Source organism: Oreochromis niloticus, linkage group LG17 (assembly GCF_001858045.2).
Source record: "Oreochromis niloticus isolate F11D_XX linkage group LG17, O_niloticus_UMD_NMBU, whole genome shotgun sequence".
Classification (NCBI taxonomy): Eukaryota; Metazoa; Chordata; class Actinopteri; order Cichliformes; family Cichlidae; genus Oreochromis; species Oreochromis niloticus.
Window position 1 is genome coordinate 29,116,976 of NC_031981.2, and position 70,221 is coordinate 29,187,196.

Here is a 70,221-nt window from a genome sequence, read left to right on the forward strand (position 1 = left end):
GTTTTTCACTTATTTGGTTGGAAGTGAATTAACCTCCGATTTAATTTAAAAGAAGAAAAGGTTCTCTAGTTCATATGCTTACCTTCATCAAGGCATTTCATTGCAGCTGAATGTTTCATAGAATTCAGTAAAATCAGATGTTAATTTGTTAACTAGAATCTGATAGAAATATATGGGGGAAATCTGCTTGTTTGCAAGCAACACAAGTCTCCAGCACCTGTCTGTTATGCTCAGTCACTTGGGCAACTGTCACAGCAGAAAAGTGCGTGACACTAACTCTGCAATGTTGGCTTGCCGCAGCAGGCTGGACTGTGCTGCCCGGAGCAGTCTTGCACCAGGTACTGATGCCTGGCTTACAGTGTCAGGCTGATGCTGCTGACTTAATGACATCCTAGAGAGAGAAAAAACTGCACTGACATCAGGAAGTGTTCTTGATTTCTATATTTCTCCACACTGACAGCTCTCTATAGCCTAGCATATGGGAAAATTATACTCAAGCACTGTTAAAGAAATTATGATGCCCATAACTGAGGCTCTAAAAACTGTCCCCAAAAAAAGCTCACAGCTCTGGTTGCCAGGCACCCTCTGAATCTCGGACACAGGACATTCATCTATGATGTGCACACTTCTGAGTGTGTATCTTTTAAAGAAGCAGGGCAGAGCAGTGTTTAAAGTGTACCCTCTCTGGAGCACTGTCTTCCAGTGGCTGCAGACACAGCAGCAGCTTCTTCTCTGCTGCACCTGCTCCTCTCAGCGCTTTCCTTTGTTCTTTTCTCACTTCATTCTCAGTTTTTATTTTTATACTCCAATCTCAAATATTAGTCCTACAGAAATAGAAGGCCTAACTGTAATTGGCCACCTGGTGACTTGAAATAGTTAAATGAGATGTATTTAGCTTTATACATACAAATGTTCCAACCTGAACCACTAAGCATCAGCTAATTTGTGTTCAGTCCAAGTGAACTTTAGCACAAGCTAAAGCAAAAAGCCCCAATTCCAAAAAGGTGGGGTACTGTGTAAAATGTAAATAACAGAATGCAATAATGCAATGATTTTTAAATGTCATAAACCTTAATTTTAATCAGAGAATGGGAGAATATATAAAACATATCAGATGTTTTAGGTTGGACATGTTACTTGTTGATAACAAACAACAGCTCACTTTAAATTTAGTGGCAATTTCACTGCGTTGCATGCTGATTTTTGAGAGAGGAATGTTGTCCCGCTCTGGTCTGATGTAGGATTCCAGCTCTTCAACAGTCCTGGGTCTTCGTTGTCATATTTTTCGTTCCATAATGTGCCCAATCAGGTCTGACTAAACAGGTCTGGACTGCAGCCAGCTCAGCACCTGGACACTTTTACTACAAAGCCATGCCCTTGTAATAGCTCCAGTATGGGGTTTAGCACTGTCTTGCCAAAATACTGTATGCAACAGCTTCCATTAGAAGGATATCAAATCTGGATGGGAGCATATGTGGCTCTAATATCATCTTTACTTCTCAGAAACTCTCTCAGAAGAGAGCTGGGTGGATTAATTAAGATAACCACATAAAAACAAGCTGGTTCATCTTCAAGTATTTATAGGAATATTTCTTTAACACAGGTATAATAGAGTCTTTTTTTACACTCAAAAGCTTGGACGCTTTAGTCCTTGCTCTACCACTTTGTACTGTCAGACTAGTTTAAGAGCATAAGAAGTGAATCCTTTGCTGTCATCAGCGCGTCATATTCCTCGCGTCAGATCTTGGCCATTTTTCCTGTTTGTTCCTATTAGTGCTCCCTTAGATCACTTACTTTAAATAGTTAGTAAGCCTTATATAATTCAGCAAGTAATTGAAAGACCACCCCAAGTTATGAATATGTATGCTGTAGTTAGAAGAGCCTATGGGAATATACAGTAGGTTGCATTAAAAAAACAGTATCTAACAGAATCCCGAGGAGCTGTCACAGATATAAATAGCACACGTTTCCCTACGAGCAGAAGCTACTGTACCTGCCTGCTTACAATGCATATTTGTATCTGCCATTGACATAATCTGTAAAGCAGCTCTTATGCCATCCGAATGTCAGATAGCGTGACTAGGGCTTGCCAAGTATTTGATCCTGTGAGTCTGTCACAGATTTTTTTTATTTATTTGCTCTATTTTTCAGCACGTTCACTTGCTTTAATTCCTTGAATAACATTTACCGCTCTGACTTATTCTCATCTGGTTCCCTGCTGCTGCAACGACCCAGTTTGCCCACAAGAATCATTAAAGTTTCATCTAATTTAGAATCTCTGAACAAGTGTACTAATGGCAAGAGGATGCTGCTGGTTTGCCATAAAAAACAGATTTCTGACATAAATCTAACTCACTGTAGACGAGTTACAATTAAACTTACAGGCTTTTCAGTCCAAGCTAGTAACCCCAGTCCCCACGGCTGTCTAACTGCCATCTGCATAATGTTAGCAGCTCATGTGTAAGATTTTTAGTTACAGTTGTTTCCAAACTGCAGTATTGATAATTTTCCTGCATTTGTATTATTTTATATTGTTATTTTAAAAGACTATTATGATAGTATCTGTGGGGGTGTGCCGTTGGAGTTTTTGCGGTTTTGGACTTATGACTCTTTCCTGCACTTTCTGTCAACTGACCTAAACACGCCATTAAAACTGAGGTACAGACTTTTATTCTGCCTCTGAGTGAACTGTTCTGTTCACCCTCCTTTAAGAAGTGCTGGGGTTGCTACTCAGAAAAAGGCAACTGAACTTCTATAGATATTTTTGAAGAAATTTTACATCTTATCCAGGAATCATACTTCTTCTGAAGGAGAAGCATTACTCAATATTATTTTTTTAAGTAATACAGTATGTTGCATTATTTTTCAATGGAGTTATTTGTTACCCTACTCGTTACATTGCATTTGCCTCACTGTGTAACATGGGTTGAAATGCATTGTCAGTTAACAATATAAACCTTGGGCTATAATCCTACACACTGACAAAAATCTCTATGCTAATGAGAACACACAAGATCAGCCTTTAATGTTTAAGTCTGAAACAAAACCAGAAACACAATCGAAGGTGAAAACAAGCCCATAGAGACTTCCATTGCAGAAACATGGTCAATGGAGGCTACAAGCAAGCTCAGGCTCTGGATGCAGTGCACGAGTCAGCATACGCTCACCCTGGGTTCTTTGCGACCTTTGTGGTTAAATGTGTTAACACCATAGGGACGCTTAAAGTGAAAGTGGTTATTATGACAGGTGTGAAAAACTACATACACCTCATGTTTTTGTACATTGTAGAAAAACATTTGGCAGCAATAATTTGAAGTAATTGGGTTTTTTTTTTAGTTAATTTATTAGATTCTCACATTGCTGCAAAGGAATTTTGGCCCACTCTTATTTACAGCGTTGGTTCAGTTCATTGATGTTTGTTGGCATTCATTTATGCACAGTTCTTCTAAGATCCTGCCACAGCGTTTCAGTCATGTTGACGTCTGGACTTTGAGTGGGCCGTTGCAGCACCATGGTAGTTTTCTTTTTCAGTCATTCTGTGCAAGCTTTGCTGCTGTGAATGGGATCATTGTTCTTTTTGTTTGCTAAGCTTTAGCTGTCAGCTCAATGGCTTCAATTTGACTCTAGAACACTTTGGTATAAAGAGGAGTTCATGATGAACTCAAAGACTGTAAGGTGTCAAGCTCCTGTAGTATAAAAAACCCCAAATCATCACCCTTCTACCACTGTACTTGGCAGTTGCAATGAAGTATTTGTGCTGATATGCTGTGTTTGATTTTCTACAAATGTGTTGTTGTACTTTATGACCAAACATCTCCACTCTCCAATCTCTCCAATCAATTTGGTTGTATATGTATATTTAACACGCTAACTGAGACCAGTTGACTCTGAGATGCAGCTCTTGGGTTTTTTGCAGTTCCTCTAAACATGAATTTCTCTGGGGGAATTTTCTGGGGCATCCATCCACTTTTGGCATTGTGTTAACACACACCTGAATGCTCCAGACTACATTCAGGTTCTCATGCTTTTATACAAATGCTCACACTTGATGACGATCATTTAATCAGGTGCAGCACCTGGCTGCTACTTATCCTCTAAATTCCTTTTGGAAACAGTAAATATGCACTTAATTTTTCGCATGGCTGTATCATTTGATTAAGCTGATGGTCCCATCCTTCTGGGGTGAAATCATGCACTCCTTTTTATAGGCAACCCATCAAACCAATGATTTTCACATTATGCAGTCAGCATTTGCGACATACTTTGTGATGATACGTAAAAGCAAAAAATTGCAAGGAAAATATCTGAACACTTCTTTCACTGCTGTGGTCAGGAATGAACTCCCATCCAGGAGACAGCGCTGAGTGATCTAATATTTGGCATCAGATATCAAGTCATTCACTGCACTGATACCTGGTATTCAATTAGGAGCCAGTATCAGCTAAGATGTTACTCATTGTCATTAATTTCATTCTCTAGACTTGGAAATATGACAAAATGAGGTACCCATTTGGAGTTTTATTAAACTGACAATATGAATGATTTATATCAGTTAATTTAAAAAGTGACGTTTAAGAGATAAAACGTTAATTAGTTAATCTAATGTAATAAGTAGGTACAATTTGCGATTTAACTTTTTATCAGCTTATCTCTGACGTGAATGTGCCCTGGTCCTTTGTACAGACTGTACACTGTCTGTTTGACAAGATGTGCGTTTCATAAAGATTTTTTTTTTTCAATTTTGCTCTGCAGGGCTCCTGTTAATGATGTCATGGCGTGGGGGGAGTCATTTGACCGTCTTCTGGAGTGTAAAAGTAAGGCCACTTAGTCCTCTCATTGTCCTGTCAAAGGCTGCTCTCTCTCAATTCCTCATCCTCTCTGTCTTTTTTCTTTTCTACCTTCTCAATTCTCCACCGCTCGGCCCTGCAAATCTTGGTGAATTGCCCTCGGGGCTTCTTTAGGAGGATCGAGGATATATTCTCCCCTCAAGTTCATCAAACCCATTTGGAAGATATATTTAAGGAGGACGACACTGGCCGAGATAAGAAGCGTAATCTGAGCTGCCGGTGTAGATAGGATGATTTCAACCAACTCTTATTCATTTATAAAGCCGGCACCCGCTCGCGGCTATCACCTGACCACACTCCTGCCCTTTTTTTGAAAATGACAGAGGTGGCAGATAAGGTCTTTCTTTTTCTCACTCTTTACGCTGCCTTTCGTCTCTCATTACTCCACTGAAATGAACTCAGCCCATCTGTAATATTTTAGCCTGTTGTCTTCGACATCAAGATTGACTGCCCTCCAGAGTATAAATTTCATCTCGCATTCCATTTGCTCCATTTCCCTTTGAAGGACTGCAATGACACGTTTGATAAATAGGTAAACAGGGGCAGAAAAAAATTCTTATGGCATTCATATACCTTTACATCTCACGCGAATTTAACCAGTCAGCTCTGTTGTGATTGAAAGCTCAGATATGGAATGATTTGTAGACGGGAACAAGCGGCCTCTGGATGTGTTTTGTTTCCTGTCAATTACTGTCAGAGCGCCAGCTGTGATTTATGTAAAGCGATTTCTGTGAATAACACCGGTGCTCGCAGTTAGCTGCTTGTTTGTGCTCCCCTAAGACGAGCTGAGTATTTAACACCTGCGTTGGCATCAGAGCTCCATGAATACGCCCATAACAAAGGTAAGGAGTGTGGGGAGCAGATAACAAGAAATGTTGGTGTGTGCAATTATATGATGCAGAGGCAGAGCACGCAGGGTTTGGTTTTTGAAGGTTTTGAAGTTAAAAGGGCCTCCAGACATCCACCACAATGCCTGGCAGTTTTCTGCATCGTCTCTTTGTTCACTGACTTCTTTGAGCTTACGAGCACTGTTAGGAGGAAAGGAGAATGTGAGAGAAAGATACAGAATTGCTTAACCTTCAGAGGAGGCTTGTTGCTCTCATGAAATTTACCTAAAATACTTTATAAATTTGAAAGTGAATGATTCCTTTAAATTTGCTTTCACCCAATTTTTTGTCCCTGTGGTCAGAAAAACTGGTTCCTGATTCAAGAGCTTAGAGCAGTTTACAGTGAACAAAAGAGGCCTCTTTTGAAGAGCACAGGGCAGAAGTTTCTGGTGACAGACAGTGAAATTGAAATAGTAGAAAAGTCAAGATGAGCTGCTGTTTCCTGTAGATTAGATATGTGAATCCGTCATATGAGTGTAAAAAGTTATTTTCAAGTTTACGTCCATGCTACCATCTTGAATCTTTCATTTATTTGCACTGAAATCAGCCACAATGACTGATGAATCATGACGATGCGCATGGATGTAACATAACCATCATACAAGCTAATTCATTCTGAAATGATAATCTAAAGAGGTGGATAGAGTCCCAGGAATGGTAGAGCTTGAGTTTCAGACCTTCGGTCTGAAAGAACTCATTGTCTTGTATATTTGGCGATTTGGTTCTGCTCCTGGTCCTCCCCAGTCAGGAGAGCAGTAGTAGCTTCCCTCACTACAGAGAGCAATTGGCATCAATGACATGACACTGATAAAGTCAAAAATAAAGTTAATAGCCTGAAATAGATGAGCTGGGGTTTGGTGGGTTGCAAAGCAGCTTACAGATGCAGCATGATTAAGAAAGCTGCCAAAAGTAATGTAATGTTCAACAACATCATTTTTAATTTAACTATTCAACAAGCTGATTTTTTTTTAATATCTTGTATCTTGCCATATGTGGTTAAGGTTTAAAAATGATCCTATTTTGGCTCTGTCAGGTGTCATGGCATTTTGTGAAACAGTCATAAAAAAATCTTTAAAAAAAAAATCTTTTGTGGTCTTATTTGGCATGAATTATTACGCTTTTTCCTGTCTCTGAGAACATAAATTTGTAGTAATGCATTTCAAATTTGTGTCACCATGGTAACTAAGAAAACAGCATCTGGCAGCAGCTGTATTTTAACCCAAACCATGATATTTTTCTAAATGTCACCCAGTAGCTTATAATGTCTAAACCTTAAAAAGTGACATATTTGTAGTGAACAATGTATTTATCAATCAAATGATATTTGTAAAACTCTCAGGCAAGAAAGTTAACGTGGCTCTCTCCTCCACTACCCCGCCGCTGTTTTGGAACAGGACAATTTTGAACTTTTAGAAAAACACTTGATAGCATAAATGTGAAAGCACACAGTACTAATCAAACCATGGTTCAAAGATATTTATTTAAAAAACAGCTGTCTAATCAATAGTCTTTTTTTCCAAGACATCAAAGTAACAACTATCAGTAACACAAGTGAAACCAATGATTTAAGCATAATTTTTCCGCAGCTTACATAGTTAATAATAATTCCAGCAATTTAAAATGAAAAAAAATTGAAATGGTAACAAAAACAAATTGCTGGTCACATACTTATGAGCAATAAAAGGTCTTTTTTTTTTTTTGATTAATGGAATTGAAAGTCTAGAGATTTTATGAATTAAGACACTAAAGTTTTACAAATAGTTTAGAAATATTTTCCTTGGACCATGATGGACACACACCACTAGCCAATTTAGACAATCTGGAATAATTTATCTAACACTATAAGACACTTTTAAAAGAAAACATAATAATGTAACGGACTATGACATGTTATGATTCACAAATAATAGGCTAAAGTGCATTTACTGTATGTTTAGGGCGTTACCGGATATACTGTTTTATATATGCAGTTGTTAGCATAACAAATGTGAGCTACCTGAGCTCTGGAAGCGACTGATTGAGTTTTGTGGTGTAATACAAAAAAGGAAAAAACATCTAACCTGTGGAGTTACAAAACTAGCAGTCTGAACACACAGGTCCTTAAAAATTCAAGTCTTTACTTCTTCGGGGTTTGAAATGAAACTGTGAAAAGTGTTTTTGTTGTTTTTGCACAGCTGGCCAGCTGGTGTTTGAGGACTTCTTGAGGACAGAGTACAGTGATGAGAACCTTCTTTTCTGGCTGGCCTGCGAAAAGTACAAGAAACTAACCAAAGTGACAGAAACGACCATTGCTGCCAAACGGATATACACTGAGTTTGTCCAAGCTGGTGCACCTAGACAGGTATGGCTTTTGTGAATTGAGGAGTAAACAAAGTCAGGCCTGTGTATCTACGAATCACCCTCTGTTACAGGTGATTTGATTCACTTTTACTTTAAAAACATTCAAATAAAAGGAAATCTTTCACTCTCTGTTATTCAGTGCTGCACAGTTTATCTTTTACAGTTGAACACATGATGTAAAAAATATTCAGAAAGAAACGGTGAAATAAAAGCTGCTGTTTTCTAAACCCAGATAAACATTGACTGTGTGACCAGAGAAGAAATCAGTAAAAATATCTCTCAGCCGGGGCCAAATTGCTTCGACAGGGCGCAGAAACTGATATATGGCCTGATGGAAAACGACTGTTACCCACGATTTCTGAAATCAGAAATCTACCAAGATCTCCTGGAGCAGGCTGAACAGCAGTGAAAGCAAGATGAAGAAGAAGAAGAAGAAGAGAAAAAAACACAGCTGACATCTCTTTGAATGATTGATTTTGCACCTCAGAAGACTCTTTAGAAAGTCAGTTAAACAAAAAGGCCTGCCTGTCAGGCGAAGCAAGAGTGAAAGGAGATACAGAGCTGTTGAGACGGGGACTGACAGGATCTAAAAGCCAAACATGATCTAAATAATGTATTAAGCTGCTTTTGAAGTCAATTTTTGTTTTGAATTGCTTGATGTTGCACAAAACGCCTGTAATTCCCCCCAAAAAAGATATCACGCTTTCTAAGGTTGACATTTGTTTGGATGAACATCAAGGGTAAATTGTTTGTCATTTGTAAACGCGCCCCCTTAAATGATTTAGAAAATGTTTCGGAAAAGTTAATTTTTCATTACACTGTCTTTTGGTATCCAATCACACAAACTAATAAGATGTGAACAGTGCCTAAGCAATACGATAAGATGTAACATGTGGTGTCATTTCTTTGGCCTGATGAAATTCTCTTTGTGCATATTTGAAAAGTGTTTTTATGGCAGTAGGAAATGTACAAAAATGTTCTATTGTTGCAGCGGTGAATCACAGGGGTTTAGATTTCGTTTAGTCTGGCTGTACATAACCTGCCGCCTCTGGAAAGAGTTTGTTTTGCAGCTTGGAAACAGGCTGCTAATCATCTGATTACTTTACAATGTGATACCGCCAGACCATTGTACGCTCCCTGTCAAAATATTGACAGTAAATATCGTGTTAAAAAAGCACTGTATTGTTGTTTTTGTTGGATAAGTGCTGCAGCTGCTGTGGCTGATTAGTGGTTAAAAAATAGTTCTACGCACGAGCCTGTGTGTTTGCAAATGAGTGTGTGTGGCCTTCACTGTGGCCATTTTGTCAGTTGATGTGTCAAATACCCCTTCTGTGTGAGCATGCACAGAGCCTGAAGCACAAAGCCTGGGTTAACAACAAAAAGTTGATGAGCACCATTGTGATACCCGTTATGTCTGACTGCAGTTTTTGGATTTGACAAGCCAGCTAACATAAAACTTGCTTTGTAATATCAAGTTTGGCGTTTAGGACCAACACAGTTCAGCTGGTATGGTAAAACAGAGTGGTGAAATAAATATATTCACTGGCAAATTTATAAGAATAAGAATTTTGTGTAGCATGTGGACAGAAGGAAAATACCTTAAACTTGCGTTCTGTTTAACTGCCAGTAGGGGGCAAACTCTAGAAGTCTGTAAGAAAATGATTTGACCTCAATAAATACTTTACAGATGAGTTTATGGTTCCATATATCATATTTAACAAAAAAACGTAGTCAATTTTCTAAATTAGAGTTATTCCAAAAGCCAGAGATGAGGATTAATAACTGGCTAATGAGCCTGAGGTTTCACAGTCAGGCATGCCTCCTGCTTGTCACATCCAGTAAAAACACTCAACCTGAGGACTTAAGTGGACCAGACAAGTGAACATTTTTTCGTAAAGTAATGCTGCTGCAGCAGTAGATGAAAGAAATCCCTCAGCACGACTCTGGCTTTTTTGTGGGAAATTGTAGGAAATGTACGTGTAAAAATGTCTGGAAAAGTTCTGGTAGCCCGTTGCAATGATTGTATTGTAAGTATAAAACTGAAAGGTTTTGTTAATTTAAATAAAATGTACTTTCTTTATTAATTTATTATTTTTTTGTAGACACATCGTAAAAAAACCCAGAAGATTCTATAGTATATAGTATACTTTGTTGCTTTGCTGTATCATGAATGGCTGTTGGGGAGGTCTTTATCAATAGGACAGGCTGTAAATTTATGAAAATACAGCTAAAACTACTAAATTTAGGGCCCTCAACTGTCATCTTTTCCAGGCTAATTCTGGCCCCCGGGCCTTATGTTTGACCCCCCTGTTTTATACCGTCTATGGTAGGTTTGCTGTCTTGCCTTGACTGTTATATTTTTCTTACAATTTCTAAATCTGTAAATGACCTGCTCCAGTTGACTGAATCAGGTCCGTGTTAGCACAAGTGGAGAGTTAAATGTCACATCATGTCACAGCGAGCCTGACGCAGACAGCCTAAGTTAACAGATAAAGTTTAAAATCACCATCTCTGGCTAACATTTGTTGATGAAGGCTAGGTCAAGCTTGCTCCATAGTACACCCCTCAGAAATAAGGTAAATAACACCTAGCTTGAGCTACTTTGGGTATGAAGACATATTGTGTCCTCATGTGGTCTCATTGAAAAACAGCCTTTCTCAAAAGTGTTGTTTAAAGTAAAAACCATACTGTTGCTACTGAGCTGTAAAAGAACTACAACAGGGACCTAAAGACAGTGATACTACTACAAATGTTCAAGGCTGCATTACATGTGTAAAAAAAATTATTCATATATTTGTGACATGACTTTTATCAATTAATAATTACTTCCATGGCCTCTAACCCTAACCCCTACAAGGGAGCAGGAAAGCATTTACATGTTGGCCTTCATTTAGATATACTATATCGCAATACTAAGTTTCCTTGCTACTTATTAGCTTAAGTTTAGTTCCAGGTTAAAATTGCTCAAATGGACATTTTAGTCTCACACTATAGGCTTAAATCTTAGAGCTTTATACTCAGCTTGCTTTAGTTAGCTTGATAATGTCACTTTTCAAGATGTTCATTATAAAAATATAAAAGTCTTCTGACACTTTGTAGGTGGTTTAAAGCATTCTGATTGAAAGACGCTGAGGATATGACCTCAAGTGCTTTCAAGTGCAAATAGTGCCTGACGAGAGGTTTGATTTCCTCTATGGAGGACGGTCACTGAGAATGCAGAAGAGATACTGTAACCATACATGAAGAGCTGATGAACTGCAAGTGCTGAAGTGTCATGAAAAGCTTACTCCGGAAATATTTGTAATGAAACTGAAAATGTAAGAGGCATTTCAAACAGAAAAAAAGAAAAGCATACACCGGGGTGCTCTCCAAAGTTACTGATTCAGCTATATGAATGCTTCTCCTAATCAACACACCACAGCTGGCTATGAAAAGTAAACAAATTCAACAATGGACGTCAAGAGTGTAAAAAAACATGGAAAGTAACACGTTCCAGCAAGGAGTCACTATTTGTAAGTGATTCAAGACTTAATTCCAAAGGGATTTTTTTTTTTCATAGGGAGTTAATGTCACTGAATAAGACTGGAATAATTTACATCAGCCGTTCTCAAAGTCAAGAGTGCTGCAGCCCACTTCAAAAGCAGAAAATCCCACAGAGGCCCATCTGACCTACTGAAGTATCTATCTATCTATCTATCTATCTATCTCGGATAAAACTGTACATACTCCTGTACACTGTACACTTGCAGTATACGCTTGGCCCACCAGAGGGCCACAGCATACATAATGGGAATCAGTGATTTACATGAATTTTCCATAGCACCGCTGCATCAACAAGGTAAGCAATGAAGCATTCTTCATACTGTTGTAACAGCAAGCTGACACCACGATGGTGGTTAAAGGAATGATTTTTTTTTTTTAATTAACTTTTAAGCATATAGTGAAGCCCAGCTAAAGACACTTTTTCTTAAAAAAAAGACAAGTAAATTTATTTCTGAAGTTTGTGCAGCTCGTGCTGATTGAACACGTCCCTTTGATGGAGATGCAGGAGGTTCTCAGTTCAGGCAAGAGTGACGATTGGACCCAGCCTTCAGAACACTGCTAATGAGTGCTTAGTGAAGGTTAGAGAGGATTTTTCAATCCTTTGTCACTCTCATGCACATAGAATAAAATAGTCCTTTGCTGTCATTGTACATGTACAACTGGATTGTACATATATTGCACAGATATCATTATAGTGATGAATGCTCAAATTAAGCACGGTGCATGTGGAAGTAATGCCTCTAAACCAAAGGCCCGGGCTTCAGCTACCAAAGAGATGTCAAAATGACAGATATGGATATCCTTAATATGGTCCTCTCAGGCAAGCAGCCATGACCCGTCTTTCAGATCTGCTGCTTCCAAGGAGAAACCAGATCTGAGGGAGGCGAGCTAAACCAGCTACCTGCATACAGAAGGTGGACTGAGAATGAGAATCATCTCTATTGGCCAAGTATGTGCACACATACAAGGAAATGTGCTATTATTTTGCTGCCAGTGTTCGTAACATAACAGACAACACACAATAGTGACAATAGCAACATGGCACAGACAATAACAACATGTATAGCACATTCAGATTCATGGTGCAGAGTGCAAAGATGCTGGAATAGCGCCGTGGCCCAGTATCTGCTACTTTGAACCGTGAATTATGCAAAGCTATTCTGCTACTGCAGACGAGTTCAAGAATAACTACATGAAGTTGGAAATGAGCAGAACAGGTCCTCCTTGGGTTGCTAACAACTCCAGTAGTTAGCATAAAACTTGTTAATAAATGATGATCTTTCCAAATGTACTGATTCTCTGTGGACATCTGTATTTCTTAAGCATAGTCAGTCATATGCTTTTTGGTGGCTTCTGTTATATTGTGTTACTTTAAGAGCACAGTAGAGCTTACAGATATTAATCTTTTAGTGGTTACAAGACTGGTTACAAGCATCCCACACAAAAGCAAAGTATGTAAATGTGTCATTTATTTTCCCTGAAAGGCAAAATATCTGTTTTCATAGCACAACAAAAAAAGACAAGAAAAGTGTAAAGTAAAATGTAACAACACACATTTCTCATGACAGAAATTAGCATCTAATTCCCAACAACCTTCATTTATAGTTAAAGAAAAAAAGATGTATCAAAATGAGGAGGGCATGATATAAACGAGAGATTGTGACATGCTATTTTCTGACCTTATGTTATGTTTCCTGAATGAGCCATGCACGGAAACCTTTTGTGGACCTCACACACGGCATCTGCAGAATGTAGTCGGTCTGTGCAAGCAATCCTGCAGGGAGCTAACTTCTGCCTGTCTGATTGGTCTGGCATTATCTGATTGTATTTCTGGTGCTAGTGGAACTCAGCATGGGCTTAATACTCAGGAGAGACAGGATAGGACGGGATAAGATAGGATAGGGTTGGATGGGAGAAAAGGGGCTTGACAGAGAAGGTCAAAATGTGGGAGGAGAAGGAGACAAAAAGAAAAGAGAATCTGTAATTTAGAAAAAGAAAAAAAGGAAAGCGGAGGGGGATTAGGAATGGGGAGGAGAGTGGAAGATGGGGAGACAAGTAATGAGAAAAAGAAGGATTTGTGGGGAGTTTACAATGACATGGGGGGGAAGGGGGTGAATTAGGAGAGGCAGTAAGGAGAGGAGGAAGGGTATAGAGAAAAAAAATAAGTGAAAGCACAAACATTGGAGAAAATTGAAAAGAACAGTGGGATGCAGGGAGGCAGAGGAAGCAGGAAGTGATTGAGAAGAGAAGCAATGCAGGGCAAAAGAAGGGTAGGAAAAAAGATGGGGGGCGTGTTAAAGAAGGAAGGCTCAGGGGGACAGAAGCCGCAGCAGGTCGATGTAATGTGAGCAGCGGAGGCAGAGATAATGCCCCGGGACTTTGGGAGTCGGAGGGGCGCGAGTGGCAGAGTTCGCAGTGGGTGGGAGATAAGGCAACCGAGTCTCTGCTGACTCCCACAAACTGTTCCTTCTCCCCCAACTTTACACAGTCTCAACACACACACTCCCACAGATTAACTTCTCCTGTGGCAGACCTTCGGCGCTTTAGCACAGAAGCTTTAGAGATACGGGGCAAGCGATGAAAGAGGGCTTTTTTTTTCTACGCTAGCTTGTAATCTAAGGATGCGACAACTTTTCTCGTGTAGCTTTCTCCCAGCTAGTGTGCCAACAGGTGTGTTAGTGTGGGAAAAAAACACAAAGAGAGGAAAATCGCACTGTATCATTCACAAGGAATATTTGACACAGTTGTCGTCGTTAAAATGTTTGTTTTTTTATCAGCTGTCGGTGGTAATGGGGTGCAAAGAGGGAACACAATGTGCGAGAAAAGGAAAGAGGAAGGATTTAATAATAGCTATAGGCTTCATGAGGAAGGAAGTACTCTCAAGACGTCCATTCAACCTCAGTGATACACTAAGGTACACTACACTGCCAAAAGTATTCACACACTTCACAAGCATATTAACTCGAGTGACATCCCGGTCTTAATCCATAGGGTTTAATAGGATGTCGGCCCACCCTTTTCAGCTATAATAGTTTCGACTCTTCGGGTAGGGCTTTCCACAAGGTTTAGGAGTGCTTATGGAAATTTTTGACCATTCTTACAGATGTGGATTAATGAGGTCAGCCACTGATTGTAATCTGGATTGGACGAGAAGGCCTGGCTCACAGTCTCCGCTCAAATTCATCCAAAAGGACTCTGTGCAAGCTAGCTGAGTTCTTCTACACCAAAACACACTCATCCACGTCTTTATGGATCTTGCTTTGTGCATTGGTGTGCAGTCATGTTGGAACAGGAAGGGACCATCCCTAAACTGTTCACACAAAGTTGGTAGCATGACATTGTCCAAAATGTCTTGGTGTGCTGAAGCATTAAGAGTTCCTTTCACTGGAACTAAGGGGCCGAGCCCAACTCCTGAACAACAACCCCACACCATAATCCCTGCCTCCACCAAACTTTACATCTGGCACAGTGCAGTCAGACAAACACGTCACTGCATGCCTTCAACAAATGAAAGGCAATCCTATTTCTGTCTTAATCACCAGGGGATGTCTCATAAAAAAGATGAAAGGGGCAAAACAGTGTGCCACAGTCAGGGGTTAAAATTGGTGGAAAACTGGAACGAGTCTGGTGCAGGGGTGTCCAACTCTACGCCTGAGGGACCGGTGTCCTGCAGGTTTTAGATATCACCCTGGGTCAACACACCTGGATCAAATGATTAGTTCATTACCAGACCTCTGGAGAACTTCAAGACATGTTGAGGAGGTAATTTAGCCATTTGAATCAGCTGTGTTGGTTTAAAGACACATCTAAAACCTGCAGGACACCGGCCCTTGGCCTGGAGTTGGACACCCCTGGTCTCGTGTTTGTGTCTACAGTGTGCTGTGCCTCTGCACTGATCCCCCTCTGTAATGTCAGCTCCCAAAAGCTTAGATTTATACACCTGTGGCCATGGAAGTGATCGTAACACCTGAATTCAAGGATTTGGATGAGTGAGTGAATACTTTTGGCAACACAGTGCATCAGTTTGGAAAAAAAAAACATCCCAGCATTTTATGAGTATTGTGATTATGAACCAATCAAATGAAAACAAAGTAGTACCTACAGGTGGCCTCTAGGTACTGTTTGTGCCTGAGGGTAGTTTCCTTTTTTTGTATCAACTGTTTGGGTAATTAAGTCTTGCTTCACTCTGCATATTCTTTTAGATTAGTATTCACACTCAACCACTAGATGGAGACAAATGCCAGCTCTTATCATTTCAGCCTCACATGAGACGGTCATGAAATGGATCAGGCAAAGTGAACTATACTGCACATTTTTAACTATTATTTTTGTTGTTGTTGTTTTGGTTGCATCTTTGGTACCTTTGAGACCACATGTTATGATTAGCATGCTGTGTAATTATAGCTGGAGGCTTTCTGGGTTTTTTTCCAAATCTTATTTTGAGGAAAGGCAGCAAGCTTTTTAACCCTCTGAGGTTCTGCTATCCTGGAACATGGTTCTGTTGGCTGTGGAGGTTTGGTTGCTGGGTGCTCCAAAGAGTCTAAAGTATGCACAGCCAGTAGGCACAACCAGTGTGTGGGCCACTCTTGTTTATGCTGTTGTTGGTCCTTCAACCAGCCACAGGGCCAAACTGAGGCCGAGTGTTAAAAACAATGAAAAGTGTCCACTGCAGCCAATCTCTGCGCTTTTCCTGCGCTCTTTTTTGATCTTTGATAACTTTTTTTTGCACTCCTTCCACTCCTGGTGACTCCTGGTTACCTATAGGAACACAACCACTGTACCATAAACCGAGAATAAGCTGCCATCAACCCTAACTCTAACCTTAGGTCAGACTTTACAGGCAAAGAATGAGCAACATTTGTGTTAATTCAATTGTTCTCCCAAGCTTCAGGAATCAGGCACTATTGAAAATAATCATTTTAACTGAAACATCCACAAAAGATTTTCAAAGGTGTTACCACCTTTCATGACTTGGACCTCAGAGAGTTAATGAAACTGAGGTTTTTAATTTATTCTCTGCTAAAGCAAGTGTTCAGATGTGCTTGAGGTGTCGAGACCTGCCTCTACAGGGACTTGCATGTTACAACGTAGGGTCTACCTTACAGTATAAAGCGCCTTGAGGCTACTGTTGTTTTGATTTGGCGCTATATAAATAAAATTGAGTTGAACTGAATTAACATCAGCCAGTTAAAAAAAGGTGATCTATAGATAAACATATGAAAACAAAAACACTGCAGGACTCGAATGAGCACCAGGTCGTGAACGTTCACAAGATTTCTTAGAGATTTCATCATTAGCTATGCTCTAAAAACAGGAAAGTGTCATGTGGTAAAAATTCATGCTGACACAAAGAGTGACGCTTGCAGCACAGGCTCAAGTCTGGGGAATGTAGATGACATGATAGGAAAACGACAGTCTGACTTCCCTCCAAAACGGCCTCGTGTCCATCAGCTATAGAAAGCCGTTTCACTTCCACACAGTGTTCTGGTGAAACACTTGCGACACCGATTCCTCACAGTGTCAGGCTGCTGAGACAGAGGTGGTTTTCTGCAAAATGTGACCAAGTTCAAGGTCAGCACACCAAGAGACATGATTTTATGCTCTTAAGTGTAGCAGGACTATGAGTGAAGATCTTTGCAGACTCATCATGCAACTTGTGATATTGTCTATTTTATTTAATAGCGTCAGTTGTTTACATATTTAGACTTGGGTTAAAAGCAAAGCTTTAGAGCTCTGTGGCTGATCTTTAATCATGGGTGGAATATGATCGTGCTGCTAACATCACGCTGCATACAGCTTTCTCGAACTGTAACGATGTTGAAAATGAAACCGACCGGCCGCTCATCACACCTCTGCTTCACAAGAAACAAAAACTACATAGGCGCACTGTGAGTCATGTCTGTGTGTGAAGACATTTGTTGTTAACTCGGTGAAAAAAACTAAAAGAGACTCCCAAAAAATCCCTTTCTGGGCTTTTTTATTTGAAACACAGAGCCTTGTTGTAGAAAAGAGTACTAGAATTCCTCACTTCCTCTCGCGAGCTGGTTATTCATTCACACTCGTACCTCATATAGACACGACCATGTCCAACATGATGGAAAAGCTCATTCCAGACAGCACAGAGGAACAGCTCTGTGTGTCTCTTTCACGGCACTTTCACGAGCGACCCTGAGGCTCAGCGGGATGGCATGTCACAGTGACCACAATTGTTTTTGGTTGCCATCATTCATGTGGTTGGCAGAAATCATTTCCAAAAACAAAGATAGGGCTTTTTTTTCTCTCTTCTAGTTCCTCAGGTTGATACGATCGTGTCGTATGATGACTCAAATGGTAAAGGGTCTTTTCTTGAGCCGCCTGAGTCATGCATGCAAACAAAGCTTGGTGCCAATTTTAACTTGCCTGTGATTGATGAGATAAAATCGAGTTAAAAGCTGTTATTCCCCACAGGGCAAGCAAGCACAGAAGAGGATATGTTCAGATCTGTGGGCAACATCAATGCTATTCTTCTTCTTATCACTGTGAGGCTTACGTCAGCCCCAAATCTAGCCCTGAAAATTAGCTCTGTGGTCTGGAAGCAAGCAAAAATACCTTTCTGTATATTTACAGAAATGTACTTTTAATACTGATTCATTTTTCTTTGTTCCCAGATGGCTGAGATAATTTAATGAAAAAAAAATACATAAATTGATAGCATAAGCTTGGGGTCAGAGAAGGGTTTAAGTGACTGGATGATGATGATAATTAACCCCATCCCTGATTCAATATCCAAATTACAATTTCTGGTTGCATAGGCTCGGTTAGAGGTTAGAGGTAGGGGTTACTGATCACGTCCAGTGGTGAGGGGTATCACTAAACCCTCTGAGATCACCTGTGGTGAAGTCCCCAACCCTAACACCATCATCGTAGGCAATCAAAAGATGTAATTTTTGTTTTATGACATCTTTTTCATATGTTTTTGTAACAAGAAAACACAAAGAAAAATAATCAATCTGACTTTCATCTGTTTTTCCAAAACATAGGGTAGGGTCAGAGTAGGGTTAGCGCTGGTAGCTATAATGACCTGAAAGCATCTATGACAAAATAGTTTGATTTCTACACTTTCACAGAAGAAGAACAACGAGTTTTGTTTGAATTCTGTGTAAGAGTAACAACAGTGTTCCCAGTGCTCACAGGAAAATCTTAAATACCTCTCTGTCATCTGCGTAGAACGAAAACATGCTGGCGGGGTTTTTTTTTTTTACTGAGTAATAAATTAATAAAGCATAATTATTGTAAGCTGTTCCTACAAAGTTAAGCGAAAGTGACAGAACCTTTTATGGTCCGTAGTGTTTTTTTGTTTTATTTTTTTCACCACATTATTACAGCTGCTAGAGTTATTGTCTCACCAAGTCCACTTCCTGTCAGTCAGTCAGGCCTGATATGTTGAAATGTTTCATGATTTTCCATTATTATGTAATGCTAATGTCACAACCGCACTTCTGAAAGCATCAGAAAAGTAGTTTTATACAGCAGACTAATGAAAGATGGACATTGTTGAAAATCTGGGGAAATTCTAATGCAATAAACATACTTAGAAAAAATATACGACACAAAGAAAAGAAGAACCACGGTGTTTAAAATGCAAATAAGTGGTTAGATCAGAACAACAGTAAAAACACTGCTCCTGGTAAACAGCAACTAGCTAGCACTGTCTCTATCTACATTTGGTATTTAAAACCTTGTTAAAAACTTTTGTTTCTCCTTAACTTCCAAAACCAAAGCTGCAGAACCACTGCTACTGCATTAACAGTAGCCATTATGTAGTTTAATAAGTTATAACCGTGAGACCATTAGATATTTCATGGGAGAATACAAATTTAAACTGAGAAACCCTAAAAATGAGGTAAACAGGACTGATGGATAAAGTGAATCTTTTTTTGTATGAACTTTTGCACGCAGGTGGGAATGAACTTGATTTGATGGAAAGTATGTGTCAGGTTCAACAAGATCTACAGAGTTATTAGTAGTCTAAAAATAGCTCCTCTAAATGGCTAAATATGAAAAGAATGTTCACAAAGATGCTATCTGTTCAGTCAGATGCCTGTCTTTGTTTTTATACTGCTATGTGTCAGCGGAATACTTGATTCAATTTGTTAGCGTTAAGATGACACGTAGTTTTGTGCTTCCGTGCTGTTACCTCAGAACAGCCTGTTACAGATAACATTACTTGATTTTCTAAGGACTACACTTGACCAGGAAAATAGCAAAGATATAATGTTAGAATGATGTTAACAGGCACAGTAAGTAAAGTAGAAAATAGAAAGGAGTCACTAAAGATGATATAATTAATTGAGTAAAATAAGCATTTTCACATATTTCTAGATCATTTGTAAATTAAGTTTAAACACATGTGGAATAATTTTAACTACCACAAAATCTGAATGAAACTCATGTACAGTGTAGGCAAAATCACCCGAGTGCCCCGTGATACAAAACTACAATAAAGTTACTGCTGCAAAAAGACACATTGTTCTGTTGCTCTGTCCTACGACCGTGCCAAGCGCCACAGAAGAGGAAATCAACTCACTGTGTGTTTTCATTTGTTTTTAATTAAACTGTCAATCAGTCTAGCTGATGTTTTAGACTGAAGAAGACAAGGCTGTAGAGCCACAATGTTTTGCAAGTGTCACAGGCAGCCACAGAAGTGGAAGTGCCCTGCCCTGCATTTTTTTAATGTGTTGTAATCAAATGGTTGAGTCTCATTGATAACCCACCTCTTGGCTGAGTAAGCTCACAGTGTTTCACTGTGGAAGTTCAAATTTTGCGCCATCTATATACAAACAACCAAGATTTTAGTCTATTAAAATCGTATTACTTTAAATATTTAAATTAAAAAACAATTTGAGAGCAAAAAGGACACAACTGAAGCCTGTTTTCTTAACTTGAAGACGTCTCATTATTAGCGTCACTCATCCCAAGCTAATTAGCACTGAGCAGTTTTTTCCTCTTTTTTGTAAATTGCATGAAAGAAATTTAATCTCTGGAATATTTTATGACTGCAATCATACTTTTATGAAGTTGTGAAGAGTGGTTTTGTTATAATGGCTCCTAAATGACACCTGGGCCACTGAATGGATCCTGTGTAGTCTATCTTATAAGGAACACAATCTGTGTCAGGATCACTGAGATAAGCTGGCTAGCTGTTGCTCTTCTTTCTGGTCTCTTATCATTTGCCTTTCATTTTCATTTAGAAACAGCATCAAGTATAAAAGCACTAACAGGAAATAATTCATGTAGCAGGTGGTTGCCCACTTGCAAAATCTCAAGCCGGCCCAGTCACACATGAACATTTACTTTAAAGGCTACAATAAAAAAGCAGGGTGAGATAAATAAATTAACCAAGATATTAATGCAAATTTAATTCAATGAAAACATATCAGCCAGTCATGCTAAACTATTTCAAAAAGATAACTAAATAAAGCATTTTTAAGATATATTTTGAGACATGATGTTAAAAAATGGAAAATGATTCAATCCTCAAACACATTTAAACTTCCAGTTTTAGCTCATTCCTTAAGGTTAAACTGTCAGCTTACTAATTTTCTTCTGTACCTAAACTGCTTTTTTCTGTAGATCCCACAGAGACTTTCAGTGGGATTCAAATTCAGATATTTCACATAATTGATAATGGCATGCTTGGGATTACCATTTATTAGAAATTACTGGAATTGCTGAACTCAATTCCTGCACTTGGAAGCTTAAATGCTGCTTTTAAATCTTGTTTCAATGTCTATTATTTAAAAGAATACTGAATACAAGTCCTGTAGTCAAATGAAGCACTTCTACAATGTGATGGTCCTTTCTGCATGTTTGATCCTTGGGATAGTCATACAACCCTTACCTTTCTAATTCTATCCACAGTCCAAAGAGTTCCTGGTAAACAGCAACTAGCTAGCACTGTCTCTATCTACATTTGGTATTTAAAACCTTGTTAAAAACTTTTGTTTCTCCTTAACTTCCAATACCAAAGCTGCAGAACCACTGCTACTGCATTAACAGTAGCCATTATGTAGTTTAATAAGTTATAACCGTGAGACCATTAGATATTTCATGGGAGAATACAAATTTAAACTGAGAAACCCTAAAAATGAGGTAAACAGGACTGATGGATAAAGTGAATCTTTTTTTGTATGAACTTTTGCACGCAGGTGGGAATGAACTTGATTTGATGGAAAGTATGTGTCAGGTTAAACAAGATCTACAGAGATATTAGTAGTCTAAAAATAGCTCCCATTATTTAAAAGAATACTGAATACAAGTCCTGAAGTCAAATGAAGCATTTCTACAATGTGATGGTCCTTTCTGCATGTTTGATCCTTGGGATAGTCATACAACCCTTACCTTTCTAATTCTATCCACAGTCCAAAGAGTTCCAGTTTAGAAAGGACTCAATGAATTGTATGGACTTATAATTTATTTTAGCCTTTATTCATATTATTCATTTGACTAAAGAAATCATTTCAGCATATTTTAAAACATGAGGCATTCCCTTGTTTAGTGTATTTCATTTAGTCTATAATTCTCCTGTAACACAGCAGCTGCTGTAGTATCCTCTATCATATATAAATGTACAGGCCTACATAATGCTTCCACTTTAAACTTACTTTAAAAGTAACTTTAAACTTAAAAGGAACTTTAAAAGTCATGTTTGCTACTTATGTTGAACAGTTGCAAATACAGAATTTTTACGTGTATCACACCTGAAACACATTCTGTTTCTGGCAAAAGCTACACTTTAACATAGAAAGAAATTGTTCAAAATATGAAGTTTGATTTACATTATTGTCAATAGAACAGAGATGAAAAAAATACTTTGTGTAACCAATTGTTCAGTAAATGTAGTCTTAGTCTAAATGACCCAATAATATTTTCTTTCTAGACAACTGTATATTTTTATCTTGGTTTCTTATTTAACTATTAACTCTACATACATATACAATTTATAGACTCACAAAATAGCAATATGTAAAATATCTCTATGTAAATCTTGTCCTTTTGAAAAACACCTGGTTACAAGGTCACTGCAGAAGCTAGTAGGTAGCTAGGCGTGGTAATATACACTGCTTCTGTAGTTAGGACAGCAAAAGAAAACAAATCTAATAATCTATGGCTTACAATTTTGATATAGATTTTTTAATGCAATTTATAGCCTCGCTGAATGTTTCTCTACATTATCAAAAGCTCTTATTTCTTTTGAATGATACAAGATTATTGTTGAATCTAGTTAGCTAGCCATGCTGTTATCTATAGCTTGTGCACAGGTAGTGGATTAACAACCTATTTGGGTGTACAAGAGACATTAACCTGGAAATGGGCAATATATCAAAGCTAATAAATGTAACAATGACAATCCAGATTGTACAGTATTGTATAATGCTTACACTTTATATAGACAATTAAAATGCCATTTTCATTTGTCACAACTTTATGAGCTTGCGACACAACGTTGCCATTTCACAAACTCAATGGACCCATGATGAAGACATTGATTAACAAAGAGCTGTTCTGTATTCTGTGGATTTTCTCATGCCCTGGTGTGAAAGTGCAGTTCAATCAAGCATGCAATATTAAGGGTGTTGGCCACTAAAAATTTACATCTCCAGCTTCACACGTGCATCTACTACAGCTCCTGTAGTCTTAGAGGGGAAAGTTTGAAATAAACCCACTTCACCATTCTCCTGACCACAAACACAGCAGTATACCCAACAACGAGACCCCTGAGGGAGTCTTGAAAAGCACCACATGGACACACCTGATTTAACACACCCACCCAAAAATGCACACAAGCACCGACTTTGTGTGTTGTAAAAATTTCCATTAGTATATCAATATGGGTCATCAGAGAAGAGGAACTTTGTTATGCCGGTTTACTGGGCTTGCATGTTAAGGCTGATGGGATACGACAGTAAAGAGGGGACATTTGCGTTTTAGGAGTTGTTCTCAGAACTGTCTGGGTCACTCGCTTCAGGAGTTTCAGTACTTATAGAAACTTCCCTACTAATTTCCTGTGCCTTAAAATGCTGCTACTCTGTCCTTGTATGACTCAGTGCATGTTTCGGTTTCTGTGTGCATGTTTTTCGGTCCTTCAAAGTTTTCAAAACAGCTTTTTTTGAGTAATTCCTTTTCATTTTTTGGTTGTCCTTCTTATAGCCAGCACAAAAATAATGCTGTCTTTGATCTAAAGACCTTCCTGCAAATGACTTATTGGGCCCTATTCCTCAACAGTACCTTCAAAGGCCCAACTTGGTGGTAAATTGTCCAGGAGCCTGCTTAAAATCAGAGGGTATTAGCTCTACAATGTATTGCCTTGCAACCCAGTGTTTATGGTGTTAGAGTTATGCCGCTCTCACTTGAAAGCCACTTGTCACCATGACGTTCAATTTATTGTTGGTATGCAGAATATATTTAACTTATCATTTAATCAAATTAGCAAAAAGAATGTTTCAAGGGTGTGGTATTTTAGTAGTTTTCAGGCACATTCCAGTATTTTTATGCCTTGTCTTTGTTTCTACTTTTATTGTTTTACACAAGTAAATGTACAAGTCTGTTTGCCCAATTCATCAAATACCTTTAATATTTTGAAAATCAAGACTGTCATGTAGACAGTTTCACAGTTTTGCTCCCTCTGATTCAGATCCAGCGCTCTGATTCAGAAATAGGTGAGGTTTGTCTCTGAAGGGATGTTTGGTTCCTCTTTATTTGCTGTGCACAATGATAGCATTAGCTAATGTTTGCCAATGGGTGGCTTAGGGCCTGTGCCTACAAATACAAACTGACGTGTAGTGCCTAATGTTCTAGACAAATCTAGACAAGTGAAATTCTGTGTTCACAGAGTCCTCGGCAAAAAGAAAAACCCCAAGTTCATTGTTTTCTTCTGCACTCAGCTCAAAACCATTCAACTTTTGACTCTTCTCTGCGCTCGTCCATGTTTAATGTCTCTCGCCAACTAATTAAAATAAAGTGGGGGTTGAACTAGGAAGGAAAATGTTTATTTTATTATTGAGACTAATAGCCACAACCCCCGAATGTTATTCAAAATTTTTAATTCAGTGATAAATCCCTGTCCGGACTCTTCGAGCTCGGCCTCTCAGGCTCTCTGTGAGCAATTTCTTAATCATTTTAGTGGAAAAGTTTTATTACTGAAGGCTTCACACTCTCACTCTCTTGTGCTGAATCCTGTTCCCGTTTTAGGATGCATGTCCACCTTTTCTCACTTTGAGCTGTTATCACTCCCCACTCTTAAGGGAATAATTGAACAACTGAAAAACTCAAATTCTGTGCATGATATCCTTCCATCCATAGCTGGACTGGCCATCAGGCATACCGGGCATTTGCCCGGTGGGCCAATAGTGATTTTTCGTTTTTATGGGCCGATGGGTTTTTTGTTTTGTTTTGTTTTGTTTTTGTAACGGTATAAAAAATGAAAGGTGGTGGATTGGCCAAATGCTGGTGTAAAAGTAACTGAGTTGTTTGGTGGTGGCTATGGCGGAGCTACTATAAAGGCCAGCAGGTGGATGAGGGAAAGGGGAGGCAGGAGGAGCAGAGACCCGAGGTGGCCACCGGTCCGAGTGTCAGGTGAACTAAACTTCAGGTAAGAAGTTATGACCTGCAGTCTATCTGGGTCAGATATAAACAAAGTTTAGGTGGAGTTTATTTTCGTTGTGCTGACTTTTTACAGACAGTTACAACAACTTGTACTGCGTACTAGCTGGCATGATGGAGTTTCTAAACAGCTGGGCGGGTGCTATGATGTTACTGATAGTGAACTTTATTTTATTCATGAGGTTAGTTAGTAAAGTTGCCAACCGTCCAGTAAAAAACAGAATCGTCCCGTATTGAGAGAAAATATTACGCATTTCGTATTGAGCTGAAAAGGAACACAGTTTGTCCCGTACTTCAGCTAGAATGGAAAAAGACACAAAGCTGGAGTTATTCTGTGTCTTTGCTGCACAGCTGCCTCTTCTTCTCTCATTCTCCCCCCTCCCTCTCCTGTTGCTACTTCAATCATGAAATTGATCAATGATCAGCTGATCGGCTTTTCTGTCTTGTTTGTTTATCTCCCACTTTGCGCCAGAAAGAGGAAACCAGTGGATGTCGCGCTAAACAACAGCAGCACGTTTAAGCTTGATCAGCTGTTGTTAGAATTTATTTAATATTAATTTCTAGTATCAGCTGATGTTTGCTGGAGCCACAGCTGTAAAAGCTGCTGGTCATGATGTCGGTTTGGATATGTGGTGAGAGGGAAACATGAAGATGAAACCAGGAGATGTCCTTACTGAATCATCAGAGCTGAACAGGTGATGGAGAAACAGGTTTACCTTTTAGGTGACATGAATGAGTTGAAGGGAAGTTATGAACTGTTTCTGAGAGACAAATAACACCAGGATCCTTTTCTGTGTAGCTGTCAGCTGGTAACTGTGCAGGGGTGGGTCTAGCAAAGTTTTGCCAGGGGGCCAGGTAGGGCATTAACAGGGAGAGGGGGGCGCAAAGAAATACTTTTCTTTCTTACTCTCATTTAAAATGTCTCGCTTTTAATAAACAATTATCTGAATCTTAAAACCAAAGTTTTCATCTGATGTAAAATGTATAGAAATCATAAATATACCAAAAGACAGTGTACATCACTGTCACAACAGTGTTTGTTTTCATTCAAAGGCTTTATGGCTTTTCCTATAATACCTGGTGGGCCGGTCTCTAGTCAAAATGCCCGGGCCGATTTTTTGTCCCAGTCCTGCCCTGCTTCCATCCTGAATTATCAAGGAAGGTTTTGAGGAAATTGGGCCTTGCATCTTATTCTTAATGAATTTATCATTGTTTGTGGGCTGTGTCCCGACTGCCTTTAAACATGCGGTAGTGCACCCCGTTCTTAAAAAAAGTAATTTCGATCGGAAAGACCCTGCCAATTATAGGCCAATCTCAAAGCTTCCGTTTTTATCAAAAATTTTAGAGAAAGCCGTCTTTCTCCAAATACAGGCCTACTTAGTTGCTAATAATATTACTGACAAATACCAGTCTGGCTTTAAGCCACACCATAGCACTGAAACGGCCCTGCTAAGAGTCTATAATGATCTTCTTGTATTTACTGACTCTGGTCACCCTGCCGTTTTAGTTTTATTGGATCTGTCTTCAGCCTTTGACATGGTTGATCATAATATACTCTTGAGGAGGCTAGAGCATGTTGTAGGCATCAAGGGTTCTGCCCTAAACTGGTTTAATTCTTACCTCACAGATAGATCCTACTCTGTTGTGATGGGAGGATACTCTTCCTCTGTTGCCCCTCTCTGCTGTGGTGTGCCGCAGGGGTCTGTATTGGGCCCTCTGTTGTTCTCTTTGTATATGCTACCCTTGGGCTCCATATTTGAAAAATACAATATTTCCTATCACTTTTACGCTGATGACATTCAAATCTATTGTCAACTGACTGATGATTTGTCAGCATCACTGAACTCCCTGTACGATTCCCTGAGAGAGGTTAAAGATTGGCTGTCAGAAAATTCTCTCGTTTTAAATGAGAAAAAACCTGAAGTTATGGTATTCGACAGCCATATTCCTCGAGACCAGCTTGTTGTCTTGCTGGGGCCCCTAGCTAACTCTCTCTCTGATTCTATGCGTAACCTGGGTGTCTATTTGGATAGCTCCTTTAAGCTCGATAAGCAAGTATCATCTGTAGTTAAATCTGGTTTTTTTCAACTGTGCCAGATTTCTAAAGCTAAGCATTATATACCACACAGGGACCTGGAAAAACTTATCCACGCTTTTGTGACCTCCGGGTTAGATTATTGTAATTCTCTCTACTGTGGTCTCCAAGCCTTCTCTCTTCGAAGGCTGCAACTCGTTCAGAATGCTGCGGCTCGCCTTCTTACTGGAACTAGAAAATTTGACCCTATTACTCCGGCTCTTGTTGATCTACACTGGTTACCAATCAAATATCGTATTGAGTTTAAAATCTTGCTACTCACTTTTAAAATCCTGAATAACATTGCGCCCAGCTACCTCACTGACCTCCTCAATTTGTACACTCCTTGTCGTGCATTAAGATCATCAGATCAATTACTCCTGGCCCAACCTAAGTTTAGACTGAAGACCAGAGGCGATCGTGCCTTTGCTTCAGCTGCACCCAACCTTTGGAATAGCCTCCCCACTGCTATTCAAGCCTTGGACTCTATCCAATCCTTTAAATCAAGATTAAAAGCATATCTATTTGACTTGGCTTTCTTGACCAGTTAATACCCTTTTAAATCTTTTAAATTTTAAATGTTTAAATCTTTTATTAGATTTTATTAAATTTATTATTTTTTATTAATTTTACTGCTGTTTTTGTCTTAGCAGATTTTGTATTTATCTAACTCTCCTGGTCTGTTAGTGCCTCTATCCTGACTGTGCTAGTGCCCGATTTGTACCCTGTTATTGACTTATGTTGACTCTCCATATTACTGTGAAGCACTTTGGTGTGCCTTTGGGCTTTTAAATGTGCTATATAAGTAAAATTGTATTGTATTGTATTGTATTTGTAACCTGGCAACAACAAGTGAGTGCAAGAAGCATCAGAAGATGAGGTCATAGGTATTTTTGATGGAAAAAAAAGATGTGGATGCATGGGATTGTCTTGGTAATCTGTAGATGCTTAGTAGACATATAACAGCTCTATACCATATCACTGCTACAAAAGTGTCAAAAATGTTTGAGTGAAACAGTGTTAAAAACAATTAACATTGTTCACTGCAGCCATTGACAGTTATGTTTTTATCTGATGGCATCATCTCCTTGGCGCCCTTCCTTTTCAAGATTATTTGACCTGTTGTACCAATATCTCTGGGCTCACTGTATGTGTTATCACATCTTCACCAATTGGTTGAATTCCCATAATTGTTCTCTTCATGTCATCACATAGCAACAAAAAATGGACATAGATACAATATCCAATCCCTGTTTTACTGCATGTTTACATCCCAATACAGCTGTTTTTTGGGGGGGGGTTAAGATCGTGGGTCATCTCTGCTGGTGGTTAACACAAGAAAATCTTGTCAATCACGGTCAGTCGGTTGCCTTTAACAAAAGTTATGCCTTTTTTTCAGGGACATGAATGCATGCAAACAACTGAACAGTAAATTAACTGCTAATTCGTGACTTTTGTCCAGCCATTGATTGTAACAATGAAGTATGATTCTCACAAGATCCCACAGCACACCTGGACTTCCCTTAAGGCACACCCATGTCTCGGCACACCATTTGTGAAGTACTGATTTAAAATATGGCATAGGTGGTGCATCTAGACTCTCCATACAGACAAGTAAAAGACAAAAATGCCAACGCTCATATCGCCCTATATGGACTTCGCGCACATCACGTAGTCAATCAGTCACCTAAATACCTTTTTCCAGAAATCCGCGTAACGGAAAAAAAATTCTCCCATAGGAATTTTACAGCTGTGAGTCAGTGACAAGGGTAGCTGAGTCTAACAACAGACATTTGTATTCGTATCCAATTGGCGTTTAGATACAGGTACCAGCAGGCCCACAGCGTCATAGGTATACCTTTCCTGGCAGTTTAAGGACAAGCCCAGGAGGGAACAGTGCTTTTACACATATCACAGCAGGCTATTCTATCTCCCTACAGGGAATTACAGGGATGTTAAAATGCCCAAACTCTTATTTTCAAGGATTCGACTATACGAATTTAAGGATTTAATGCCCAACATGAAGCGGCCACGAAGGTAAGTCAAGCACATTAATGATACTAAGTTTACATTTATAAACTTTACACTACCAAACATATTGAACTTGATATTATTTTTAAGGATTGACATTGTACTGAACTGCAGGCGTAAGAAGGATATCCAGTGCGTCAGTGTACAGAAATGTAATGATGAGACGTACTCTTCAAAGCTAAGGTATCATATGGAACTGTTAGTTATCTTCATCTCCATGGTGTATATTAGAAAGAAAATAATAGCCATATCTCATTTCCTTATAGTTGTCAGACTGACCATAAACTTCACCTGGAAAAACTGCTAAAGGACAAAAGTAAGAAGTGTTAATCTTCACGAAACTGAGCCATGTGATTCTACAAATGACTTTCACGTAATGAATAATTCTGTATGTTTAACCCTTTCCCTCTTTGCAGAGTATTTAGCAGCATTCCGCTCTTTCCTGCAGTCTGAGTTCAGTGAGGAAAACATTGAGTTCTGGCTGGCATGTGAAGAGTTCCGGTTGACTACCTCATCGGAAGACCTTCAATGGAGAGCAGAGAAGATCTACCGGGAGTTCATCCAGCCTACAGCCTGCAGAGAGGTCAGTTTGTCCGTTATACCAGAGCTGAATAATATTTCATGCTTAAAAGAAGAAAGTTTTCTTGGCCTTTCTGAGTAACTTTGTAAACTAAATGTAATCTCAAATATAAACTGCATTTTATCAAACTTTCATTACAGAAAAGAGGAAAGTATGATTGCGTCAGAGAAAAAACTGTACAAAACTTTTACAAATTCAGTGAAGCAATGCAGATGACTACCAAATTTCATAACTTCCAGTGCTTCTGGTGCTTTAGTACAGTGTTTGCTGTAGAGTTTTTCAGTGAAGATGCACTGAATCAGAATCAGAATACTTTAGGAAATCCCAGAGATAATTATGTTGTCACAGTTGCTCCAAGACAGTAAGAACAATACCGAACATGTAAAAATACCAACAAACAAGTTAAAGTACCAAAGTAGAAGAGTATGGAGTGAGATTATGTAGCGTTTTATTCATTTCAAATATGGCACAGAATTTGTGAACCATAGACTGCACACAAAATATATACATTGCTAGTAAGAAATCACTTAGTGGTGGCAAGTAGGCAGCACATGTATCATGTGGGGTTGTCAAGAAACGTATACTTGGATACTAATTGTACTACACATTATTATAGGATTAGATATTTATGTTATACTTTTGGAGTCCGATGTGGCCATATTTGGAGTTTGGAGTCTTAAGTTATCAGCTATAGCTAGCGTGCTAGGTTAGCAAGCTGCAATCGTAAATTGAAACACAAACTTCTAATACAGTTTGTACCTCACAGCATACTATATTATTTGTTAGGCAATTTAATTAAAGTCCTCTAAAAGGCAATGACACAATAGACAAAGGGAAGAGGAAGAAGTCCAGTTCAATAACTGCAGTTAGAGAAATTAGGCCATCAGCTGCCTGTGATCTTTAGTTGCCAGGAAAGTGGATGCAGTAAAGAAGGAAGAATACTTCCAAACTTTTCCAACTTCCACTCAGATGAACAGCTAGATGGTTGAAACTTGAGCACAAGTTGGAACTGCCTTCTTAAATGGCCTTGTCAAACCCTGGACTTCAACCCTGTTTAAGGATAAGCAGTCACACTCCTACCTACAACATCCAAATGAATGAGCTATTAAAAAAAACACACATCCACCATACCGTTGTTATGAAGGGGAATTCTACCCACAGAGAATAAAGTTAGGGGTTTTTTTGGAGCAGGCTGTTAAAATGTTTTAATGCTGTATTTCTTGGAAATATAGAAGTCTATGGGGGACTGACTTATGTAGCCATTCAAGGAACATCCACATTGGTTTCCTTTTAGCTAGTTGCAACTTGAAGTGAAGCAAGACCAATACAATAGTAATCATTCAGCTAAATGGCAAGCTAAATGTTTTATATTTTCTTGAATGTTTCTTTGAAAGAATGAACTATTTCAATAACAAAGAAAAAGCAGAATCCAAATATAAAGGGAGCAAGAAATGACGTAGCTAAAGAAAACAGGAAAGGAAACTCTTTAGGGACAAGTAGTTTGTGTGTGATCTGTCTCAGTAGCAGGAATTCTGAATTTCATGGAGTTTCATCTGATGAGTTGAAAAGCATATAAGAGAGCTAGCAAGTTAATGTTTGATTTAATGTTTTTGTTATTGTACCAGTGATAAAATTGACCACAAAATTGACTTTTTATTCTTAAAAATGTGACCCTGGGATTCAGAGGTATTTCCTTACCTCTTTCCAGGGGTGTATTTTGTACATCTTGGGGATGACATTTTAATTATTTTGGATTTAACCTTTTTCAAGCACCTTTTTACAAATAGGAAACAAACCCAGCCAATTTGGGAACACATTACATGACGATATGTTGACTTCTCACATTTGTTTCCTCCTCAGATCAATGTAGACCAGCATATTAGAGAGAAGATCAAGCAGGCACTGGAGAAACCGAGCGTTTCCTGCTTTGACGAGGCCCAGAAACATGTTTACCTGCTGATGGAAAGAGACTCTTGCCCCAGATTCCTGCACTCAAATGCCTACCTGAGTCTAAATCGCAAATCCAGGACTCTGTGGTACCTTTAAATAGTTACCATGCCTGTTTTCTATTCACCTGCTCAGAAAACGTTATTTCACACTGGATCAACTAATTTACTGTTTCACTCTAAACCCAAACATAAGACAATATTTTTTTAACAGGGTGCAATATCATTTTTTCTCTTTGTACTGATAAAATTCCGTGGACTAAAATACAGCAAGGCAAACACAATGACAGAAAAGTAATGTGAATGTGGAGATATGTATGTATAAAGAATGCCGTTGGTATGTGTTAGTACTTTAGATGACTTTGCAGAGTTCAAGGATCTTTGAAATGCTGTATGTGTTAACTGAAAGTCTAGGTTACTTAAGCTTGTTTTTGATGTGAGATTTTAGGACTTCTTGCCCAAATTTGGCTAATTCTGTCAGTAACTGTAGTCATTCATCATCTATAACTATTCTTTTTATTCCAATATAGTCAGAATTATATTTATCTGACTGACTAACTGAGACATGGGGAAGGGCATGAGTCAAAATAAAGGAGAACAGTTTCCACAGCTTACCCAGCAAAGGGATTCTGTTTTCAGTCACATGTCTACTATATCCTTTAATTAGGTGTGGGGCTGACTCTGTACACCAACATCAGGGTTTACTAAACTGGAAAAAAGTAACCCCCCACACTAACCCTTGATCCCACTCTGTTCTGTAAACGGCCTTATTCCTAAAAATTGTGCCTTAAAAAGGAGTACTGAGGCAGCTAATAATAACTCAAGGGCTTAAATGACAACACAGGAGTCATCAGACAACCTGATGCGTAACAGATCAGCCCTCAATGTGCTGCCTTGTTAGGGGAATAATCTCATCACCCACAGACAATGGCTGGGGAAAATACATGTGAAAAAATTTTTTTTTAAAAAGCCAGAAAGAGTAGTCCGGGAAAGGTTTGTTCAGATGATAATGGAGAGACTGTGTATGTCAAACAGTTCCACTTTAATAAAAGTTTATGACACATTGGTTTGTACTCATGGCCTGATGTTGTTAACAAATGTAAGCAGTTTTTCCAACCATGATGAGAACTGTGGGGCAAAAAAAAGATGAAGTGGTCATAGAGAATCTGCTTCATCACTTATCAGATTTGATGATAAAAGGACAGTAGCTTATATTTTTTGCAACAGTAAGCGCCTCATACCATTACTCAAAAATTACTTGAACCCTATCTGGTCAAAGACTAATAGCTTTATGACTGGAAATCCTATTTTTAAAATACTATATTGAGGTATTTGCTCTGTTTTTAACATCAGGTGAAAGCCCACCGTTCATGTACTACCGTATAAAAGAGAACACCAATAAAAGGTGTGAAAACAAACTATGAAGTTCAGTTTTTGTAGTTCCAACATGAGTGAAGAAGGCTCTGAAACTATGTTGCTATATTGTTTCCCTGTGTTAGCTAGTTTACAATCAACATCCACTTCAACATGACACAAATAGAGTAAATGGCAGGTGAGTCTAAGCACATCCCAGTCTGTTAGTCAGCTGACCTAGCCACTATAGGGACAAGAGATTGAGCCTTCAGGTGTATATTCAGTTTGAGTTTGCCTCTTATAGTTACTAGTCATTAGATAGAAATGCATATGGATTTTAAAAAGCGATGGAAGAGTTAAGTTTTCAGACGAAAGCCAAAGGTTTTGGCTATTGCTTTCCATGCAAACTATTTCCTTTGATGTGAGAACGGTTGCTCCAATGCTTTGGACAACGAGGGAAACAGAAACAGAAATCATACACTCAGTATAATAGCAGAACATTCTTTATGGTTCTATGGGAACATGACCCCTTGGCTTCCTCAATGCATGACCGCAATAAAGACTTTCTATGGTATCGGTCACTAGACTGGAGTGTTTTCTATTCCAATATCATGTTCATTTTGTAAATTATGGTTGACATTAGAGTGAAAAAAGGATAGATATAGTCTCAGTCAAATTAGCCGCTTGCTCTTCCAGTTTTAAATTGCCAAGTTGGCTACAGCGAAAATGCAAACTTTAAAACTTTGCAGCGTAACCTCCAATTAGTCATGTCCCAACATACATGTTTCATAGTCTCCGAGAGAAACCAGAAAGCTTCAGATACCAAACTACTTCAGGGAGAAATATCTTTATAGAGACGCATCCACTCATACCGTTTTTCTAATTACCAGTAACTACAACTCTGTCTGTTAAAAACTATATTATTATTTTTAATTATTATAGGGCCACTTGTGTTGTATAGGTATTGGAAACTGTATTTTGGATCCTTAATTTCATAATTCCACACAAAAAAGAAAAAATGATTTTCCCTCATGACCATGAAGCAATTATTTTGAGTAAAATGCAACTGAAATGTATAAAATTTAAAGGTATATTTAATCAAATAATTAAGCATTAAGAAAGAATATTCTTGGTATAAACTGAATGTACACCAATCAACAGATTTCACGAAATTCAATGTTTTACATTATTATTACATATGTAATAAATTACATGGAAAATTTACATGGAGTCACATTTCTTAATAAAGTCAGTATTTTGGGGAATAATTATATATTGTTGAATGTAAACTCTGAAAGCATGACAATTAAGTTAAAAGGTTAAAATAAGTTTTAAAGCAGGACAAAATCCATGTGTGCTATGAAAAGGTTGAAAGTGCTCACCCTAATTTTATGTGGATACTGTGGGAAATGTTATGGGTGACTTGCTTTTGATTGTAATGTTGGGCTGAAACTATTTGCAGGTGTACAGTCGCACGTCAGAAAACTCTCAGTACATCGGGTGTCACGGGTTGTTCCTGATAAACGACAGAGGTCTCACATCTCCTCCATCACATGGCACACAATCTGTCACTGTTTTCTCATAGCCCACAACCGTTACCATGGTAGCAAAAAGGAAGTGAGTACTGCTGCTGGCACAGTGTTAGTCAAGACGGTTACAGTCGAGAGGAACTTTACTATAAGAGCTGGATGCTGAAGTCCTGAATGTTAAATCTCAAACACTGATGTGTCTGTCCACATTTTAACTTCAGACAGAGAATGTAGCTTTCACCTCTCAGTGTTTGGTGACTCTATCGCAACGCCTCAGTACTTATAACCGTGTTTGGGCAAAAAAGGGAAGTGTCAGTGAGGCAAAGCCTAAGGGTAGATTATAACAGCGTAGCCTATGGCATCAGGTTTCGAGTGGAAGCTTTCAAAAAGCTTTAAAGACTTCAAATTCCCCAGTCAGGAACCAAAGTTAGCATCTTAGATCTGTGAAATACACTTGCTTTGGGCTTTCACACCTTTACAGTAAATCTATTCACACTTCCAAATATTAAAAAGATTGCAGAGTTGCTATTTTTGTCTGGTTTTGTGTATTTTGCTACATTGTCAATGCAAAGCTGTTTCTATTGATTTTGGAGAAAAATGAACATACATTTCTGTGCAATGTGGTCAAGGATGAGAATGAATAAAGCACCAACATCCTCTCTCTATAAAAAATGAGTAGAAAATCTTCTGCAACATGTGAAGGCAGAGGCAGATGGTGCGACTCAGTACTGTCACACGCCAAGCTAGGGTTTACGTGGCTGTGCAAGGCTGTGGGCTACATTTGCAGATAACTCGATATATTTTCGCTTTAAATGTAAACCGACCATAGTGACTATTATCAGTACATTGGTTAGAGTTACAATCAATGAGTGATAACCCAGAGTTGCCTTGCTTGTTTAATGTGCCATGATTGTATTTTCCTATACAGGGCGATACATTACAGTGAATGCAGTGCTGTTACAAAGTTCTGCAACTCTGCAAAACTTAAGGCATTGCAAATTAAATGCAAACTTCAACTTGTGCCAAACTGACCACCGGAGTGTTCAAGCCCAAAGGGTATCAAAATTAAACAGGCTACTATATACAAACTGAGGCATATAAGAAGAAGATTTGCTGCAAACTACCTGAATTGCCAGCATATGCCAGTACAATAATTAGCCCAGCTAACACAGTTGTAGCCCCTTCATTTCAACAGACAGGAGGAGGTGCTATATGCAAACTGGAACAACAAGCACTCTAGTCAAATAGGAACTTCCTGGAAGAGTTCCTGTGCTGTACAAAGGATAAAATTCAAATCAGGGATGTTTTTTTTCTTTTCAAATTTTGTTATAGGTGGACTCCTATAGAAATTGTAAGGCACTTTGGGTGCCTAGAAAAGCGCTATATAAATGCAATTATTATTATTATTAATCCATTACTCCAAAAACAATGATAATGAAGCTGTGGTGAAAAGTTTACTTAAACTCTTCATGGTCATAAATATCACGGTAATTTGGGGCTTTTAACAATTTCTATGATTTTTTTTTCCCATGGTGTAACGATTGTGCAGCATACATCTTTTAATCATTCTTTAAAAAAAAAGAAAAAAGATTTGGGTGCACAACTGAATTTATTTTAACCACTTTTTTTTGGCACATTTCCACGAAAATTGGTTGGTTCCCTGGAATGGACCTGGCTTTTAAGTGTAGTACACAAATTTTAAACAGGGTTGAAGTCCGGGGTTTGACAAGGCCATTTAAGAAGGCAGTTCCAACTTGTGCTCAAGTTTCAACCATCTAACTGTTCATCTGAGTGGAAGTTGGAAAAGTTTGGAAGTATTCTTCCTTCTTTACTGCATCCACTTTCCTGGCAACTAAACAGACCCACCCATTATGCTACCACCACCATGCTTGACAGCTGGTACAGTGTTCTTAGGTTTGAATCCCTCACCTTTACTCTTCCAAACATAGCGTCATTGTGGCCAAATAGGTCAATCTTTATCTTGTATGAACATAAGAATTTCTTCATGAGGCATTTGGCTTGTCAAGATTGACTGCTTGTTTCAGTAAGGCATGGTTGGTTTTGAAACAGGGGCTTGTTTCATGGTTAGCACCCTTTCAGTTTATAGTGATGTAAAACTTGCTTCATAATAGACAGTGACACTGGTGTTTCTGCTTTTTCCAATAAATGGCTGTCTTGGTGGTTCCCTGGTTGTTCCCAACATCCTAACCAGTTTCTGCTTTTCTAAGAATGACATATTGGGTCTTCTTCTATAGCTTGACAAAGTTGTGTCACATCCACAAAAAGTCTACATATGTTATGATGATCTTGATTTTGGAATCTGCAATTGTTTAGAAATGGCCCCAAAGAAGACTTCCCAATTTGTGTACATCTTCCATTTTCCTTCTTAGGTATTCGCTGACCTGCTTGGACTGTATATACACAGGCTGTTTGAGCCTGTGTATATACTTTTGACCCTGTGTGGATTAGGAAAATACCCAGAATAAATTCAAAGTTAATTCAAAATTCAACCCAATTCTTGTTTTTAAAGCGATTAAAGACTATGCAAGTATTTAAGAGTAAGTATGTTGTACAGTTATTTCACAGGGGAAAAAGAACAGCTAAGAAAAATCCAGAAAAGCCCCAAATTCTGATTATATCCATTCCAATGAATGCATGTAAACTTCTGACCACACCTGTATAAGCCCAGCATCCATTTGTCTATCCAAATAGAGAAATGGCTTCCATCTTAAGGTGGGTTTCAAACAAAGACCTTCGCTCAACAATCATCTTTTGAAGCCTTGACTGACAACACCTTAAACCAGGGTTTTTTTTCTTTTAAATATCATTAGCACATTTAGAAGCTTCAAAGTTTGTGAGCATGAGACCAAGAATGCCTTCTGGCCATTACTCTACTAAAAAGCAGACTGTTCTCATCCAACCATTTGCTCCAAACTGTTTACTTGAAACCTTCAGATGTAGCCGAAAGACAAACACATAAATTAGTTTACCTTTAAGATAAGAGTTTGGGATTGAATTCCCACAGCTCCTTTCTGTGCTACAATTATCAGCAGAAACATCTACTTAAACGCCAGAGAAAATATCTGTTCTAGATCACCGCAGAACTGAAAGGAACGTGAAATGTGAAGGGTCACCACAACTAATGCTAATTTCAGTTAACCACTTAAGCCCCACGCCCCCGGGCTTAAGTGGTTAATGCTAGTTCTTGCCAAGACACCATCCAGTTCACTAAAGGTTCTTTGGCCACAGCCACGAATTCTGGTTGTTTCTCCTCACCCCCCGTCTGTTCCCCTGTCCCTTAAACAAATAACAGGCTCAAATGTAAAACACTGTGGTCCTTCAAATATGTATGGGTCTCTGACATTGGCAATGACATCATGCTCATTATCATAGTACTTGACTTTGCTGGATGTCTACCTTTTGTGTGGGTTGATGTTACACTTTCTTCATTTTAAGGGTAAAATGTGCCTAAAATTTAAGTGTACATTTCTTTTCCTTTTCTTTTTTTTTTAACTTCTTTCTGTAGTCTACAAATCATCCTTGATGTGAGGGCTGACAGAATGCCCTCTTTCTTGAGGCACTTCCAAACCCTTCTATATTTTCTGGAGATATTTGGCATTGGATTAAAGCTACAACTTTTTTTCCGGCTTTTACACTAGTTTTAGCCACCATATAAGGATTTCAGCCTGCAGTTTGACCATGCTGGAAGGCTTCAATAATAAAGTAATAACTCTGCGGCTGAAAGATGAGAGTGGTCAGGATATGATGTTCTGACAGTCTTTCTGGCTTCCTGTAGCCTTGCGGAGCCTCTCTGTTGCAATCAATTTGCTGTTTCCTCTTTCTCACTCATGACTGTAGCCTTGTGTTGTGCACATTTCTACCACAACTTGACGAATTTCCCTTTTTTGGGATCAAAAACTGTTAAAGATGAAAGACAGAAGGACAATCCCGATATTTGGTTTCAACCGCCTTCTCTTTTACATCCCATTTAATGGACTCACTACACACACAGCGTGCGAAGGTCACAATTTGCCTATCAGAGTCACTGTTGCTGTCATTTGCATCTGTGCTGGCAGACTAAAAATAATGGGAACACAGCAAGCTTTCAGCCACAGAGAGTGCTGTTTGTTTGGCTAGTCCAGTTAGGAGGCGGGAAGGAGCAGCAACAGCAGAAGGGAAGGAAAAGAAGCAGAGACATAATAGGGAGTAAGCCATCAAGCCGAGGGAGGGAGACATGCATGCAGAGCACCGAGTGAGTATGTGTTGTTTCTAACTGTGAGGGAGGAGGAGGAGGAGAGGGAGGGAAGGAAGGGGTGCTTCCTCTTTAGTTTGAGCTTCTGATGTATCCCATCAACCCCAGACCGTCAACAGGAAACCTTGGTATAAAAAGCTGCATTGCAGGGGGAATCCTCCTAAGTGTCTCTCAGCCACAGCATGACCAGGACTGAGAGCCCGAGAGAGTGGACTTAATAAAACAATGCCAAGCTTAATCGTCGAACCACCCAACACACAGCGCTTCATCATGGACAGAGATGACAGGAACAGAAACAAAAACATGTGAGTGAAACTTTTGATTTTAACGCTGAGCTGGAGTTTTCAGTACATGTGCTGACTTGGAGCTTGACGAAAAAATCTCGAGCTGTTTAATAGCAAATAGTGTGCTGACATAAAAAAAATATGTTAAAAATACTTCATACTATCTCTGAAAATAGCTATTCGCCTTATATAACGGCACGAGTCACTGTCTTTTCTAAACACCAGCACTCCTAACATTCTTTGACACATTCGTTGGAAGCTAATCGAACAGCAATAAACGCAGCAGGGATATATTCATATATTTTTTATTCCCTACACAGTGGAAAGAACTTTATGTGCCGACTCCAGTGCATGTTCTCTCACTCCTCCAGCTCTGAGAGGTAAGGAGACTTATGGAGTGTTTTGCATACATTTCAGTTTTAAAATAGCCAGCCTGCGCCTATGATTTCCATCTATGGCATCATTGAAAGGATTCAAATGATCCTGAGACACCATGTTTGCTTTGGCACAGCACGCACACCAACCCGGCATATCCCAGGGTTCAGCATTTTTGTCTGAATTCGATAAGCCCATCTGCTATGCTTTCTTTATGAGTGTGCTTCTGTGTGACTCGCACCCTTTACAGCTTCGCTTTGCTCAAATTTGATTCTGTTAAGTAATCCAACTTGCATTCTCTTCCAGCAGGCTAAGTTTAGAAGATACCCAACAATGGTCACAGTCACTGGAAAAGCTTCTCGAGTCTAAATGTAGGTTTTTCCCCCGAGAGTGAGAATGCTGCTAAAACAATATTGTGTTTGTAAGAATGAGAGTTTGGGCAGACTGATTTGGGGTTTTTTCTCTTTTTTTGTTTTAAATAAAAGCTGAAAACGGGCTTGTTTTATTTGCTTCACCTCAGATGGACTGGCTACTTTTCGTAACTTTCTCAAGTCCGAATACAGCGACGAGAACATTGAGTTCTGGCTCACGTGTGAGGACTACAAAAAGATCAAGTCTTCATTCCGAATGTCCTCAAGAGCCAAGAAGATTTATGAGCAGTTCATTAAAGCAGAATCGCCTAAAGAGGTAACTTCAGAGTCACACACAGACACCGTTTCCCTTACATACTGATGTCTTTATATGTGAGTGCAGGCAGTCCTCTGAAGGAGGAGAGAAGTGCCAGCTGAAATGTTGAATCTAACATCTTTTGCTCTTGGCTCAAACCCCCTCATTCCTATCTTTGCGCTTCATTCCAGATCAACATCGACTATCACACCCGAGAGCAGATCAAAAGGAACGTCAAGACTCCCACCATGCACTGCTTTGACGACGCTCAGAAGATCGTTTACGGGTTGATGGAAAGAGACTCGTACCCGCGGTTCCTCCGCTCGGACATTTATAGAACTCTTCTGGAGAGCCTCGCCGCCGACGCCACGAAGGGATGAAAGCACGGCCAGAGGAGGGGAGAGAAAGGACATAAAACCCATAACTGGAATGTTTGAGCTCCTTCAGGTGGAAGGACTGACAACAAAGAAGGAAGAAGGGCCGACCGGCGTAGCACACGCATGCAGAGGCCTTGTTCCTCAGTGTCCAGAATCAGCCCTCAAGCCCCATCACGGAAGTATCTCCCCCCCGACTCCCTGCCGCCTCACACTTAGCATCACACACCTGAGGACTATGTAAGAATAAGAAGCACAAGCAGCTTTCTCAATATCAAGCACGTAGTGTGCGTTTTCGCACTGGATCATGAGTTTGTGTGCGCGCTTTTGACAGTGAATGAATCAGCGGGCTGGTTGGCTCTCGGTCTGACTGTAGAGCTGCGTAAGCAAATCATTCAGTAGACGCCCTTTGGCCTTCTTTGGAGACGTGTTTCCTATGCAGATAAGGATAGAGGATGTAACATGCCACGGTCACACTTGAGAAACTGTGTGTATGACTGTGTGCACGCGTGTTTTTGAGAGAAAGAGGGAAAGAGAGCAGCATTTTAGACGTAGTGTTTTTAACGGCCACTGATTCAGAATAAGCTGTCACGAAAAGAGCCGTCCAGTTACGGGATGACAGCACTACGGAAGACAACAAATCTATAGATTTAATACTGATAGGCCATTATCAGTAAAAGCATACAGAAGGCCACTTAGCTCACTTAGCGAGAGCCACTCATGGACACTTTCTGTTTTTTTAAATAATGTAGATTGCACCGATATGGGGTTTGAAAAACTGATGATTTAAAAAAAATGTTTTAATTTAAGCTGTCTATAGGGGTTATTTTGTGCCAATATTTAATATCCTTTAGGGTTGTTTTGAAACTACAAAAAGTAAAAATAGTTTGTTTCAATAAAAATAACTATTACTGATATAGTTTTGTGATTGCGAGAAGCCTAATCATGTATATTTTTTGTGTGGGATCTGAACTTGCCGTTTCTAGCCGCTGTCGTCTAGCCTAATGACGCAGCACGTAAAGACTAAAATCTAAGCAGAGTCCTTACAACACTGAAATGTCATGAGTTGTGATTTTGTTTATTAAAGTTTTCTGGCGTGGAATGATTATAGAACTAGGATGTCTCACACTGCATGACGGGATGTCAAAACTCCTTTTATACCATGAGAATAGGCCTGATTGCTGATGTCCAAAGCGCACTGTGTGAATGTACTCTTGAGGAGCTGATAGTTAAGTTAACTTAAAAAGTTAAATGTTGTGTTATTTATTTTTCATTGTCACTATTTGAGTACAAAGTTTGCTGCAGTGTTTAAGTACTTGTTAAACTTGTTAGTGATTTGAATTACATTAAATTATTACATTAAACCACATTTACATTATTTTAATTGCCTACCTGCGACTAAGTGAACTTTTCAGTGTTGTGCACCACCCTGCGGTGTAGGTTCTTCTCACTCACAATGTCACTTTTAGAATTCTGATTACAGTTTTGTGGTCTATTTAAAGAAGGCTTCAAGACGTGAAACAGTTCTTAACGCATTTCATTCAAAAAGAAATGGGATGTTTGCATGTGGTCGTGGGTTTTGTGTTATAACAGACATATGCAAACATTCGCATGCAACCATATATGCGTGGGAATGTATGTACCGAAGTACAGATTAAGCTCATTCACTTAACAAAATCCTTTCAAAGATCACAACGAGTGTTAACTTCCAGTTTTAATTTCAGTTTATGAAATGACATTAGAAAAAAATACCCTTAAGATATCGGACCAATATGTTGAGTTCTAGCAGTTTCCTGCTATCTTCTTTTATTAATCAGTGAAAGGCATCTGGTGTCTTGAAAATTAAGCCCGTAACAGATACGTGCTCTTTCAGAAACAGGAAGGCACGAACTTCCAGTTTCTTGTGAAATCAGACATTGTGAGAAATGAGATTTTCTCTGCCTGACTTTGTACCTTCTCTGTTCCTTCCTGGAATGTAGTGCAGCTGAACAGGCGTCACTGGAGCAGATTAACAAGGCTCACACAGGCTGAAGATGTGGCATGATATTCACACAATAAAATAGACAATAATTACAAACTGTTTTTTTTTTTAATTTTAAAGAATTCTGTGCCAAAATCGTAATTATTCAGTATCTTCACACCTCTGAGCTTGATGCACAGACTGTATAAAACGATAGTGTGAGCCACCTTGACGTAAGGCAGGCATTTAACATACTTAATTTTAGCTTTATGGCCATCACTATCTTGATTTTTTTTTTTTAACAGCTAAAAGAGACCATAATAGGGTAAGAAGGTGAAGCCACACCCATAATAATGCAAACTTTAAGTTCTAATAAAATGTAAAGAGCTGAGCTGTAAAAAGTTTCCATACAAGTGGATTGTTTGAAGGCAGTCCATAGACTGTAAAGAAAAGACTGACACAGCGTGCAGGTATGACAAGTGAAACTAGATGACAAGTGGTTTTTAATGGCCCTGAGGAGGCAACTCTTCAGCTCCCTGTGACCACTGTAACTACTTTTCTGATTATTTAATGGTCTAATTAGCTCTTTTCTGATTATAATATACAAAATTAACTTCATGTTTTATTGATTATGACTTGAGACAATCCAAAAAGACCAAAATCTCATCAGGTTTTTTGATCGTTTTTAGTTACTGCAGAGCAAGATATCATATTATAGATTTCTACACAAATGAACTTTGTATAGAATTTTATCTTTTTCCTTTTATTTAACTGGAGGATTTGCTCTCTGCTGGCTATTTGAAACCATCACGGTTTCAAGTATTTCCACACTGGAACCTATGTCAGTCTTTTCTATACAGCCTTATAGGCCAGCATCAAGTGGCCATTCAAGGACATGCAGCGCTTTATTTTTTCAGTCCTGGATTATTGTGTGGTACGTTTGCACCACTTAAAGGTGCAAAATCTAATGTTGGTATTGCCTTAGGTCAAGTTTATCTCTGTGTTTCATTCCTCCAAGGTCTAATGAACAGGCAGAAAAAAAAGACACAATGAGATTTCTTTAAACGCCACTGAGAGTAATGCATTATAAAGCTTACATGTGGCATGTTACCAAATTAGCCAGTGGAATTTAAATTATTCCCTGCTCTACAAAGTTTACAAAGTGACATTTAAAACACCTTTTTGGAGAGCAGTTGTACACTAATGCAGAGAAGGCCGCCAAAGCAATGCTAACTGTTTTGGTCTCCTTTGAACATGATCTGCATGCTTAAACACAAACAGCAACAGGGTTTGCGTGGTTGAGGACAGGACGCTTGTCAACACCGCAGTGGGTGATTTGCTGTGGTACAGTCTTTGATTAAACTGCACCCCCATCAACACTGTTGTCAACTTAATTATGTGCTTGTTTCACAAATACACTGTTGGACTGGGCTCAGCTGGCGAAGTGCACCTTTATGTGGGCATGTCAACACAATAAGGACAATGCCTCACATTGGGGGGAATTTTTTTTTCCTGCAACGTGTTGCAAAAATATCTGTATTGTGCAGCATGTGTTAATGATTGCTTTTGACTTTAGACTGACATCATCGCTAAGGGTGCAGCCTTCATTTCTACACGCAGTGCATTTTGCATGCACTCTCTGTCTGACTTCCAAATACGGTACATGCCTGCCATTGGAGAGTACGAATTCATTACACAGCTTTGGCCATATCTTACATTTCACATCCAAAACACTACTGATCAATGTTGTTTGTAGTTTCCAATAAAAGCACTGAAAAACAGCTAAATTACCCTACAGTGAAAATTTAATTTTGAAAATGTAGCTAAAAAATCTAAGTATTAATAAGTCTCACTGTAGCTGGGATTTCAGCTAAATACAGCACACAATAAAAAAAAAAGATTTTAAAGAAATTATCAAATGGGTAATGTAACTATTTAATGTGTTCTCATTAACTACAGCTAGTCACACAGTTCACACTGCAAATATTAGATTTCCCTGAATAAAAGAGTGCCACTCAGGTCAAGAGTAGTTGGTCAATAAGAGTGAAACAAGGCATATTACAGTCACAGTCACATCTGCATATATTATGGCTTTCATTGTGTTAGATATTGGTTGCTTTTGAGCCACAACTTTCATATCTCTTTAACTTGCTTGTTTGACATGACATATTTTCCAATATGCAAAACCATTGGCATGAAATTTGAAAACTTTGTTACCATATATTGTCCTCTTATCAGGTTTAGGATTTATTGTGAAACCTGTTACAAACAAGGTAAAAAAGAAATAAAAATTGACCATATCTACAAATGCTTGTGAAAGCTGGCTGTTGGAGGACTGAAGAAAATAAGAAATCAGTCATTTCTTCATTAGTCTTAAGTGGACAAAAACCTTTGTACTGTAAAACCTCTGAGAGAAACCCTGCCAATATTTACTTGGAAGCATCAGGACTGTTTTCACTTAAATTAACAGTCACTTATATTTTTGCTACTGCATGTCCTAATATGCATTTGCTTAGAGTGCAATCTATACAGTACCACTGCTAAGGATTGCAGATGTGAGACAGCTTAGACTTCATACCAACATTTTTTTATATTTAGAATCAAAACTTAATACAACTTAATAAAAACTAATTTGCGTGTTTTGCATTAAGCCAGAAATAAATGTAAGAGCTCTAAGTTGGCGGTGACGCCTCTGACTTAAGCCTCTAAGGGTTTTATACATGACTAGAAGAAAGATGCCATTTCTGTCAAACTGACTAAAGCGTTTCTTGTGTAAAGACACTAAAATTTAGCGTAAAGGCCAACCCACATTCTAGTACGACATCTTTTTAGAGGTGTTTAGACTACTGTGACTTATTGTGCCAATATAGTGCCTATAATCATACCCAAGATGGAATCGAAGAAATCTCCAGAGTTACACGCTTTAACAAACAGCTTCAAGTTGAAGACAAAAAACTGGTGGTTTTCGGCTTCCTGTTAAGCTTGGCTAATCATCCTCATGTTTCAGCTTCATACTTTATGGTTATTACTGTGGTGTTGAGAGACACTTGATTGACTGAACAATTGAAGATGCAAAATAAAAGTCGTTATTAGGTGACATCATCTGCATATGTGGGTATTTATTGTAGATGCAGATTAGATTAGGTGTAGTTGACTTTTTACTCATTTGTCCTGACTCTGTACTGGCCTCCACTATATAAACGAACCGCTTTTGTGTTTATTTTATTGGTGCCACAATGAATTGTTGCTGGCTCTGTCTGCCTCTTGAGCAATATCATGTCCTCTTGTATTTCTTTCAGAGTTTTTATGGGTTAGTGCTGTCCTCTATGTTGTTGATGGCCCGTACTTCCCCCTGCACCCATGAAATTTGTCATCCTCTGCGGCCAGTGACCATCTACGACTTTTATGACTCAGAGACTTAAATGGGTTTGCATGATAAACAAATGAATAAATAATGACGATAAAATGCAATGAGCACCTTTCCATAGTAGAATGTGCTGAAATTGGCATCCTCTGTCAGCCCACCTGACATAAAACCTTTTGAACCTTTGTGTAAGATGTGCCAGGACCTGAGTCTCAAGCCACCGAGTTAGCATGGAGGCAAATTTAGAGTAAAATGCTTGTGCTAATGAAACAGGCTACCAGTATGCACCACTGTTTATTTTTTCACTTGGACAGGATCACTGTTATGAGTAAGCCAGCAACCTGTACTTCCTGTTAATACGCCAAAACAACAACATAGCAGAATCAGTTGCCATGGAGAGGTTTTTGCTATCCCAGGGCCCAGCACTGACTAAGTACAATAGACAGTATATACTATTCTCATCTTAGCTTTGCTGATACAGAAAAATACAGGAAATAGGCGTCAGAGATAAGTGACAATGCAGAACCTTTCACTTTCACTTGTATACTCAAGAAGAAGCCTAAAGTTGGGGACTTCACATGACCATTACCTCTCCTTTCTGTTAATCTGATGGCATGTTAACCCGTCTTAATAAAATGTTGCGACAATAGTCTTACTTTGTCAAACCAAATGCCAATAAAGTATTCAAATCAACCCAGCACAGGTCTGGCTGCACAAAGGATTGCACACATTGCTACATTATGTGTTCAGTGAGTACTCAGTGAGCATGCACTATGACCTCATGTGCCATTTTATGTACTTTCCATTCTTGGACTTCGAAACTTTTATGCATCTGTCTCTCAGAATCCACGAGGAACATTAACATAAAATTTACCTGTTTAAAAGACAGGATGACATCAGTGGGATTTAAGCCAGCAATATTACACATCCAATGTCTAAACAAGGGCATAGACAGACACTCACAGGATGCTCCGCAGATAACACACTCCACCAGTCATGCTACACAGGGCATTGCTGTCAGATGGGGGGGTTTTTGACCTTGTGATCTCTTGTGTCGCAGTACCCCAGTTCCACAGTACATACCCACATGGGTAAGCATACGGGAAATTCACTGGCTTTTCTTGGTACGAGCAGAAAGGATGGAAAGGTCGTGCCACCAGACATTTTCATGTAGTCTTTGACACAAGGATGCTAAACTCAATACCAAAGTAAGTCCAAGACCTTTTCTTTATTTCATGTCCATTTTACATCACGAAAATAGCCCGATGGTTTAGAAGGCAAATATTTGCTGATACTGGTGTTAGCTACACCCATAATCCCAAAGCAAATGCATTGTGTCCTGTGGAAATTAAAACACTTGTGCTACGTAACTCCAACGCTTGAATGATTGGTTCTCTGTTATTCTGTGGGCTTGTTAAAAGTCACCAAAGCGGAACTGGCTCTGCGGAGGCATCAGCCTGAAGGAAAAAAAAAAACGATTTATCAATTCCTCATCTGAGATACCGAAGCAACCTCTTTAGATTACATAACTAGGAGAAATGGCAGTTACTTTTGAATAGTGCTCAACAATGTATGTATCAACATGCCCAATGAAGAATAAAGGAGAGTCTCTCATACAAATACATATCTATATATTTATCTATGTTTTCTTTGTGTGCTGATTCATGATAAATAGCCTGGAGTTTACTAATGATACAAATTTTTTAACGATTCAGTTCAATAATTAATCAGCTTCTCCTAGCAAGTAGGATTAAGCAGTATCAGGTGCTTCAGAGCAGACAAACTAGCTTTGAAATAAAGGTGATAGTAGCTTGTTTTAGTTTGCAGAATGTGTCTGCAGCTGCCCACTTGGGATTTTATCTTGTGTTTATGAGATGAATTTTAATGACAAGTAGCACACATTGCTGCTAAAATAGAAAGTCAATTTCTAAGCAAACACTATCCAAAGCTTTTCTTTAATTTATTTTTAGCACCTATTTGCTTTGGAACGAGTGCGTGTGAAGCAGCCAGAATGGCTCTTAGGGATTTTTTCCCCCCCTATGGTCTGGAGCAAATCTTTCGTTAAGGGTTTGGAGCTCCATGCTAACTTTAGGCACTTGGCTCGGTGCCGACAGCCATAAAGCACGAAAGAAAATCACCTGGAAGGGTTAATGAGTGCAGCTGTAAAGTCCAAACACAACGAGGACAAACTCTGCAAACCGGTGCTGGGAATCACCTTCTTCTGCGTAAGTCCCCTTTGGACACAACTCGTGCCTTAACGGAAACTTGGCCCTGGGCTTCATCCACTTCTAGACAGACAGCTGCTTATACACTGTCTGCACATCATAATAAACATGTGAGGCGAACACCAATGTTTTCACCCTGCAGAGCTCCGAGCTGAGAGAGAAAGGAGGGAGGCCAGCGATTATCACAACAGTACACAGCAGGTGACGCAGTTGCAAATGCCGCCAATACTGTGGGACAAAATGTGAGGATTCTTTACATACGTGCATCCCGTTCAATGGCAGAAACGTTCTTTTAGGCTTTCTGGGATGTGACGTCACTTTCAACTCAAGTTCAGAACAAGGGGTTCACGAAGTTGAACAGGTGACCTTTACAAGCAGACGTTTTTAAAACGTGATAGATGTTGTCCAGATGGTTGAACCAAGTGGACCATCACATTATTTTTGCACTTCTCCTACTTGATCGCTGCTCAGGCATATGTCATTACACAGATTATTAATATTTATCAATGGAAGCTCTGCAGTATATTTTTATTCTTCCTTTACTTTTTCACAGAGCCGTGCAGGCAAACTGTACCTAAAATAGCATGACAACATTTTTATGACCGCAGTTTTGAATGGAAACAACAAGCGAGTGGAAAGATGGCAGGGTTAGTGCCACGTGAAGGTGGTGTGGGTTACTCTTTGACTGTATATAAAAACCGGGCCTGCAGGTTTAGCAAAACAGTTACTCATCTTCTTTATATGACACCTGGCTACTTGTACCAAAATAGGGAAATTAACAGAATGCGTGTACAAGGATACGCAGGTTTAAACGTGACTGGCACGTTTGGTAACAAGAACACAATGTTCTTTCAATAATATCAGTAACGTAGTCAAAAACTAGCCCCTGAAAGCTAGAATAGCATTAGCTTACAGACTGGAGTTCTTTTCATAGAAACGGAGTATTTATTCTACGTGTAGCTAAATCTAATACACATCCAAAAATAGTTTGGTCCGTTAATTACATATATTTAAGTGAATTAACCCAATTAAGTCCATTTAAGAATTAGATGTTGCTAGCCCTATGATGCTAGCAACATCGCATTTTATTCTGGCTCAAAAATGAGCTCATATCAATTCGGTTTCCAGTGCTAGCTCACGGCTGATTGAAGAAAATGATAAAAAGACAAAAAGCAAAGTGTAAAAAAGACAGAAGAAAAAGAATACGCTTAACCTAAGAGCAAACATTTAAATACTAGCTAGAAAATAAAATGTTAGCGGCTAAAGAGCTATATGGTTGCGTTACATGCATGCATCCCACAGAGAACCTACAAGAGCAAATTAATGCTGATAACATTAACATTTACAAGTATTGTTTTTTTGTTTTGTTTTTTTGCTTAATAAAGGTATTAATTACTTGATAATATTTTAAGATGTTGTAATTGTGTAGATTTTAATTAAGTGGCATGCTCCATGGTTCAAAAACAGTCAACATAGTAAGACTTAAAACTTTTGGCCTCTATTGGTTTGATACAAACTCAATTCAATCTTCACAGACTTTCATGTTCAAATGGTCACATTTATATCAGAAACAAACATCTTGTAGAAACAGTGGTCTTTGCCCCTCATTTTCCTTTCCTGACATTTGTAAGGGAAGGCATTTTTATGTAAATTACACATTTAAATTGTTTTACACATTAAAGTTATGAATAATTAAGGCCTTAAGACTCTAGGTGACATGGATGCCATTTTTTTCTCACTGAGCAACAGTTCTAAAGAGTCTACCGTTTAGTTTTTCCAGTAAACAAGCCTGTGTCTTGCTAGTCAAATCAGCATGCCAATCTTGTGTGTTAGTGGGCTCATGGTGGCTGTAACCATGTTTTATATAAAATCTAATCGAGTATCAGTGGAAGATTCCAGACAGGAAACTCAACGTGATCAGTATCAGATACCTCATTCATACTTTGTAATCTCCTGTCTGATCAGTCAGCAACGTTATTCTTTCGTATTCATAGGGGTGCCTGAGAAAACTTTGATAAGTTGAACCTATCATATGTAACTGCTCATACCTTCATGCTAACATAATTGGGCTGCAGTGCCACTCAGATCTCCGCCTCTGGTGTTGAAAGTTTTTGGCTGTCTTCGCTTTAATAAGATCTTATGTTTGAACATGTGTTTGGTGAAGGCGGATCAGTTTCTTTAGCAGCAGCTTACTGCATCTCAGATCCCTCTGAGAGCTCCCTCAAAAGGCACAGCCTTATCCACTAACCCTCCATAACCCTAACGCCTCCGCAACCCTCTGCTACAAATGGTCAGTTCCTTAACTGCTGTGTTTCTAACTGACTAAAACACACTTCAAGTAAAGCAGGTACTACTCTCCTCTGAAATAAGGTTACGCTTTAAAAACATGTAAACCTTTTTTGAGCTTTATAACAATACCTTAGGTAACCACCTAAGGTGTACTGGTGGATTCAATTAAAGCTTTTTTATTAGGATAAAATGTGAGGAATAAAAACATTGTTCCCACATTTCTACCTAGAGAGGTAAGAGGATATTACATCATCACGTTTGTTCCAACTTGCCCATATCTAAGATGACATCAAGACAGGAGTCAGGATGCGAAGTGACTGATCCACACCCTCTATGAGTAATTAATTAAACATGAACACAGAAAGTAGTGTTTCAAGTAACAATGAATCACTTGTTTCATCTATTCATTTCAAACTATATTTTGTTTTCAATTCGCCAATTACAGCCTTAAAGATATTGTGATTGTGTCTGGCTATAAACACAAGCGAGAAGAAGAAGAAGGAGAGAAAAGTTCCATTACTCCCCCAACACAACTTTATTTTAAGAACAGGGGCACTGAGTATGCCATATACGTCACGTCTTGACCTTACTCTTAAAAATGGAAGCCCGCAGGCAACTCAGGGAGGGAATGTTTATGCAGCGACAGCCTATCATTGCTCCGGGCTGAGAGTCACGGCGGGGCGAGCTGCTGTTTACTCAGGGAGAGCCAATCACATTACAGACGCGCCGTTCTAGTTCCGCCTTCGTGCGACTTATGATTCTGAGCTATAAAGTTGCCAGACAAGTCAAGAGGGAGAAAGAGAGGAGGACTGAACAATGAGAGAGAACCTTACTAGTGTGTCATCCCCAAACATGGCATTTACTGACTGCATGAAACCCACAGAGCTGGCTGCAGACAAGGAGATCAAGTAAGATGATGCAGTGTTCAATGACCACTTTCCTGGTCACAATGTCCTTGTAAAAGAATTGCACATCTTTAAAGGTAGATGAGTGAACTCTTTTTTTAAATTTTCTTTTATAAAGGAGGAAAAACTGGAGGAACAGAATACGACTTCTCCTGAAGACAAACTCTACACAGCGTGTGAAAAACAGACTCTGCCGGTAAGCCCTGTTTGTTTTACAAGTTGTTTTAAAATGATTTCTGTGGATCGAATGTATCAAATTTCGGGTGTTCAGTTAATTTGCATTTTATGTAAATTAAGATTTGGCATATTTCACACTTATGCATATAAGTAAGAACTGTACATGGCTCAAATAAGTCCTTAAATTCTTAATGGAAAAGATATGAGCGCATCAAATGGCTGTAAATTAATTCATCAAAAAGTTTGCAAAACAATCATGCAACACGATCATGCAATATGACTCAACTTTGATAAGCAATTCAAGGAATTTGCAGTGACACTTCACTAACGTAGTAGTTAGCGCTACTATAATTATCTCTTACGTGAGCTGTGTTCTTTACCCTCAGGCCAAACGTAGATGACGTGAACCAATGGGCGCAGTCGCTTGACAAGCTGCTCAGTCATAAATGTAAGTATCATTCACCCGTCTATTGGCACATTGAGTCACTAAGGTTACACAACACGGTTACTGTGAAATCTTTTTATAGTCATCAGTAAAACAAAGCTGGCACTCCTTTCACCTACATGAATGGGCAAAGAGCCAGTAGGTGTCACGGAAGTAGCTTTCTAATCTTTCTCATCTCCCTCGCTGTCTCTCACGCAGATGGGAAAATTGCATTTTGTATCTTTCTGAGGTCCGAATTCTGCGACGAGAACATTGAGTTTTGGTCGGCCTGCGAGGAGTTCAAGAAGATCAAGTCACGGAAGGAAATGGCGTCCAAGGCCAACCGCATTTACGAGGAGTTCATTAAAAGTGAAGCGCCAAAGGAGGTAACGGCTAACAGATGGATTTGTTTGTTCTCTTTAAGCTGATTTTAATCAGAATTCATGCACTTTTAATAATAAAGATATTCTTTGTTAAAATGGAGGTCAAAGGCTCATTCTGGATGTTTGTCTTTGGTCACAGGTCAACTTGGATTTCCAAACCAAAAACGCCATCGCGCAGAGTCTCCACAAGCCCACTGCAACTAGCTTCCTGGTAGCTCAGAGGAAAATCTACAACCTGATGGAGAACAACTCTTACCCCAGGTTTATCAGCTCTGACCTCTACAAAGAACTGTATGCAGCTGCAGCAAGAGAGGACATGGACGTTAAGTCCTAGCATAACTAAACACCCACTTGTGGAGTCACTTGCTTACCCCTCTGATTGTAAATAGACTGTCCACCATGTTCATTCCAGGTGCTACCTCGGTATAATACAGCTGAATGCAAATTTGTAGCATAAACATTAACGGGCGAGTGTGGAAAATGCAAAGTGCTGTCAAGAGCTCTCAACGAGGAAGCGGGAATGGTTGGGCCGGATCCTGTATGTCGCTGCAGACAGTGCACAGACTGTCTCAAGCAGATGGGACTAATGCTAAGCTTTCATCACTGAGCCATTACCTGAACCTTCTTTTCAATGCCAATAGACATTTTGAGCAATGATGCAGACAGTGCTGATCTAGTGCCTCTGCATTCAAAGTCAAAACACTTGCCATTTAACTCTGCATCTCTTACCTTACATCAAACCAACAACAGTGACAGGAAGTGTTTTCTGTCACGGTATCCGTTTGAAGGCTTTGTACGGTCAAACACACCTCACGTGTAACTCTAGTTTGCATTTCTCTGCTGGTTGCAGCAGTTTACATTAAAACAAAATTACAATTGTAATTTATATGACACAGTTTCATCTAATGCCTATGTTTGGCCTGAAATTACTGTGATACTGTAAGATACTGTAAATGTGTGATGTTGCACTATGTGTTTAATGTGAATTTAAGGATTGAGCAGCTGGACTGTTTGGTTATTAAAATGTTTTGTTCAACACTGTAATGTTCTGGATGTGTTTGTTTACCAGTTTAATGCACAAAATATGTAGCACTGAAGAATGCACGAGTTCTCTGAAAAAGGAGTACGTCAGCAAAAGGGATTTAAGGTAGCTCTCTTGCTGGATCCTCTTTTAGCAGACTACTCGGAAATGTAAAATCTACATTACTGCTAGAGTGAGTTTTTCTTAACTCACTTCAACAGTAGTTTTTAAAATAATGAATTAAAAAGAACAAAGCTAGCTGACGTAAATAAACTAGCTGAGGCTAGCTTGTGCCCAAGCTAACTTTTTGGGGTAACTGGGGCCTGTAAGAAAAACTCAAATGTAGTCGACATCTTTTCGGGGTACAAAGCTAATATGTGCGAAGTGTTTAGTATACGGTTGCTTTAAACCACACTACAGCATAAATATAGTTAAATAAATATAGTCAAATATAGTTTGTCTGAGTTTGCATACTTACAGTTGAATGTAGTACGCTATATACATTAAAGCATAGGTACTCGTTTTGCACAGTCTTGAGAGAGTACTTTTGGCTCAGACCCAACACCCAACGTCAAGTGTTTCAAACAGGAAAGACTTGACGGAAATAATGACTGCCTTTGTCACGCCAGCTCTTTTTATGCAGCATTTGCAGAGTTCATGACAGAACACATTATCATATACATATAACACCTATAATACTAAATTCTACTCTGAGGTGACATTTTCACACACTTGAACACCTGTGCCTAGTGCCAGTATTGAAAACACACTTGTTGGTGTTTTTTTTTTACTTTCTGCCATGTTACCTAACATACTGATACAATAAGTTTCTAGTCTTTAAACTCAAATTTTGGTCTCCACCAGGCCTCAAGGGAAATATGTCCTTAGCTGTTCTATAGGGTCTTTCCATACATTTTCTACATATGAGTTATGTTTCCCAGTTCGTCTGGCATGTCGAGGTTGTGCACAGTAATGCGCACTCGAGGAAAGTGTTACATTCAAAATACAATCAATGTATGTTGAAATGCAGAAGAAATATGTACAAATACAGTTTTAGAGGACCTTTAAAATCCCAAATTCTTTGTTTAAAATAGCAACAACAAATGGTTAGTAAGATAAATGCCTCGCAATGTTTAACAGAGCAGTCAGACTTATTAGATAATGTGCTGCATGTTCAGTTGCCCAACAACAACATTCCTCGTCTTTTCTGGAACATTGCATTCTTTTTTGTACAGTTGAGTTCGCACACTGTAACAGTAAGTGTAGGAGAAGAGGACGGCCTGACTGACAGCAGGGAGAGTCCTCTTCTGTGAACTCACAGTGGTGGCTGACAGTGGCCAGACACCCAGACCTTAGCTTCTGCTCTCTCTGTCAGACCTCTGCCCTGCTGTCGTGACGAAACGGAATCATCTTTTAAAGCGGCAGCTCTCCAGAACCATATGTTCTGCTGTTCTGTGATGTGAGCACCATGAGCCAGCGATTTCATACCAGTGTGTTAAACTCTGCTCTTTCTTTGTTTTTGTGCTGGATTCATGTTCCCATAAAACTGCAGGACAACAATGGGGTGAGGGATGTTTAGGATATGGATGCTCCAGAGATGTTTGACACACCAGTAATTTAGGTGAAATTTTCTTCTAGTCACGTCATATTTACTTGTCTGATCCTTTCATTTATACCTGGAAACTTTCCATACTTCTATGTCTGTTCATTTTATTCAACTCATTCAGGTGCAGTTTGCAGTGGCAGCAGTCTAAACAGATGCCGAGACCTTTATTGCCTTGGAGACCCCCTTCCTTTAGGGGGGGGATACTGAGGTACTTCGAAACCAGCCAGTATGTCATAGTGACTGGACGCGTCTGAAACACCTTGCCTAAGGTATGTCTACTGAAATCCCCTGGTTCCTTTCAACGTGGAGTAGTCCGTCCCAAATGACTTATCTTATTTCTAAGGGCATGTCCTGACACCCTCCGGAAGAAGCCCATTTCCGCATCTGGCATCTGTGATTGTTTTCTGTTGGTGACTTTCTACAGTCCCTGCCCACATAGGTGAGGGTAGAAACATAAATTTACAGTAAACAGCTTTAATTTCAATGCTTGGCTTTCATTTTCAGCTCTTTTCACCACAACAGATGAAAGCTGCTTTCTTGCACTTAGTTTGAAGCGTGAGCTGAAGGTTAATGCTCAATGAAAACAAAGAAACCCCCAAAACAAAGTAAACTAACGCTTTGTGTTTAGCCCATACATACATCTCCAAAGCACTCCTAGACTTTTTATACAGTTTGCACATCTAGTTGTCAAAGGAGAAAAGAGGTCTGGAAGAAGTACTTCTTCCAGAGTTTTTTTTCCCCAAAGACTAATCATGAAAACCTATCAATCTTCCTAATCTTAGTCAACAAACAATGCCAAACATTCGATGGTTCCTGTTTCTCAATGCTTATGCGTCACTGTGAAATTGACTTCTTTTGGGTTTTGAAATGCTGGCTGAACAAAAAGAAAGCAACCGAGAGATTTAACAGAAAGGGATACAAAAAAGTGAACTGTGGGCCCAGTGCTGATGTTATTCTGCCACACATTTTCTCCATGTCTGATTATGGAACCGTCGTTGCTTAAGGCCTCTGAAGACCTTTGAGGAATCATATGTGATAATGAGCTGTGCAAATAAACTTGCCTTGACCTTTAAAGTAGACCTACCCAGCACATATTCCATTACGCAGATGCCTGGCTATTTTTAAAATCTTAATTCTTTTATCTAACATCTGCATCCGTCTACCACATCATCACGCTCATTTTTGTGACGACAGTCAAAGGATACAATAGGCGTGAAAACACAATGGCAATTAGTGCATACAACAGCAGATAGTCAAAAAAACACAGGGTGCTGGTAAAGTATTCACAAACACGCTGCAAAACTGGAATGTCATCATAGTGAACACCTTTGCTGATCCACATGGTTTGATGCAAGAAAATAAAACTGTCTTTGCCTCTCTCTCTCTAAACTGGTAGTAAAACCTGTGGGTTCTCATTTGTTGCCATGGATGATCATGGCAACAGACTACTGGGATCAGATCCAAGGAGTACTCAAAAGGTGTATGTGTAAACACTGGATCCAAATTTAGAAACGGGCCACGTCCTACTTTGGTCAGCACTCTGCACATACGTCAGTCTGCACAGGCCTTTAGACGCACACAGTGTTTGAGCGCAGCCAATTTCTGTACACCGCCGTCCCAAATTTGATTTACTTGACAAATTAGGAGGGGATACTTTGCCTTCAGTGTTAAAAAACATCAAAACACTGCAATGGGAATGTATCCAAAAGCCACACAGACGTCATTAAATTTCCAGTCCATTGTTGATGATGGACTTATAAGGACCTGGCGGCTTGATTGTGTCTTCCCATCAAGTCCAGCTCTAAAACAAAGATCTGAATGTTTGATTGCTTAAGTAGGAGATCTTTTAGAAAAACAGTAGCACACTCGTACTACAGCTATGTTAATTAAATGGGGGAAAAAAAAAAAAAAAAAAAAAAAAGTCTTGATACATGGCCTTCAAGATGTACAGTAAATACATTCCCTGCTATTTCACTGCTACACCACCAGATGGAGCCAAAGATCCACACCATTTAGCTACACAGCACTGATGGGTAAACTATCTGCAGACACATCTAAACATCAGGGGAACGCATAACACAGGTCCATAAAAGCAAGCAGTCCACAAACATCTAGACATTTTTATTATGAAAATAAGACAGAACATCATTTGATAACAGCTTTCCTTCGATCATGCATTAGAGCTGATGGACACATGATTTTTCTTTTTTTCCCCTACCAGACAGTCTTTCGGCTACACCCGAAGGGCATTCCTCAGTCTCTGGATGGTTTAATGGGTTGCCATGGTGAGAGTGTGCTGCAGACCATCCTCGGTCATTAATACAAATGTGACAGGTACAGTATCTGTGTGTGTGTGTGTGTGTGTGTGTGTGTGTGTGTGTGTGTGTGTGTGTGTGTGTGTGTGTGTGTGTGTGGGGTGGGGTGGGGGGTGGAGAATGACTGTAGGGTTCAGGATGGACGTGTGTGCGTGTGTGTGTGTGTGCGTGTGTGTGTATAAATCAGAGTGTGTTCTTGTTCACTTGGCCTCCTGGGCTTTTTTGGCACTCTGTTTCTCTTTCGCCTGGGGAAACAAACCCAGAGACATTTTTATTAATAGCAACGGAGGACCTTCCCATTTCACATGTAATTTCTTTGTATAATTCCTCTGGTTATTTCCCATTAAACTATCACAGTCACAACAATTAAACTCATATGCTCTAGTTAGTAATAGATTAATAAATGCATTTATTTCCCGTTTTTGTTGTCCAGTTGGAATCAATTAATGAAATGAAAAGTTATTTCCCATGAAAAGGTCCTGTATTAATAAACAGAAATTACTTCACTGAAAGACAGTGCCTACTTTTCAAATCAAGTTTGCCCCCTAGTGGACACAACAGCCAATAACAGTCTGGCTTTCTAACAGTTTCACTAATCAGCATGTTCTTAAACAAATGCCCCTCACCAAAATCTCAAAAGGGAATTCTTCATTCAGAAAGGCCCTTCACATTAAGAAAAGGTATTTCATTATCACTCCTCCAATGCTCATAAAAGCTACCTGCTGGCAGCACTCGGCTTATTAATTAAAATAATGTGCTTGTTAAAAGAACAATGTTTTAAAATGTCAAAGTACTCGAGTCTTCTGAGAACACTCGCCTGCTCAAAGTAAACAGGACTGTGGAAAGCTGGAGAAAGTGGGGGGGAATTACCTTCTCCACCAAAGGTATTAACTGCTGGTACTCTGCCAGCGTCTTCAGCAGCTCCATGATGAAAGGAAGATAGTTGTGCTTTCGTCGAATATTTTCAATCTGTAAGAAAGAAGAAAAAAAATCCACATCCACCAATCTTTCTGGGAGGAGAATTACTTCTTCATGGACTGGCTTTCTGTAAGACCCGTCACATGCAAATACATTATGAAATTATTAGTGAAGAAGAGGCCCACCTTATATCTTTTTAGTTTCTGGTTTTCTTCTTCAATAAGGAGCTGGTACTTTGCAATCTCTGACTGGATGGAGCTGAGGAACGTGCTGCTCTGGTCTGTGTCCATTGGTTCATCCTGGAAACAGAAGGTGGGAGAAGGTTTCTGTCCACTCACTGAATACTTGCACTCAGAACAAACGGTGATGATACTTAGAGGAAACGCACGCAGCAGCTAAATCTCTGCGAGCGGCTTTAATCACTAAGATATGGAAAAATAACACAGGCAAAGATTTTATTAATCATAACAGAAGCAACACACTAGACAATGAGCTGCAGTGAACAACATGTTAAGTCAGTTTTACATTCTTCCACCCATCACTCAGAAAACTTTTGTGAATGAAGGGTTGACCTTCATTCAGACCTCTTGTGGTTAAAGACTTCAGCCTTGCAGCAGCTGTGTATTCGGGGTGTGATCAGTATACCTTGACAGATCTGTTAGGTGTGGTTAGTTACAGCAACATCCCATAACAGTGCACAGGCACAGGACCATGGCAACAGACTACTTTCAATCAGAGAGAGGCCAGCTTTCTTTCATCGCTCTCTTAAGACACCTGCTCTTCTCTGGCAGGCACAACTTTGAAAACCCAAATAAAAACAGCTCACACCTACACCCTGCTATTCTGGGGGGGGACTTAAAATCCTTAACCTTTTACAGATCACCGATTTTGAGAAACTTCCAATCATTAACTGAATGTGAACAGATAGAGAAATGTCAGGCAATTTGCTGATAAGCTGATATCCATGTTTGGCTCATGTATCTGTGCAGCCCCTTTCATAAAAACGAAATCTCATTGATTTCATAAATATGAAATCTCTCACTCACGTCAGGTCATGTAAACTCCATATTTTATCTAATATACGTTATCAAGCAGTGGAATAAGGTTTGACATTTCAACCAGTGTCAGAGCGTAAATATCAAAGCCATAGACAGTCTTACAGACTCCTTTTCTGAAAAAAGTTCCTACAAATGTTTGCCATCAAAAGCCTTAAGAAACAAAATGTTTCTGTGCAGAGAGACTAAAAAAGGAACTGCCTCACTATTAAACAGAAGGAATGAGAAGCCTTTATGTTCAGCAGTTGATCCATTACTCTAAGATGATATGCAGTTCTTGTGTTGTTCGAAAAGTTTGGTTAACTTTTAGTTTGTACTCTTGTAAGCCAGCAGCCGATGTAGAATGTTTCCACGCGTGTCTTTTTGATGCAATCTCTGACTCTGAACATAAATACTGACAGCTAAAAGGCGTCTTGAACCACAGCCAGAACCACATGATGCTCTCTGCTCATCTTCAGTGGCTCACGGTGGTTTTGATTTAATAATGGGGGGGGGGGGGGGGGGGGGGGGGGGATAGACGAATATGAAAATGAACAGTGGGGATTTCATTTTTATTCATGACTGACAATGACTGATATCTAGCTTGTATAGACACAAAAGTCAATGTGTGCATCACCTGGTGCCTTATCCTCTTAACTTTCCTGAACCTCGACAGTGGTGGGGAGCACAGCTGTATACACATAAATGGCAAAAAGCTCCGTTCCCCAAGCTTTGGGCTCCACATCCAAAAAAGGAAAAGTCACAGAGGAGAAGGGAGAACTTAGCAGTGAACGGAGAGATCTGCAGCAGGACTTTAGCCTAAATTTAAGTCAGAGCAGCTTGTTTCTTTTCCTTTTACCATTTTAAAAAGCTATTAGGATGCAGTTATGTACTAATACACAGATGGGCCTCAAAGTGTCTGGAGAGCTTCTGTTTCACAGTAAGCCTAACAGGGTATTTCTTCCCCCTCTTCAGCTGTTCTGCTGGTATATTAATTCAAAAGTTAAACATTTTCAGTACTTCAGGCCCATCATTTCAGCACTGACTTAAAGTGTGCGTTGGGGCCCCCTGGTGGGACATGAGGGTACTGCAGGTCGGCCACAGTAATAACAGAAATTCAGTTTGAAATTACTCACAAGCATGTACAGTTACACATTTATCTCAATTTATTTGTTTATATAAAAAGCGATTTAAAAAAAGAAAGTTGGTTCAGATTGAGCTCGGAACCTCTCTGGAGGTCATTTGGCAGCTTTTTTGAAACAAGAAGAACAAATGAATTTCCTCTGCAGCAACATTCCTTATATATTTGTTTATTGCTTCAGTCCATTTTTGCCTGTTGTAATAACAACATGACACATGTGCCGTCTGTTTTGGTTGCATATCCCCATAAACAGACTCTGTTCTGCATGTTATTTTGGTTCAGCTGGGTTTGAAATTGCAATGTTATTAAGTATTTCCTGTTATTAAAAAAAAATAAAAAATTAAATGGGTTAAATGAGATGACAGAATTTTTACAACCCTGTCCATCAACATGACAGACACCGAGTCCCTCTCTGACCCATCATATTACTTACGGAGAAAAAAAAAAGAATAGATGAAGTCCACAAAAGATTTCTTGCCTCATTTCTTTCTTTCCCTTCACTTCCAGTGTAGCAGAGCTTTATGATCTCCAACTTCTGAAAGTTGCTGATGCATTATACAGGTTGCCTCCGAGGCAGAAAGCAACAGAATAAAAATGATTTTCTGTCACGTCTTCACTGGATTCAACCCCTTTCGCTGCCTCTCACCTCAGTAAGCTGGGCCTGGAGCTCCGCAATTTTCCTCTCATATATCATTTTTCTGTCAGACACGATGGCCATTAGGTTGAACCGGATCTCTCCCTCACTGTACCTGAAGAAGGAAACAATGATGTGTAATTACAAAGTATCTGGTTAAGGCAAGCTGTTCGTGAAATACATGTACAACACACAATGTTTACTTCTGTATTCTTTTCTCAATCACAGGGCGGACTGCACTGATCCAGTCATCCTGGTTGCATGCACCTGGTGACAAAAAACAGGAAAAAAAATAAAATAAATAATAACACATACACTGACACCTGCACTAACCCCAAGCACGCACTCTACATCATCATAAAAAACAGGCAGCTTTATGAGGAATGGAGCACAGCCAAGAAGACAAAAATCAGCTGTGTACAGCAGGGCTGCACACCAAGGGACTTTAAACATTAAACTGTCAGTTTGTACTAAGCTGTTAAAACCATAATGGAAAAAAATAAAGGACATTTTTCTGCTTACCCAGGTCGATTGGCCCCTCCCGAAGCCCGTCCAGCTCATATAGCCTGCCGTTCACAGGAACGTAGCTCACAAAGTGGAACGCATCCTCGTCCTTCGCTGAAGACTTTGCGTCAAATTCAAACATTTGCTGTCTGCAAATGCAAAAAACCCAATTACAGAAAAATCTCCAAAAAAAGCCATACACAAATCATCGAGCAAGCGAGGATGCAGGACAGAACAGAAGTGACTCTCACATCTGCCCGTTTTACAAAAGGCACACTCATGCACTGGCAAACAAATCGACCAATATCTTTTATTTTTCAGCTTCCCCCGCTGGAAACGACAGGAGCAGAGCCTCACCTGGCAAAGCTGTTGTGAACTTGTCGGATCACTTCTGAGTTGCTGAGAGCCAAACCTTTCATCTGAGGAGAGGAGAAGATGCCGAATTTAAAATGCACCGATATATACGGGTCGTCACAAGACACCACTTAATTATTTTCTCATCATGTGTTTAAATAACTTGTTAACAACTTACTACAGTAAATTATAATATTACTGACTGCTACCACTGTATAGTACATATAATAAACACACTGGTGCTACTGTTTATTAGAACAATGTGTCAACATGATTGCGGAGCCGCCGAACCTTCCCATGTCTGTCTATAGAGGCTGAGGTCCGTATACAATTAAAAACAATCCTCAGATCTCCTTGAATTTTGAACTGATCTTTGTTACAAATGGATGAACTTTATCAATGATACAGGCTAATGAGTTAACATCTTTAAAATGGTAAATGGACTGGTTCTTATATAGCACTTTTCTACTCTACTTGAGTGGTTTATACAACATGTCTCATTCTTACAAGCGTTTCTTTCCCTTGTCTATGTGCTTTCTATCCAACACTGACCTCTCTTTGTGGAGTCTGCATGTTCTCAGTGTGGTTGGGTATTCATTTTCCCCCCCACAACCCACAGACGTGCATTTCATTTTAAATGGTGACTCTAAAGGGGTCATGGGTGTGAGCTCTCAGAGTCTAGAGAGCAAACCGATGTATAAATGGGTAAAATGTGGCTTGTAGTCTTAAGTGCTTCGAGCAGCTAAGGCTTCCCGACAAAAATATTAGCCTATCCCGGCTCTGATAGCGTGAAAGACTATCTATGCTCAGGACAGGTCACCAGTCTGTCACAAGACTGAGAATCATTTACTCCCACATTCAAACTTACTGCCAATTTAGAATCACACATGACCCAAACCCACACATGCCTTTGAACTGTGGGAGGAAACCAGGGCACCAGCAGAGAACTTGCACAGAAAAAAAGAGCTCCACACAGAAAGGCCCTGGGTGGACGATGGCTGTTCAAACCTAGGACTAGCTTGCTGTGAGGCAACAGTGCTGACCGCTACACTACAATGCTGCTGAAAAGGTTTTCTTTTTTCCTCTTTACGTGATAAAACAAACAAACAAAAAACTATACTGAGTCAGTATAGCTCTCATGACAATCTGAAGGACAGATGGCTGAGTCATCTCATTTGTCAAAGTAAGAGGATAAAACTGCCAGTGCAGGAGATAGAGGGGGGAAAAGCAACGGCACTAATAAAAGGTCTTGAAATCTATTTTTCGGTTAGATTTTCCCCCTTCCTTTTTTATTTTTATTTTTTTAAATTTGGATTTGAGACAAAAATACCATTGACGTACAGCTGCATCAAAACTCTGTGAAAACTCTCTGAACTCTGTCAGTGTATCGCCGAGCAACATGTCAGGATGAGAGCAGTTGAGCAAAACGCTGATGATGGCCTGGGTGGCACAAGCGTTGTTAATGACCTGAAAACACACAGATCAGAGAGGCACAAAATAAATACCTAGACCAATTAAAAAGAAACTATGAAACGAGACTGTAAGTGGGATCTGCATGTTGATCATAAACATAATGAACATAAACATTTAACAAAAAAAGGCCCAGATGACTTCAAGCATTTTCTGCAGACCAGGTAGCTCAAGATATATGTTTGGGGGGTTTTTTTGTTTGTTTTTTTACACTGAGGAGCAGCATCCTTGTTGTTGTGGGCTTAGTGAGATTTGTCCAGTCAATTAAGAAGTGCTGCAATTTATATCTCATTCATTTTCCAATGTGCATGAACTAGAGCCTTTTGCAGAGCCACTTCATTTCTCGTCTGGTAAGCACCATCAACACTTTCCTAACTGGAAAATGCATTGCTTCTGCAGTGAAGATATTGAGTCAAATACATCTAAATGAACACAGGGACCTTAATTGTGATGCTAAGAGTACCTGCTTGGCAAAGAAGATGTGGTCAAGTCTTGAATCCTGGACAATTGATCCTGCTGGCTCTTCACCAGGCTGCCACTTAAACAGGAAAATCAACCCGTGAACGGGTCTGTAACAAAACACATATATTAAAAAGACCTGTCTTTAGAAGAAGCATGCAAGATAAAAAGTGTAGATGAACATACTTCAAGTTTTCAAAGTTCTCTGGCTCCATACTCCATATCTCTTCAACCTGGGCTCCTCTGCAGCCTGACAATGACAAGTGAAGCAGCGAACATTTATTTACATTGCTAATTACCGTTCAAGTAACCATTAACTAACGGAGCGAAAGCATTTGTAGTTTGACAGCTGAGAAATGCACGACACATGTCAAAGGGGTTGCTTTCACGCGCGTTGTTTTGAACGCTGAGTAATGCTAGCCATTTAGCTCGCCTAATTAAAGTAGCCGCCCAATTATTACAAGCAAATCATTCAACATTAAGGTGTTTGGATGGCAATAAAGATGCACAGTATGTAACATTTTTTTCCTGTTGCAATACAAAAGTAAGAAGTAGCAATTTGGAAGCTATTGTTAGCTTTATGGTATCCAGTTAACCACCTAGCTAGCCTGTCGAGACAGCCACGTTACATTCAATGAGCCTCTAGCGTCACCCTACGAGTCACTCACCGAAACCTTTTATGAGCTCCGTGAAAACCCCGGGGTCGCTCTCCATGAGACACCACTCTCCTGCACTTCCAGACATCGTTCACACTGTTACTTATTCAGCCTACAGCACACATAAACGAGATGCTAATAGCTTAGCAGTGCACTGCTCCCGTTAGCCAGGCTAATTTAACCGCAGCACTACAGTGACCTCACCGTGATGCGGCGCAATGTGGACGCGATGGTTGCGCGCGTTTTGTTTCACAGCGTACAACGCACGGGAGGTGGTTTAATTGGCAAAGGAAAAAATAATAATAATTCGACGACTAACATCCTCTTAACAACATCCGTGACTACACTGTTAAAAAATAAATGTATAAAAACAAATATAGAAATAATAAAAACAATAGCTTTCTCCCGGCACCAGTACCCGCCCTCATGTGAGGTGAAGGATTGACATATGGAGCGCCCTTTGGAGAAGGGACACATTGCAACCTTATAACGGAATTTCCTTCATATTTAATATGTGAAAGTCATTATTCACTCTATTTTTTGTAGTAATTATAATTTACTAATTGTAATGAATTCAATGTCTAGCTCTAAAGTCAAAGATTCAGGAACTTATTAATGTTGGCGTGACCTAAAGATTGTCCGTAAATGCGTATATTTGTAACAGGATTTCTTATCAGTCTACTTCAGTTCAATTGTGTTTTATTTATATAGCAAAAATCATAAGAGTAGTCGCCTCAAGGCACTTTCTACTATAAGGTAAATACCCTACAATAATACAGGGAAAACCTCAAAAATCAATTAACCCCCTTTGAGCAAGTACTTGGGGACGGTGGGAAGGAAAAAACCCCTTTTAACAGGAAGAAACCTCTGGCAGAACCAGGGACGGGCAGCCATCCCCCGCGACTGCTTAGGGGTGGTAGAAAGCAATAGGACAACTGTAAAAAAAAAAATACACAAATTACTAAATTTATTCACATTTTATGCAAATAACAGTACAATACTCTGCATATTTTTACAAAGTTTACCTCTTTTGCTCTTGCAAAATATGAAAGTTACCTGAAATAAAAACCAACCGCTAAGGTAGAATCAATACATCAAGATGTTCACAGTTCAGTGAAGTGTAATATTGTTCAATAAAACAAACATGTACAAGTGCTGTATGAGTAATACAGCAGTCCCACACTTTACAGGCTTTGATTTAAACATTGAGGCCATAACAATAATATTAAAAACAATATCATCATCATTATCATAATAATGTACATCCCTGGATGAAAATGTATTTTTACATCAAGTATCCACTACACTTTGATGCATAAATACTATAGTCATGCTCAAGCAATGTACACCTTGTAGCATGAGCTCAAGCAAACATGTGATAAGTGGTGCATTGATAAAAACCGTAAGAACGGTTAGTCATTTGGCCGCCTCGAACTGTCTGCCGCCTGAGCCTTCAGAGCCGGTGGCAGCACAGCAGGAAGCACACTGCTCGATCAGAGGCACCAGCTTTCCTTGCTGATGGAGCTGTTTGGTATCAGACCCGCCCCCAATGCAGTGGCCATTGACAAACACTCTTGGGACCTAAACAGAGAAAAAAGAGGGGGGGGCAGGGGCATACAGACTTTAGCATTCTGTGAATGAGTTGCTAATGATCAACGATTTAAGATTACGTTAGGTTTTTTTTCCCCAAGTTTCATGTGCCATCTCATATCCCCAATGTGTCTTTGCATTCAAGACCCACACACAGTCTATTTGTAGCTCCAGGTTTATGCCACTGCAGACTTTGTTTGTGTTCTTTCTTGGCCCCAACTTGACAGCTGTGTGAGCTGTTAATGAATTTTTACAACTTAAAGTAGGAGCAGCTAGTGACCTAAAGAATACAAGTAGAGGAAATGGGCTTCCTCCAAGGGCTCTCTGACCCTGCCTTAGAAATAAGGTGAGGAGCCTGGTTATTCAGGAAGGACTAAGAGTACAGCCACTACTCCTGAGGTGGTTCAGACACCTGACTATGATGGCTTCTAAGTGAGTTTTTTGGCCTTATTCAAGTGGGAGGAGGCCCTGGGGCAGACCTGGGACATGCTTGAGAAATTAGATCTCTCTAGGCTGGCTTGGGAAGGCCTTAGCTGCAAGAGCTGAGTTGGCTGGGGAGACGGAGGCCTGGGCATCTGTGCTTAGACTGCTGCCCCCACAACCCAGACCTGGATAAGTAGCAGAAAATGGATGGAACTGAAAGAGTAGAGGCTTTGTAATTTTAAAAAAAGGAAAAAAGACAGCGTACTCCCTCATGCTCAACAATACTGGATCCAGTGGTCCAGATTGGCCTTTTTGGAGGTGCTAGTTCAAGCCAAAGGGCTGCAAGTTTGACATAGTTGTTGAAATCGATGAGCCCCAAAATGTGGGCTGCTGCCCCCTTGTGGATGGTGGACAGCAAGATGTTGTTCAATTTGCCATGAAAATATAATGATTAAATATTTAGAATATAAAAGTATCAAGGTGATTTAAATTACGTGCTATTCTTTATTAGTTACATGGGCTTTGGAACATCTGGTTCTATAACACTTCACAGATAACGTGTACGAGCACAAGGACACGCATGGCTTCTCTGATAAACACAAAACAAATACATACCCTAACAGCGACCCTGAGTCGAGATGTTCCTATTTTGAATTATAAAATTCATTATCAACTTTCACAGCTGTCAAGCTGAGGCCAAGGAACATGAGCAAGGCTGCAGTGGCATACACCTGAAGGTGAAAGCAGACTGCCTATATATGTGTTTTTCGGCTTCATTGTTTAATGCACAGTGTTCATGTGCGGACAGCCTTCCTCGTTTCCACGTTTTCAGAACTCTCGCATATTGGAAAGTGACTAAAGAGCAACAGAGCAAAGGCTATGATGTAAAAAGATGGGACTTGCCATGGGGATTCATCCTGACTCAAGATTCAGCTATTCTGAGCGCCTATAAAGTCCTCAATCTTGGCTGCAACCCCAACAAAGATGCTTGTTAACTCCACCTAAATTTAACTTGAAGGCAGAGCTGCCAGAACAAACAAGCTGTCAGAGATGCGTGTTTTGATTCTTCTTCAACTTAAAAAAAAAAAAAAAGCACACGAAGGTGAGGTCCTTCTTACCGTCCTGGCACCGGTCATCTGAGCCAGGGCCTCTTGCAGACTCCGCCCATCGTTGTGCTCATCGAGTTCGATCACTTTGTAGGTTGCGCCAATTTCGTTGAAGACGTTTTTGGCCATTTTACAATATGGGCAGGTGGTCTTGGAAAATATCACGACACAGTTCTGTGACACCACATCCTGAAAGGGCAGACACAGTTAGAATACTTAGTTAAGAGTGTGGAGTCCAGAAACAGCTTCAGCATAGCAGGAATCAAGTTGATGAAGGGCGAGAAGGATCTTATCTCCACTTCGGGTAGAGACCCAACTGCAGAATTAAGGTGGAAGTCTCATGGTTTCCTTTTTGAGGGCAACAAGCACATTTCTACACCAGCATGAGGACAGCTCCTCCTCTTTCCATTCTTTCTAGCAGATTGATGATTCATCACCAGAGTGTTGTCTGCTCTACTCACTTTAGGGTAAGCTGGTAAAGGAGGTAACGTCAGTAACCACAGATCTATAGCTTTAGCTGGAATATAGTCAGGTGTGCACATAAGTGGTCCGCAGCTGCGCATTTGCTGTCAAAATAAAAGACGCGCACCAGACAAGAAGTTGCAACGCGTGTTTGCGTACATAAGATTTTCTGGAAGAGGACAGACATTTGTTTAGAACTCTTTAAGATGCCAAAGAAGCAAGCTCCTTTAAGCAATTACTTTGGTGTTCCTCCACCTCCAAAGAAATGTCAGAAGGAGTCCGAACCGCAAAAGAAGCACGTATTCTTGGAAAAGTGGTTGCAGAAGGTGAGCTGGCTTCAACAAATGATGAACGCACAGAGATGTTGTGCAGAATATGCCGTGAAAATCCCACTCTAGTGGACAAAAACAGTGCCTTTTATATGTACGCAAACGTGTGTTGCAACTTCTTATCTGGTGCACGTCTTTTATTTTAACAGCGAATGCGCACCTGCGGACCACTTATGTGCACCCCTGAATATAGTCAACAGATTTAGAAAGAATTCTGATTAACCACCAATTTTGTTCAAATTTTTGCCTGAATGCAAAGGCCTTTAAGTTTAAGGATGCAGTGAATTTGAATGCACAAGACTTTGTTTTAAAGTTAAGGAGTTTCTAAAAGATTGCTCATCCTTCATGTGGCTAAAACACATTCCTAATTATCGATGAGTCGGTGGTGTCTTAATGGATTTTAGGATGTCACCTCCACTCATAAGCAGACCACCTTCAAAGCTAAACATGCCACTGACACGATGACGTGCTCTGATACCACAGAGTGACTGATCTGGAGAAGTGTAAAACTGATGTGCACAAGAAAAACTCGAGGCATCTTGATGCATACAGTTGTGCACTTTGTAATCACAGGTCATTTAATGGAAAGATCTGTTTACTGACTACTGTGTAATAGACCAATATAACACCTATAGCTAGAGGCAAGTATGTAAAATGCAGCCGCACAAGATGAATGACCATAATTTACTAAATTAGAGCCAGTTTTCCTCATAAATTTCTGCAGTACCTTCAGTTTCTGCAACCACGCATACCGCCCCCTGGTGGCACTTAAAAAGAATGCAGAGTTAAGGCTTCACTTTTCAGACCCATTTTCATGCAGTCTACAGAAGATGGGCATACCCCTGAAACATTACAGGGCCTTGTCACCGATTTATTCATATTTATATTTGTTTGTGAACACATGTATTCACACATGTCACTTCTAGGTGTGCTGCATGACAGATTTTTAACTCTAAAGTCTTCAGGTAAAACATGTATTGGATCAGAGAGACAGAATGTCATGGTTGTGTATCCGTAAGAAAATACATAAGCCTGTGAGACCCGCACAACTAAAAACAAGTTACACAAAGACCCACTGCACACTACCATACCCAGCAAAGTAACATACTGCTTGTATGTAGCAGGTCCTACCTGAACATACTGTAAACAGGCAGTGCTGGACAGACCCCTTGGATGGGAGGAGGTTAAATTCCCCATTCTGGAAAAGAAAAATCACACTCACATGATTATAAAATGCAGTGTTTGAGGCAACTGGTCCAGTGCTGATCTTATGAATCAAGTGGAATTAACTGACACACAAGAAGCAGGCAGATGTCCATAGAAGAAGCTGAAGATGTCAAAGGAAGAGACGAAGAGAGGGCATATCAGAGCCATCAAATTAAGATCTAACTGAAGGATAACTGCTGCTCTGATTACAACCATGTTTACTGTAGGTCAATTTTAATATTTACTTGTGCCGCTGGTCTTAAACTGCAGTAAGGTTCGTGCGCTTGGTAATCCAGGATTAGCAGTGCACTCGCCTCTCCTTGGCACTGGTAAGACACGCCAAACACCATCAGGATCTGGCAACACTGAGCCGGCTGCACGGCAATAACAAACTAACAACGCTCCATAAAACGTGGCTCTGTATGTTAAATGAAAAGTGACCGCCTTCTTTTATAATCGGCATATCTTTTAATGCCATTTTTTTTATCGTTTCTTATGCTTAGCTACCACCGCATAATCGAGTTAAGACTGTAAAGGTAGCGTT

At 39.5% G+C, this 70,221-nt stretch overlaps 6 protein-coding genes across 19 annotated transcripts in view; 4 read left to right on the top strand and 2 right to left on the bottom strand.

Moving 5' to 3' along the window:
• The window catches only part of LOC100711227 (regulator of G-protein signaling 21), an 11,991-nt gene extending 2,190 nt beyond the window's left edge, over window positions 1-9,801 (top strand). Inside the window, exons 2-4 of one of the 2 annotated variants that reach the window (XR_002056979.2) lie at window positions 4,753-4,814; window positions 7,909-8,145; window positions 8,307-9,801. Coding sequence is in view for 1 of the 2 variants with exons in the window: in XM_005458273.4 (XP_005458330.1) it covers window positions 4,753-4,814; window positions 7,909-8,075; window positions 8,307-8,483 (406 nt within the window). In the remaining variant the exon portion in view is untranslated. The remainder of the gene's footprint in view (window positions 1-4,752; window positions 4,815-7,908; window positions 8,146-8,306) is intronic. The other variant, XM_005458273.4, reaches the window with a different exon arrangement.
• Window positions 9,802-15,449: 5,648 nt separating this feature from the next.
• On the top strand, window positions 15,450-32,844 carry si:ch211-117l17.6 (regulator of G-protein signaling 21). The gene is made up of 6 exons (XM_003453525.4): window positions 15,450-15,606; window positions 29,273-29,369; window positions 29,454-29,546; window positions 29,630-29,679; window positions 29,780-29,946; window positions 31,804-32,844. Exons 1-6 carry the CDS (start codon window positions 15,603-15,605, stop codon window positions 31,987-31,989), a joined length of 597 nt encoding a protein of 198 aa, XP_003453573.2. The 5' UTR covers window positions 15,450-15,602; the 3' UTR covers window positions 31,990-32,844.
• Window positions 32,845-38,755: 5,911 nt separating this feature from the next.
• On the top strand, window positions 38,756-42,100 carry LOC100707040 (regulator of G-protein signaling 21). 5 transcript variants are annotated; one of them, XM_005458272.4, is made up of 6 exons: window positions 38,764-39,023; window positions 39,132-39,328; window positions 39,628-39,687; window positions 39,989-40,053; window positions 40,203-40,369; window positions 40,540-42,100. In XM_005458272.4, exons 2-6 carry the CDS (start codon window positions 39,249-39,251, stop codon window positions 40,726-40,728), a joined length of 561 nt encoding a protein of 186 aa, XP_005458329.1. In that variant the 5' UTR covers window positions 38,764-39,023; window positions 39,132-39,248; the 3' UTR covers window positions 40,729-42,100. The 5 variants fall into 5 exon arrangements, with proteins under 5 accessions (XP_025755289.1, XP_019202787.1, XP_019202789.1 ...); XM_025899504.1 differs by having other exon boundaries at window positions 38,756-39,328; window positions 39,992-40,053; XM_019347241.2 differs by having other exon boundaries at window positions 38,765-39,328.
• Window positions 42,101-51,310: 9,210 nt separating this feature from the next.
• Window positions 51,311-53,490, top strand: LOC100706770 (regulator of G-protein signaling 2). The gene is made up of 5 exons (XM_003453523.5): window positions 51,311-51,468; window positions 51,584-51,661; window positions 52,029-52,090; window positions 52,286-52,452; window positions 52,589-53,490. The coding sequence occupies exons 1-5, from the start codon at window positions 51,377-51,379 to the stop codon at window positions 52,781-52,783; spliced, it is 594 nt and encodes a 197-aa protein (XP_003453571.1). The 5' UTR covers window positions 51,311-51,376; the 3' UTR covers window positions 52,784-53,490.
• A 3,691-nt stretch (window positions 53,491-57,181) lies between these two features.
• Window positions 57,182-64,979, bottom strand: uchl5 (ubiquitin carboxyl-terminal hydrolase L5). Of its 4 annotated transcripts, none has more exons than XR_003214493.1 (12): window positions 64,574-64,978; window positions 64,092-64,155; window positions 63,910-64,015; window positions 63,318-63,443; window positions 61,980-62,041; window positions 61,641-61,771; window positions 61,322-61,385; window positions 61,131-61,233; window positions 58,495-58,608; window positions 58,262-58,360; window positions 57,491-57,636; window positions 57,182-57,432 (listed from the first exon to the last, which is right to left on the bottom strand). XR_003214493.1 is itself a non-coding variant. In XM_019347090.2 (12 exons), exons 1-11 carry the CDS (start codon window positions 64,647-64,649, stop codon window positions 57,592-57,594), a joined length of 990 nt encoding a protein of 329 aa, XP_019202635.1. In that variant the 5' UTR covers window positions 64,650-64,979; the 3' UTR covers window positions 57,182-57,490; window positions 57,561-57,591. The 4 variants fall into 4 exon arrangements, 3 of the variants coding, with proteins under 3 accessions (XP_019202635.1, XP_025755287.1, XP_013131977.1); XM_019347090.2 differs by having other exon boundaries at window positions 57,182-57,490; window positions 57,561-57,636; window positions 64,574-64,979; XM_025899502.1 differs by having other exon boundaries at window positions 57,182-57,490; window positions 57,545-57,636.
• Window positions 64,980-65,511: 532 nt separating this feature from the next.
• The window catches only part of glrx2 (glutaredoxin 2), a 5,363-nt gene continuing 653 nt past the window's right edge, over window positions 65,512-70,221 (bottom strand). For 4 of the 6 annotated variants that reach the window (XM_003453518.5, XM_025899507.1, XM_003453520.4 and 1 more), the window contains 3 exons: window positions 69,603-69,669; window positions 67,693-67,869; window positions 65,512-66,142 (listed from right to left, as the gene is read on the bottom strand). In XM_003453518.5, the coding sequence (XP_003453566.1) occupies window positions 65,978-66,142; window positions 67,693-67,869; window positions 69,603-69,668 (408 nt within the window). In that variant the 5' untranslated portion in view covers window position 69,669 and the 3' untranslated portion in view covers window positions 65,512-65,977. The other 2 variants (XM_025899505.1, XM_005458271.1) reach the window with 2 other exon arrangements.

Excerpts from the sequence above, each read along its gene's own strand:
- uchl5 (XM_019347090.2), bottom strand. The coding sequence starts at position 64,649 with ATGTCTGGAAGTGCAGGAGAGTGGTGTCTCATGGAGAGCGACCCCGGG. Across the intron at positions 63,444-63,909 it reads ACATCTTCTTTGCCAAGCAG|GTCATTAACAACGCTTGTGC; the intron begins GTACTCTTAGCA and ends GTGTGTTTTCAG. Across the intron at positions 57,637-58,261 it reads TAATACCTTTGGTGGAGAAG|GCGAAAGAGAAACAGAGTGC; the intron begins GTAATTCCCCCC and ends TTGTTTCCCCAG.
- LOC100706770 (XM_003453523.5), top strand. The coding sequence starts at position 51,377 with ATGAGAGAGAACCTTACTAGTGTGTCATCCCCAAACATGGCATTTACT. Across the intron at positions 51,662-52,028 it reads GTGAAAAACAGACTCTGCCG|GCCAAACGTAGATGACGTGA; the intron begins GTAAGCCCTGTT and ends CTTTACCCTCAG. Across the intron at positions 52,091-52,285 it reads CAAGCTGCTCAGTCATAAAT|ATGGGAAAATTGCATTTTGT; the intron begins GTAAGTATCATT and ends TCTCTCACGCAG.
- si:ch211-117l17.6 (XM_003453525.4), top strand. Across the intron at positions 29,370-29,453 it reads AACATGAAGCGGCCACGAAG|GATTGACATTGTACTGAACT; the intron begins GTAAGTCAAGCA and ends ATTATTTTTAAG. Across the intron at positions 29,680-29,779 it reads AAAACTGCTAAAGGACAAAA|AGTATTTAGCAGCATTCCGC; the intron begins GTAAGAAGTGTT and ends CCCTCTTTGCAG.
- LOC100707040 (XM_005458272.4), top strand. The coding sequence starts at position 39,249 with ATGCCAAGCTTAATCGTCGAACCACCCAACACACAGCGCTTCATCATG. Across the intron at positions 39,688-39,988 it reads CACTCCTCCAGCTCTGAGAG|CAGGCTAAGTTTAGAAGATA; the intron begins GTAAGGAGACTT and ends ATTCTCTTCCAG. Across the intron at positions 40,054-40,202 it reads AAAGCTTCTCGAGTCTAAAT|ATGGACTGGCTACTTTTCGT; the intron begins GTAGGTTTTTCC and ends GCTTCACCTCAG.